This window comes from Boleophthalmus pectinirostris, unplaced genomic scaffold, assembly GCF_026225935.1.
Source record: "Boleophthalmus pectinirostris isolate CB_2022bp ecotype Guang Dong unplaced genomic scaffold, ASM2622593v1 HiC_scaffold_21, whole genome shotgun sequence".
Taxonomy (NCBI): Eukaryota; Metazoa; Chordata; class Actinopteri; order Gobiiformes; family Gobiidae; genus Boleophthalmus; species Boleophthalmus pectinirostris.
Window position 1 is genome coordinate 14,162,507 of NW_026571175.1, and position 60,948 is coordinate 14,223,454.

Sequence of the window (60,948 nt, forward strand, 5' to 3'; positions counted from 1 at the left end):
CGCCTGGCAGTTAACGATCTAATGAGATTATCTTTAATACACACCTATAATCATCACTTCACACTGCGACGCCAACCTTCATGACAACAATCATCTCCTACGCTCCGCAATGACATACCAAAGAATCTCATTTTGCAATTTGTCTTTGATTGAATGAATCTGAAAGAAATGACATAATCGCTTCATGTTGATTTACTGGGCTCATAAAATCACTGGCCCTTAGGCTTTGGTGAGGGCCGAACTGTGCACCTAAAATCTAACATCTCTCCGTGCGTGACTGCATCTCCGAGTTCACGTCCAATTATCGTAATGTCTAGTGCCCTTATTGGTTTGGTTGTAAAAGATGACTTGATGATTTTATGACTTTACGGAAAGGCACAGCTGGGTTTTTAGCAATGTAAAAGCCATGATTTATAGGCCCAGTGTAATTAAAGTGAATGATATACCAGTGGAAAAGCACTTTCAGCATATGGTCACCTCTTTTCATTTCTTTTTTTGATTGAGATGTTATAAAATTTGGTTTCAAATGACATCAAAACATTGAATAGGTCTGCAATATTTATTTATTTATTTGTTTATTTTCAGGTGGCTGTTTCTGAATAAAAATTTAAAAGCACATCGCATAGCTTTTCTGGTCATGAGCCTGCCACCTGCTTGTCTCCACGGAGATGTTATGATCTATAGAGTTATTTTTTTTGGAAAATATACCCTCTCACTCAAGTAAATGATCTCATTGAGTATTGGTGTTATTTCTTATTCAAATATTAAAGGCACATTATGCAGTTGTTTGTCTCCGTGGAGATGTTATAGCTTTGTCTGTAATGTTCCACAGTATCCCATTAATGAACATATCTATCCTGCATTTATTCAATTACAGGAAACAGGAATTACACTCAGTGGGTTGCCTCTCCACAGACCTGAACTTGACTTGGTGGTGTTATCTGCTTGTTTCCATGGAGATAGGTGATTTTAATGTTGTACTTTGGAACATTTCAGGCAAAGCAATAAGACAGGAGACAGGCAGGTGGCAGATAGCCTGATTCATCAGCCGGTTTCACTTCACGGATCTCACAGCATTAGGATTTATTAGCGCAACAGTAGGCGGGTACTTTTTTATTTAACCAATCGCTGCTGCTGGTCGTGATGTATGTAATGCACCAAATCCAGTAGGAAGAAGGGCAATAACATCTTTCCCCTTGATAAAATTCACCAAACATTCTCTTTGTTCCAGCTTTAAATCCTCAATCTCTGGAATCGTTGCCAACACAGAATGTATGGCTTCGTCTACATCCGCTTTGTTTACTGTTGTGCTCTACCACAAAAGGGGCCCAGACAGTCCCTTGAGCACGGTCTACAACTTCTTGCAAATTGTCTAGTGCAGGCATGTCTAAACTATGGTCCGTGGGCCAAATGCAGCCCCCAGACAAATTTTTCTTGGCCTTCAGGCTTCCACGTGAATTGGCCCAAATTACCTTGCATCAATTAAAAATTCACTTTTTACTGCAAGTTTTTTGAAAATCTACCTTGATAAAGCTAAATATGAAATATTTAGTGTGTACTTTTAAGGATCTTAGCATGAATAAAGTCTGATGGTTCATTCTAACGTGTTAAACATGCACATATTTCAATTATTCATTGTATTGAGCACCAGTCTACAGCCCTCGATCAGCCCTCTGCTTCATCTGTGTTTAGATATGTGGTCCTTGATGAAAAAAGTTTGGACACTCATGGTCTAGTATATTCTGATTCCAGACATAGTCACTGAAGAGAAATGAAATTGAGCGATTGCACTAGGTGGTGCCAGCCTAGATAGGAAAATATACCCTCTCACGCAAATAAATGATCTAGTATGCCATTAATAAACATATCTATCCTGCATTTATTCAATTACAGCCATTTCTACAGGCACAAAGGAAATGACTTTAATACAGTGCATTCTTACACTCAGTGGGTTGCCTCTCCACAGACCTGAACTTGACTTGGTGGTGTTATCTGCTTGGTTCCATGGAGACAGATGATTTTAATGTCATACTTTGGAACATTTCAGGCAAAGCAATAAGACAGGAGACAGGCAGGTGGCAGCCCCTCCACCAGAAAAGCTCTATAGTGCACATTTAATCGATGTCTCTTGAATTGGAAAAAAACAACAACTGGTGGAACGTGAGAAGAATACTACAGTATATGTCCCTCCAAACACCATATACTATTTCAAGAGGAAAAACTGGTTGTCCATGTCCATGTTTATAGGCTTCTTTTAGACACATCTGGCATGAAAATGAAATAAACTGCACCTACACAAGGTCATAAAAGGGTCAGAGAGAACAAGAAATCACTTTGACTCAAACAGCATGTCCCCATCTGAACACAATTACTGTATACTCTATCTGTGAACAGTGGAAGGACGGGTCAATTTAAAAACACTATAGGGGACAGTAGTCATTTGAATGGGCCATGGAGCAATATCTACACAATGTCCTAGTGATGCTTTCTAGAGCTATTGATTGCACAACTGCACCATCGACATCAAAATAATAATAAAAATGATCAAAATATACATCCAATACAAGAAGTTTATGGTTCTTTATCAGATTTGACTTGATTTGACCTGTAACATCTCCATGGAGACAGGCAGGTGGTGGAACCTCTACCAGAAAAGTTACACAGTGTTCCTTAAAGTTACAAAGCACAATGTAAACCTAGCCATTTTATTAATAGTTGCTTGGGTTTGGTTTCTACTGTTTCTATTAATCATTTCATGTTTTGTGATATATGCTATATTTTTTTCACTAATAATTCCAACCGTTTGTATTTTTTATTCAAATTACCATCTGGCACTGCTATCTGTGTGGAGCAAATGCATTTCCTCTCATTAAGAAAAGAGTATAATTTTAGTCCATCAAATATCATTATGTTCCTCCAATGAATTATTATTGTTTGAACTTCTTGAGCCTTGTTTAGATGTTTTTAGTTCATTTAAAAGTCTTATATTACGCTAAAATTGACTCTTGAGCTTCTGGCCATCTATTACCTCCTCAAAAACACCCCAAATTGGTGTTTTGTTTCAGTCACACATTGAGTAATCTTTTATTATTAGTCTGTCTACATCTCCAAAGCTCAAAATGCTCTGTTCCACCTTATGATGTCATGAAGCTGCAGTTTTCAAGGTAACACCTACATTTCACCATTAGTACAGTATATAGAAATAGGCATTTCCAGGACTGAAATCCAAATGGTTCTAGTGAAGGTTTGGAATTTAAGAACACAGTAGAGCACTTTGTTTATTACCACATGACATCACAAAGAGGAACAGATTGTTTTCTTTTTAAGTGAAATCAGCCTAAATATGCGGGGTTTTAAACGTGTGAATGAAAAACACAACTCCAGGTAAGTTTTTGAGGAGGAAACAACATTATAATTATTATACATGATCAGTCACACTAATGCATTCACACAGACAAGAGTGCAAGAGTGAAGTGTTTGGCCCAGTACTGTGCTAACTGACACATTGCAAAAGATGCTCAGTGAACCAAATACATTTTAGGAACAATATGCCTTTGTTAAACCCATAGACTGTATAAAAAATGAACAAAGCAAGTGTGACGATACCCACAGCGTTTAGCTCCCCTCAAATGAAGCTTGTGATGCTAGCGATTACAGGAGTGGAGCCGGGCTTTTTATTATGAATAGGATTTTTGTTAATGTGTAAAATAGTGAAAAAACACCAATATCATGTAGAGCGGATTAATACGAACATTTTAAGACCAAAATGACAAGGCTTACAGCAGCAGTTACAGAGACATGGTCCACAATATTCCAGCTATATGTACAGCTCTGGAAAAAAATAAGAGACCATTGCAAAATGATCAGTTTCTCTGATTTTACTACACATGGTAAGGTATGTGTTTGAGTAAAATGAACATTTTTGTTTCATTCTATATACTACTAACATTTCTCCTAAATTCCAAATAAAAATTTGTTATTTAGAGCATTTATTTGCAGAAAATGACAATTGGTCAAAAAAAAAAAAAAAAGATGCAGTGTTTTTAGACCTCAAATAATGCGAAGAAAACAAGGTCACATTCATTTTAAAACAACACAATATTAATGTTTTAACTTAGGAAGAGTTCAGAAATCAATATTTGGTGGAATAACCCTGATGACCGTCCATCTTCATCTTGATCACGTTCCAGAGGTTTTCAGTGGGAGATTGGGCTGGCCATGAGAGGGTCTTGATCTGGTGGTCCTTCATCCACACCTTGATTGACCTAGTTGTGTGGCATTGAGCATTGTCCTGCTGGAAAAAACAGTCCTCAGAGTTGGGAAACATTGTCAGAGCAGAAGGAAGCAAGGTCTCTTGTTTTTTTCCAGAGCTGTAAGTCAATGAGAGCCAGAGTCATTAGGAGCCAGAATTTACAGTCTATGGTTAAACCACTACCTATGAATATGAAATACATCTATTTTAATCATGAAAACAGTGAAAATGTCAAGTGTACTACATTAACAAGTTTCCTTCCACTAAATAAGCAACAAACTGTAATGCTGTCACACACAAAAAAATCTAAAAGGTACCAAAAAATACTGCTGGCAATATATCAATATAGCAGCCCGCGATAACAATACTGTATTGTCAAATTTAGTATCATGATATATCAATGTTTTTGCACACCCCTAGTAGAATAGTAGCCTGATTCATCAGCCGGTTTCACTTCGACTAAACCGTCTGACCTCGCAGCATTAGGATTCGTTCACTCGACAGTAGGCTGGTACTTTTAAAAAATTTAACCAATGGCTGCTATTTAGTCGTGACGTATGTAATGCGCCAAATCCCGTAGGAAGAAGGGCAATAACGTTTTTCCCTTAATAAAATTCTCCAAACATTCTCTTTGTTCCGGCTTTAAATCCTCAATCTTGGGAATTGTTGCCAACACAGAATGTATGTCTTCATCTACATCCATCTTGACCGCTTTGTTTACTGTTGTGCTGAACCACAAAAGGGACCCAGACAGGCGCTTGAGTTTGACTTCATGGCTTCACAGCTCTTCACTGATTGGCAGGTGCACGGTCTACAACTTCCGGGGTTCTTGTTCTCATCTACTGTATTCTGACTCCCGACCTAGTTGCTGGAGAGAAATGAAATTGAGCAGAGTCACCAGGTGGCGCCCACCTGGATAGTAGAATGGTAACACCAACTGTCAAACTTGCAGACCAATGTCACTGTCAATACTGCTACTCAAAACGTCTTTCTCAAACCATTTCAAACAACATAGTCTCTCCAGTGTCACTTCCTTGTCTCATTCTTCCACTGACCCGTGTAGCTGTCATGTAGTGCGCTCTCCGTCTGCAGATGGATAAGGTGGGGGTCCTGATGTTGTGTAGCCGGGCTGAGGGGTCCGAGATGGGTCTAAATGTAGCCGTAGACGTGATGGATGTGGTGATACACGCTCAGCCCACTCGTTTATGAGCTGTCTCCTGCCGCCGCCAGTGACAGGTGCGACAGGTGCGACAGATGTGCCAGGGAGATTGGTGCCATGAATCCTCACCGCAGTCTCAACATGTGGCACTGTGCCGGATCGGAGCTGAGGGGATCTAAGCATGGACGTATGATTCTCCAAAGAGCATCGCTGTTATTCTGACATAAACTGGCACTAGTACCACTACGTTGACATTTAAATAACCTGGCATGTAATAGTAAACGTGTATTTGACCACGACGGCCAAGGGGTTTGTTCGTGCTTGTATTACAGTAGGATGATGATATAAAATGTTAGTGGAAAGAAATATCACCAAAAAACATATTGTGTTAAAATAAAGCACAGAATAAAGTCTAATTTGAGTATAAAAGCTTCAGACAGAGTAAAGCCTCGACTTTACACCCTCAGGGAATGTTGACGGCATCGGCTGCAAAGTATTTTTAGTCATCTGAAGGTTCATAAGCCCCTTTTCCACTCTTTTAAATGACAACAGTAAAATTTATAATTCACATTGTCTAATAGATTCCCTTTGGTGTCTATTAGAATGACTTGAGCTTTTTTTACGTAAAGATTAACATTTTTTTACGTGACTTAAATTTTCGTCTAAAATGGTCACAAAGGATCACGATTACTAATTTACCAAATCTTGTCATTCCTATTTCAGAGTTGCGAGACTAATTACCAGCTCAGGCCATTTGCTGAACGATTCTCCTCGCTCTTCAGCCCCATCCCACGCTGCTAACGGTGCTGTCCAATAAAGCCTACCGACAGACAAATTCTACAAGTATAAATAAATAAAAAATACACGTGAAATTGTGGTAAACAGAAATAGTCACAGTTTTATAATGCTTTTATAAATCCTCAGTTGAACCCTCAAACAGCTTATCTGCGCTTCTGTTCATCTATTCATACACAGACAGATCCATGCCCCAGTAAACAGGCAAGAGAGTAGGGACATAACAGCAGTAATGAAATGACCTGACCAGCCAAAACCACACAATTTGATAAAACTTGACAAAGCCGTACTATTAATTTGAATAAGTAACTTCCATGGCTAATTATAGGTTCATTCTGCTATTTCAAGTAATTTCAATATTATTGTTTATCAGAATATTTCTCAATGATAATAATAATTAATCTTTATAAAGCACTTTTAAAAATAAGGTTTACAAAGAACAATATAGAAAGCATAAAAATACCCTGCAGAACGCATACAAAAACAGACAATGATGCAAACAATCCAGTAAATTATAATAAATCAATAAAACGAAACAGAATAAAAATAAATATTTAATAAAATCAAGCTAAAACCAGTTAAAGGAAGACCAACTGATAAAAATTAGTCTTAAGAAGTGATTCAAAAGATGATACTGATGGTGGGAGTCTTTTCTCCTCAGGCAGGTCGTTCCAAAGCCGAAGCGCCCGGACTGAAAAGGCTCGATCTCCCTTTGTCCGGAGTCTGGACTTTGGAATAGCTACAGGGACCTGCCTGAGGATCTAAGGCTGTGGGAGGGCTCCTATGGGCTTAAAAGTTCTGAAATGTAACTTGGTGCAAGACTTAAACGAGCTTTAAAAGCAATCAGTAAAATCTTTAAATTCTAATTCACCACAGGCAGCCAGTGACTGGAAGCTAAAACAGGGGTCATGTGTTAATGTCTGTTAAACCCAGTGAGGAGCCAAGCTGCTGCGTTCTGAACCAGTCGGAGGCAAGAGATGGATTTGTAGTCGAGGCCGGAGAGGAGGGAGTTGCAATAGTCTAGACAGGAGATGAGCACATGGATGACTTTTTCAAGCTCAAGACAGGAGAGGATAGTTTTGATTTTACTAATTGTGCAGAGGTGGAGAAAACAGGATTGGGTGACTTTTTTGATGTGAAGGTGGAAGTTGAGGTAAGAGTCAAAAATTACACCAAGATTTCTGGCAGCAAGGGTGATGTTGAGAGCGAGAGGGATGAGACTATTGCTGATTTCAGGTTTGGAGCTGTTGAGTTGTAGGAAGCTCTGTGCCTTCCAACTGTTCACGTCACTGAAGCAGTTTAACACAGCAGCCAGGTTCCCAGGATCGTTTGGTCTCAGCAGGAAGTAGATCTGTGTGTCATCGGCATAGCAGTGAAAGGACACATTATGGCGGGCTTTAACGTGTCCTAAGGGGAGCGTGTAAATAAAAAATTAAATGGGACCTAAAATAGAACCTTGTGGCACACCACAGGCAATGTGGCAGAGGAAAAATGTAAGAGGTAAGAGGAAAGAGGTAAAGTTTCCTATCATGACCCCAAAGGTTCTGTCTAAAAGATAGGAATAAACTAATCAAATACAGTGTCTCGGATGCCAACCAGGGTTTTGAGGTATTCATTGGTGGCTCATTAAAATCACAAAATACAGTGCTTCAAATGTTTTATCATGACAACCCTAGAGGTTGTGTGATGTTAAGAGTTTGCCAGCTGACTTTTAAAGGTTTCCAAAATCTGTCTTAGCACTATTTAAGTTAGAAGTTTAAGTAGTTAAAACACTTGCTGTTCTAAATCAGAACAACAAACACTATTTTTCAGCTTGAAAACAGCACAATAACTTTTTGTTTTGACAGTAAGAAGCTCATTTGACACATTTAGCAGCAAAGTTAGTCTTGTTTCATCATTTTTGCTACAGCAGATCTCACCTTTAATGTTTCTCTGCTAATGACTCTAAACCGTCAACTCGCAAACTTTCAGAATTCATTTGTGTCCGAATGCTTTCTTTTGATAAAACAATCATTCAAAGCCCCAAAACAATGCTTGTTACCGGATGGCTTTTGCAGGGCCTAACTCCTCTCATTAGGCGCATTGTTAACACAGGCGTATACTAGTATGTTTGTAATGTCAACTTTAGCGGTATGTCTCACAGTAAGGCGTTCATGAAGACATCAAAAGTGCCTCCGCCATTGTTCTGTGATGCTAGCTGGATTTCCCTTTATGCTCACTGTTTTGACAAGAGCCTGAATGCAGCTTCTTTCTCATCTCTGACTCGCGGTGCTGCTGTGAATCAGAGAAGCACAGACAGCTGATGTAAACTGTGAACTAACGCTTTTGTGATGAATTGTAAATGGTGCATCTCTGGGCTTTTTCAGATCTTCCAGAGTCATTGGAATAAATGATTGTTAAACAGTTACAGGTGTAAACATGGCCCTAACATGGTGTGGGACCTAGACAAAGAGCAGATCATTTGTTTTTCTTTGGAGACTCTGCAGTGAAATCCCAATTTGTTTTCCCATTTGGTATGCTCTGCTGCATTTCACAACTGATAAACTTGATGATGAGGATTGCATAATATTTTCCCCCTGCTCTCCAAAAAATATAAAATACAAACATTGAATCTGTGTCGTCGGCAAAGTTGGATTCCGGCTCAATCCAGGTCAGACTGTGCAGCAACCATATATCTGTCCCTCCCAGAGCCATAGCTGAGGTTAAAGGTCCTGTATTACACAAAATGGACTCTTGTGAGTGCTTAGCCTTGTTAGAATGTTGTTACCTCCTCAAGTAATCCTTTGTTGTTAGTCTGTCTACATCTCCAAAGCCCAAAATGCTCTGTTCCACCATGTGATGTCATGTAGTGGTAGTTTTCAAGTTAACAGCCACGTTTATTTTAGTAAAGATGAGCAATTGCAGGGTTGAAATTATCCAAATGATTCCACTGAAGGTATATGGAGTTTATAAAACACAGTGAAGCACAATCCGTGTATCATTCGTTCATTTGTTTTTCAATATAAAACCAAAAATAAGAAAATGAAAAAACAAGAGTTTTCTTCATTATTTGTTTCCAAAACCAAAATGAAAAAATGGATAACCATTCGTTTTTTCAGTTTTCAATTTTGTGTTTAAATGAAGACTAGAAAAAATGGATAAGGGCCATCCCCCATTTCCATAACTTCTTTGACTGCGAAGCCAGACTTTTGAGCTGTATACGGACTGAATCAGGACTAAAGCAGGACTAAACCAGTACTAAACTGTTTTCAGTCCTGGTCTGGTCCTGGCCTCAGTCCTGGTCTGGTCCCGGTCTCAGTCCTGTTCCTGCTCCCGGTCTCAATCCTGGTCTCAGTTGTGGTCTGATCCCGGTCTCAGTGCCGGTCTCAGTGCCGGTCCTAGTCCAAGACTCAGTCCTTGTCTGGTCCTGGTCTAAGTCCTGGTCTCAGTCCTGGTCTGGTCGCGGGCCTGGTTTAGTCCTGGTTTAGTCCTGATTCAGTCCCTATGCGGCGCAAATGTCCGGCATCGCAGTCACGGAAGTCAAGGAAGTCAAGGAAGTCACGGAAACGACCGTTATCCATTTTTTCCATTATTAATTTAAACACAAAATCAAAAACTGACAAAATTAATCATTTATCCATTTTTAAATTTTGGTTTTGGAGACAAACAATGAAGGAAACAGTTTTTTTTTTAATTTTCTTTTTTTTGGTTTTATACTGAAAAACTAATGAATGAAAGATACATGGATTGAGCACTTCCTGTATTACCACATTTCTGTTTAAGAGAACAACTAAACATGTGAATTAAACAAAACATGACTCCACGTATGTTTGTGATGAGGAAACATTATAACATAGATCAGAAAATAGTGTAATATGGGCCCTTTAAGGATTGTCCTCAGCATTTAGCCCATCCTACAAAGCTGGGGCAACCTCGCAGAAGCAATGGGCGCCACATGACCGTGACCTGGGACCCATCTCCAGATCTAGAGCTAGGCTTGGTCTGGACTACCTTAGCTGGAGGATTTGACCTACTGTGCAAATAGGTCAAATCTGCCCCCATCAATAAAAAATGTACAATAACTGAAGGGCCTGGAGGAAACCCACCCAGACACAGGGAATACATGCAAACTCTGCACAGAAAGACCTCACCCACCCTGGAGTTGAACTCGGGACTTTCTTGGTGTGAAGTGAAAGTGCTAGCTGCTCAGTTCCTTACTCTCCACACTACAAAGTCTGCTTACTACAGCAGTTTGAGAAAACTGAGTCCATTAACTCCACTATAATCTAATACATTAGATATTTGCTAGCATTAAATTCCTTTAAAATGGTTCGGTTACCTTAATTTTTGTTTTGTTGATATTGCAGTATTAACACCACACGAGATACATTTCCAGTTATTTATTGCAGTTCAAGTCACGCAAGTCCAATAAAGAGCTTGAAATGGTACAAAGGTAAGTACTGAACAGCCAGAGGTTAAAAAAATATAAAAGATAACAAAACACAAGTCCAAGCTCTGCCAAAACTACCTCAGGATAAAAGAACAAGATGGTGAGCTTGAAAACATGGAGTGTCCAGCACAGTCTCCAGACTTAAACCCCATCGAGCTGGTTTGGGATGAACTGGACAGAAGAGTGAATGTCAAGCAACAACAAGTGCCACACATTTATGGGAACTTCTGCAGAAAAACTTGAAAAGAACTTTCTGAAGAATATTTGATTTCTACTGTAAAAAGAATGAGCCACGAGTGTGTTCAGCTGTTATATCTGCCAAAGGTGGACACTTTCATGAATCAAAAGTTTCGAATATATTTTGGTCAACAGTAAAAAATAAATGGAAAAAGTGTGGTGTTCTTAAACTTTTGACCAGTAGTGTACTTTTATAGTTTTAAATCTCTTTAGTCCATGTTCTGATCAGATCTTGTGTGCATTATTCTTCAGATGTACTCAAACAATTCTTGCCTTCTCTGCAGATCAGCTCATACATGTGTTATGTATGCTAATATGCTTATAATGAATTGTTCCATACATTCCCCTTGTAGTGTCTGTGACAGCTACTACAGATGTGACTGGTCCTTAAGAGAATAAAGTGACAGTGAATGAGGACTGCATGATGAAGATGGTGAATTTCTTCCTTTTGTTCCTCTGTTCTGTCTTTAATATTGCAAACAGCTTCAAAACACTTGTCAACCCGACTGGAGACAATAAGAAGACTTATGCTCTGATGGGCTGCTAGACAACAGAGAGACCGTGTTTCATTATTTACTTTGTTCATAGCCTTTCCTGCAGCGGGTGTACAAGCTATGTCTCTATTATTGATTTCATTTCAATTATTATTTTTTTTTTTAATCATTCATTTACTAGAAGTGAAAATATAAAGAATCATTATAGGGCCAAATGGCAGGTCAGAGTACAGTTAATCTTACAGAGACTGGAGTGAAACATTCAGCAATCTATGAAAGAAAGGATTTGAACTCACAACACAGAGTTAGACAAACTCTGCACATGTACTGCAACTCTACCACTCAGAGACACTGCAGTGAACTGATAAGGCCATGTAGATCATTTCAAACCATAAGTCACAGACTTGTTTTAGATTGAACTTTTAGTGCCACCAGTGTAGTCCTTTCTATACTTGTCATGAACTGAGAAAATTCCATGTAAAATGAATAGATTGTATTTTACAGGCTCTTTTACAATACAATGCATAATGTAAAGAGCATTTATTTTAACATGACTAAATCAGGAACAGGCCCTTTAAATCTTTCTTAATTTAATGTCCTCCTGTTTCTATGGAACTGAAAAACATGATCAGGAAACACTAAATGCTCTGTTAGTATTTAACCCAATTAAGATATAGTACACGGATGTAAATAATTATAAGAAAGAACATCCTGAATACCAATGAGCTATTTTAGGATACAGGAACATCTGCTGCCTGCAAAGCAAATCAATACGCTTTCTAAACTTCATGGATGACCATTCATTAGTTAACAGCAGTGCAGTTAACAACGTAAATTTAGAAGAAATCTCTAAAATGTCCTATTTTCATTCAGAGAAAAAAACTTAGAATTTATATAAATGTTTTTGTATATTTAAGCTTTTTTCATGGTTTGAAATTTCACTGAACTGATTAGTACATATGCAAAGGAACTGATTATGCACTAAAGCAAGAGTGAAATGCACTTTTGATGCTGATAATAATGTGGTTTTTCAACAGGTCAGACTGTATTGTTGTGCCGGCCTTTTTTTTTCCAGAGTATAAAATAAACCTGATCAAATTTCCAAAATTCTGATCAGATAATAGTGGATAATACCTAACAGAAAAAATATACTTTAAATTTTTTATACCAATATTTTATTTATGTTTAGTGTGAAGTCCGCTAATGAGAGAGGATTTTGTAGTGCAATAGCCTCCTGTACCTTCTCTTTTTCTTCTTCTGCTTCTGCTCCAATGAATAACTCATGCCGCTCAGCAGGGCGCACTGTTCCTCATAGTTCTTCAACTCCTGGTCAGGTTCTGTACACGTCTCTTCTTTTTTTTATCACTTTATTTTTATTATATTTGACAGGTTTGTAAACATAACAAGAAAATAGAAAAAGAGGAGAAATAATAATGACAATGGAAGGAAATAAAACTGAAACAGAAGCCTAGGTGACATTGATTATTCTACTTTTGCATATATGATGTCCATTTTTCCCATTTCTTCTTCATTTGTGCCTCTTGCAACCTCAGTCTATAAGTTATCTTTTCCATTAGATATATGTCCTTTATTGTAGATGTCCACTGATCCTTTGAAGGCACAGAAGTTCTGCCCTAGTTCCTGGTTATTGATTTTTTGGCCGCTAATGACATGACTTTGAAAAAATATATATCGCCTTGGTGAATAATGTTTTCTGAAAAGTTGCATAGATAGACCAGTTCAGGCGACAAAGGGACAGGATATCCCAGCACCTGCCCCAGTACATCACAAACCATCTCCCAAAATACAGTAATATTTGCACAATTCCAAAATATATGAGAATGGTCTACATTAATCTCTCCACATTTCCGCCAACACATTTGATGTATCCTTAACTGCTTACTCTTTAATTTAGGTGTAATAAAGAATCGAATCAGGTTCTTCCAGGCAAACTCCCTCCATGTTTGAGAGCAGGTGGTGGTGTGGTGATGCCACCACATGTTTAACCAATCTTTATCTCCAATTTTTATGTTCAATTCTTTTTCCCAATTCCCCTTCACTATTAGAGTGTACACGTCTCTTCTTGAAGGATGCACTGGTCCTTGGACGTCTTCAGCTTCTGCTCCAGAACACTGCATGTTTCCAACAGCAGGATGAGCTCTACATCTGCTTTTGTAATTTGCCGCTCTCAATCTCCGATCTTCAGTCTTCTGCTCCACCTCCTACTCTAGTGCACATATTCTCTGGATGCTCTTGCACTACACCCTCTTGAGCACAGCTGAGAAGATCTGAGCTTCTCTTTAGTTCTACTGTTCAAAGCATCCGCCCTCTCCATCAGAAGTCTGGACTTGAGTGTTTCTTTCTGTTTTTCACTTTGTCCAGTGCATTCATTCTTGGATGGCTTTGTCCTTTATCTCTTATGTCTTTTATCTCCATTTAAGTTTTACAAGAACCAATAATCAGCATTGTTTTCTTTAGAAACACAAACTTCTCCTCCTTGTGCTTTTCCACAAGCGGGTTTGTCTCCTCTTTGGTGATAGCATCTTTAAACTGAATCTGGTGTTTCAGTTCCTCAGACGCGAACAGTTCATTCTCTTCATTCACTTTGTCCAGTGTGTATGGCAATGCCTTCTCCCTCCATTTGCTTCTTATGGACACCAATGATCAGCACTTTTCTTTAGTAACTTTAACATCTCCTCCTCGTGCTGGTCATGGACTCTTTCTCTAAGCCTTCCAGAGACCTCCAGAGCATGTTCCTCTCTGTCTCTGATCTGAGCAGCTTTAGAGGCCATTTTGAGGTGTGATATGACTATGCCATGCCCTTCTTGTCTTCCTCCTCAGACCTCTGTTGGTTTTGAGGCCCTAACTGATCCCTCTCCAACTCCAAGAGTTAGACCACCTGGCCAGATGTTCCAGAGGACTGGTCTGGAGTGGTGGATGCGATACCCTGCTCCTACATCAAGTTGAATTCCTCGCTGTAGAGGTATTTGTCCTCTTTAGGAGTAAAGTCGGACCAGTTTTGGGGCATTTTTGTTCAATACCAATCTGTTTGTGTAAACATAGAAAGTCATATTTCTAAAACTCATCAGTCAAGACACATAAACATACAACACAATACATCTTTACAATAAAGTGTGAAGACTTTTGATTCGTGTTGTGAATATTTCCCATATTTCATTTGGCTTGAACCCCAGAAGCTGGCAAAGAGCCTATTAGTATCGCAAACCAATGCTCATAGTGGCCAGGAAGTGAACTGATGCGAAGTGATGTATAGTTTATTAGCTAAAAAAAAGTGAAACATTGTTCTTGTATCAGAATTTTGCTATATTGCCTAAAACAGAAAAATGGCATTGGTAGATCATCGCTTTCAGGTTAGGTTCGAGGTTATGGGTTATGGGTTACAGCATAGGCATGGTGTAGGCACGAGAGAGGGCTGATCATTGATGCTTGTATCTTATATTTATGGATTGTCCTTACAGTTGACTTGATGTAATTATATTGTCTAATTTATTCCCAAAAGTGAGGGACAACTAGTAAAACATTTGGTCAATTCTGGCATCACTGATTGAATACAAACTACTAAAGACCTACAGCCCAAGACACAAGCTAAGTTGCTATGCAGAATATCTGTTTTTAAATCTTAATGACTCAAATAAAACCTACTCTTTACTCTCATCTTTGTGTGGTTAGTACCTGTTGAAGACGGCTGAAGTCCCAACTCTTTCTTGATCATAATTTTATTTATCAATTTCCTGAAACTTTTCTATAGTCACATAAGCTGCCATGTCTGTTTTGATTCGATGGAGATGTGTTTTTCTGATTGGTTAGTCCGCCTGTCATTTCCGACCATTGGAAATCGCGAAGTTCAGACAAGAATGTATACCTAAAAGTGTTGGGCCAGGTCATCTAAGACTCTTGACTGGCACGTCCATCTCTAGAAGTCTAGAGGACAGTTAAACGTCTTAAATTAGTCAAGTGTTAAATAACTTTCTAAAACTCTTGCAGAAAAATCATAATGTCAGAGTCTAAGTGGGACCTTTTCTGCTCTCTGACAGCTTGGCAGGCCTGACATTTCAGTGAAAACAGTCTTCATTAGTCCTGATTTGTCTGAGGAGAAGACGGCTTAAAGCGGCGCTCACCATCACTCACATTGCTTCACTGCTAAACCTCCTCTGACTCCACTGAACCCACTTCCTGCTCACCGCTCAGTGACATTTAAGACAAAGAGTAAAAGCCGAAAAAAGCGCAGAAAATGCAACACTCTCATGTCATTTATTCAACCCTAATGTAGCCTTATCCTTAACCCATTTGGTGATAATGGCGTATTATCCTTTAGCCAGAACGGATGTGCTGACTGAAAGGTGAGTGACAGTGTGTGAGAAAATGTCATTCCGGTGTGGCATTTGCCTTGGTCCACTTATGCATGTTTTAACACTTCTGAATTTTATTTGCATGGCATGAAACCGTGGTGGAAGATATTGGGTTGACTTCTCCATCAACCAACCACATGCTACATATTTTGGACTTTACGGGCTCATATTACTCTATTTTCTGATTATCTCAGTTATAAAATGCTCCACTATGTTTTTAATCTACATACACCTTCACCATAATCATTTGGATCATTTCCTTGTCAGTTTCTACTGAAAGGAAGCTGTTAACTTGAGAACTGCCACTACATGACATCACAAGGTGGAACAGAGTATTTTGATCTTTAGAGATGTTGATGGACTAATAATGCAAGAACAGGTGTGAATGAAACAAAACACAACTCCAGGTATGTTTTTGATGAGGTAGCACTCATGATTCATGTTTTGCAGTCATTGTTTTTGCTTAGTTTGGATTATTTTGACATTTGTCCTGTTTGCTTGCAGTTTTGAGTTTTACTTCCTGTCTTGATTGTTTGCTCCGCCCTGATGTGTTAGACCTGGATCTGTGTGCTTATATACGCTGTGTTCTCCTCTGCCCTTTGTTGGTCCATTTTCACTGTCAATTTCTTGTCTCGTCTTGTCTCTTGTCATAGCAGTTTAGTTTCAATTTTTGGATTTTTGGATTTTTGAACCTTGCTTTGTTTGTTATTAAAGAACTTTAAAAGCAGTCCTGCATTTTGGAACCTCCTTCTGTTTCAGTGTGACAGTAACGAGGTTCTAACGTGGCTTAAAAATCACAAGAGTCAGATTTATGTAATATGGGACCTTTAAAGGGGCACTATGTGACATTTCTGTTGGAAATGTTATAGAGTTCATCAACTGGCAGATTTTTTTTTTTATTTATTTTTTTTGCCACATTGCTGCCTGCCTTGGACCTGGAAGTGGCATTACATTTAACAGCTCTTGCTTTGCCTTGACTGTTCCACAGTTTAGAATTATAAGACATGTTTGTCTTGCATTTATTTATTACATGTATTTTGAAACCACATCTGCTCTTATCGTGAGTGGACCTGTAACTTGGCCTTGTTGTCACCTGCTTGTCTCCATGGAGATAAAAAACAAAACAAAAAACGTTTAAAACTATTTTGAGGTAATTTTAGACAAAATAATAATGTCCTTGGTAAAGCGCAAGTTGCGGACCCTGAACCAGAAAAATTACATAACCCACCATTAATTTGCAAGCAATATATAATACAACTTTATATAAATTTGGAACGTTTTCTTAGTTTTATTACTGTTTTTATTACTGTTAAAATATGGATCTTTTGGGTGTGTACGGTGGGGAATAGGTGGGTGTTCCAGTGACCCTGGACTCACTATCAAACACTTTAATAGAACTGAGAAAGTTATTTTGGTCTTAGGGTCAGAAAGCCTCCAAAAAATAAAATGTACTTGGATTTTATATTAATGGAGGTCAATATTACTTTTACTTTCTCAGCACTTTCTAGAAGGTTTTTCATGTTGTATTTATGTAACCTGCAGTTGAACTCAATATACACTACCCTGGTGTCTCTTTTACCTTCATGGCCACTTCATCACTTGAGTCTAAACACACTTTTAGCAAGTCTGTGGCCTGGCCTTCACAAACGCTAACCTGCCTGTCTACTCCTCTTGTAGCCATGAGCCTCTGCAGTCTAAAGGGAGGAAACCAACCAACAGATTGCATCATTAATATTGAGGCTCCCTCTGTAGACCTTGGCTCATGATGCGATGGTGCACAAGGTGAGCATCTCATTACAACCGCGAGTCATATCAGAGGACCTATACACTAGCATTAGCTTATTCATAATTTACACAGACCCAAATGCATGTGAGGGTGTTTCAGTTGGCTCTGTCCTTGAAAACAACCCTGCTTTGTGGGTAATCAATAGCACAGTGAGATGTCTAAGGTACAGGTTTTATATTTAATTGCAAGAGGTTTATGTAAGCGTATTATTAAAGATGATGAACTCTGGCAGAACAAACAACTTTCACACTGCGCTCACTTGATTTATTATTCTATGCTAGTCTCAACACTTTTTACTTTGGTCTGATTAAAAATTAAACCAATTATTATTTAAAAATTAGAAAAACATGTGCCAAATATCTATCTTACCTGGAACACCTAGTGCTGAAATCTTTAAAAGTCAATGGAATACATTTTTTAAAATGGGAAAAACAAACAATTTATCATGTTATTCCTCACTTTCTGGACCCGCCCCTAGCATCATAATTATTCACAGTAATGAGTTTATACTTTATATACACTTACTTACTTATACTTTTCACAGTTTTCAGAGACCACAGCGGACTTTTACAGCAAAAATAAAGCAAACAACAACTAGCATGCTAACAGTCTTCCTGTATACTGGGTGATACAGTGTTCCGTACAGGGCATCAGAGTCATCTATGTGTGGAAACATGAATCTGAGTGTTATTTCCTGTACAGGTAGACTGTCGAAGGAGAACTGTAAGGAAGCAACTGTCAGACACAGATACTTTATACATTCAGAAACATTGTTATCTGTGGAAATGCCACACTACTGCTCAGTACTTATTTGGAAAAGCTGACATCTTTAAAATCATTATAAACCAAAATTGGTTAGCATTTCATAAATGCATTGCCAAAGCTTGACTAAAATGTTGTATGGCCTAATAAGAGCAAGTGCATAGTGCAGACCTGCTGTACGACACTGATCTCTGACATTGGCACAAGGGCATCAGCGGAGGATCAGTGACCTCGTATTGTATCACGTGTGGAGCTGAAGCTTATGTTCCATCAGCTGTTTGAGATGGATCCATACCAACTGAGGAATGCTATGGCAGACTCTTTTTTAGTTAGTGCAATGTTATTATTTTAAAGACAGACTAATTAACCAATGCACGAAAAAATAATGTTATGAGATTTTGTATCATGGGCTGGTTTGGGAATGCAAAAGAGCCTCAGCAACAGGACATCACACAACTTTGGTCTGAGGATGTCCAGCAGAGGGTCTTGTGTGAGGCAGGGTCATTGTTTCAGATATAACATCCTATGTCTACAGAGTTTGCCCATCTCATTGCTTCTGCCCTCCATTGTTCAAGACAGACAAACAGGTCCAAGTTTTCCTTTGTCCCACATGGAATAACACTCCTCAATAGCTGAATTGCTGCCAGAACCAATGAAATTGACTGTTATGTCATGTCTTTCTCTGCTGTTGTACAAATCTGTAAAGTCAGGTGAAAATGCTGCAAACCAATTTCCCCGCAGGGACAAATAAAGAATATCGTATTCAAAAAGCACGGTGCATTATGCCAAAAGATGGTCAAAAATAACAAAACAAAAAAACACAAAAAAAACAAAACATAAATCAATGTTGCCCCTGTGAATGTAGCTGCTTTGCCTGGATAGTTCCACAATACGGCTTTAAACGTATCTATCTCCAGAGAGACAAGCATGGCAGACAACAAATGCAAATGAATAAATGAAAGTTAGATCAGTTCAGTTGCATACAGTGAAACATCCCACACAAGTACTTTACACTTCAAAGACCCTTTTGACCACACAACTCAAAGTGTGTCCTTCATTCTCAGTACAATGTAAGACCAATGTACCACAGGCGTCCAACATGCTCCATCTGCAAGCACAGGTTTAGAGCTTGTTACTTATGGCCACGTCCCCTCAGGTCCCAGCGGACGAGGGGACGGAGGGTGGGTTTACCAGATGAAGTCACAGTATATTATGTATTTCTCTGGCTGATGCAGCATATTTGGAGCATGGTAATTTATCAGTGTCATGGGCCGGTGCAGAGGGGCTAATGGCCATATAGTCAATGTAGTTATTGTAACTTATTTCCAATAATGTAAACACATTGCTTGCTTTTATAGTTACCAACTTCAAGTTTAAAATATTGCTTTGGAAATTCAAGTTGAGTAGAGATTTTACTGGTCTATTACACATATGTGGTCACAGAATCTGAAGTAACTACATACGACATGAACTGAAGAAATCGCACCATTACCCACTCTACATGAAGAAACAGAAATGCCACGTACTGACAGCTCATTCATCGCACACCTCAGAGAATTCATGCAGTTATCCGGATGGCAAACTAACAGGGATTTGGAACTAGGAACGCTAACTAGGCTGGATTTATTCAAAAGGTATTCACTACAAATTTCTCTGATCTGGCCAAGATTTTAAGACTTATATCAGGTTATTCATCTTGTTTTCAGATTTATTATCTACTTACTAGTTCTGAGACGGCTTAATTCTAGTCTAGAGGTAGATTATTTGTAGATAACTGGTTAAGTTAAATTATCTTGCTGCATGGACCGATAATTTTACTACTTTTAAGCCATTTTCTGATAGATTTAAATTTTAGATCTTAAATTTTGGCTAAGATTTTTCACAGTGTTACCCAATTACCAAGCAATTCTCCTCAGAGCCTGTGAGTAAAAACGACAAAATATTTTATCGGAAGTGCCTTTCATTTAGACGGTGATGGTGTTTTTGGGGGTTAAAAATGCAAAAATCTGAAACCCTCCAGAGTGGAAAAGTTGAATATGCTCTGCCGTAGCATTTCTGTCTACAATGACCAAGACGCAAAACTCAGATCTTCTCACGTCGCGTACGCGTTTGCATCACATACAAACAGAACACAGAAAAATTTCATTTCCATGCATCGGACTTTCAAGCTGCACTGGCAGCTCTAATAAACTTACAGGAGTCATCCCAACAGATGTAAACAATATTCATACATACTATTAGTGAATAGAGAAGTATCTGCAATTACCTCTGTCAAATTCTGGATGCACCAGTTTGTCACAGGCGAGACAGACAGGTATGGACAAGACCTTGTTGCTTTAAGTACAAGCGTATCCAGTCGAATTCCACACACTTTTGTGTCACTGTATGCACACAGATTTCCTCCCAAAAACGCTTGTCTCAATGTGGAATAAAAAGTGAAGACATGACGCCACTTTTGCGTCTTCTGTTCAGACCGTCATCGTATAAATGTAGCCTTAGTTGTTCATTGTTTTCTCTGGTTTTGGATTCATTTTTGTGGATGTTTACATGCTCAATAAAGATGGACATTTCCAATATCAAGATTTGAAAAGTATAGTAAAAAACAACTTTTACTAGCGAAATCCACAATGTTTGAAGCAGTAGTGCAAAATATTTATAGAGATGCATGGGCCAAAATACTGTTAAGTAAAAAAAAGAACAAAGAACAATCAGATAAGCTGCCGGGTCACTATGTCCAGTCACACACATATAAGAAATGGGGCTAATGCAAATTCAGCCTGGAAGACCTAACTTTGCTCCTGTTTACTTCACTGTTTCTCCAGAGTTTACCTGCTCCTCAGCCTTCATCACCTCACTCCAAATACTCCTCCCTGCTGCTCGCCATCACTCCTCCTTGTCCAATCAGTGTCCTGTCTGCGCAATTTAAACCCCCACTGGTACACAGCCTCTTCAGTTTGTGCCGCGCCCCACCTGCTCCCCAGCATCCTCTCACTGTCTCCTTCACTCTCCTCGGCCTCACCTCTACCTCTTGTTTGTCCAAGCCCCGGGGTAAGACTTTGCGTAAGTGCCATCTAACCAGGCACGCCTTTCATTTTCTTCATCGTCTTCTGTCGGGGTCTGAGCGGCAAAGATAACTCATTCAATAAAACTTTCTCTTATACTTTCTCTTTGTGTCTATCTGAGTCTCTCCAGGTTGAGATGAGGTTGCTCAAATGCCGTTGTTCTTGTTATAGCACTACTAGGACTTGCTTGTTGATCAAAATACCAGGCTTGCTCACGATAGCTGAATTAAATATGATTCTTCAAAAAACAAACTTCCACTCTCATCACATCAAGCAAGAATTAAGATCAGCTTGAATTACAAAGCCACATTACACTTACAAAGGCTGGCAGAGTCATAATGTCGGTCAGATTCAAAGAGCTGAGAGCATGTTTTACCTTAAGATGGGAGACAGAATAAAACTGGACACTAAAGTGGAATGGACTTGCAGAGTGTATAATTCCTGGAGTGGAGTGTCTGGAAGTTGGCCTTTTGGCTGACTTAGTAAGTTTCCCCAAGTCTATTATAAACTCCAATTAACTTGAGTTCAATTGTAGAAGTACTCTGCTATCCATTTTGTAAGTTTAAGGCTCTGGTATAAGCTGTCCTCCTCTTTAGTGCTCCTCCAGTACAAATTGGCAGACACTGTTCGATAAAACCTATTTGACCCAGGCGTGAACTTCTGAGAGCATTAAAGAAGAGATATTCTGATTTCTTGGTGTTTAGAATAAAACTATGTAGATTAGTGTTTCTCAAACTGTCCTCCCTCAATTTAACATAAGACATAGTTAATTTTATACTCTTTTTTTGTTCTTATGTGGTTTAGTTCTAGTTAAGAACTACAATGAAAATGATATAGTCCATTATGACCTGGTACTGTTCACTATATGGTCAAAACCCATCAAATTTACTTTTTATTATTTGTCCCCTTTAAGAAGAATCTAGAAACTATTCATGCGGCATTATGAGTGGAACAGTAATGACATACTCCAATCATTTAAAGTGTTCTGTCATTGCCCTGATGACCCCTGATAATGAAATGAGAAGACAAAATACTTACTGTATTTATTACATTGTCTCTGAAAGCATTCAGGCGGCACAATCAAATATTGACTTGAGTGCATCAGATTAGGGAAATTAGATTTTTCGTCTGTGTTTCTTGTGTTTTGTTTGGGGCAGCAGTAGCCCAGCCAACTGCAGAGAGCCTTCACCCACATGGCTCCAGAAGTCATCGGAGCAGTTCAATCCGGACTGAAGCACCCCGATGACTACTGGAGAACTGTCTTTGTGTCCTTGGGCAAGACTCTTAACTCAGGTGGCTCTTAACTACAACTGTATGTGCTGTGCAAATGACTGGCCAGAAGTATTTTACCACCACAGAGCTTTGAGAGTGAATGAATAATACATGAAATTATAAAATGACTATGAGAGTCTAATCAAATTATGTTTTGTTTAATTCTCAGGTGGAGTGGTTGAACGAATGCTGGCGAAAAATGTGTTGATGTAACATATAAAATAAAAGAAAATGCTTCATTTAACATTAACTGAATTTGAAGTTACATTTTACAAGCATTTTGTTGATTTTGTTTACTTCATTATGACCTTTTTTTTATTATTACTTTGTCTTTACAGTTCATTCACAGTTGTCCTTATTTGGTCCTATTCTGAACAAAGTTTACTCCTGGTCTAGTCTCGGGCTAAACCAGATTAAATTTCAAGTTTAATCCTACTTTAGTCCCAATTTTCATATACCCTCATTTGCAGTAGAGTTTATCTCACAGTGGAGAAAAACAGAAGATACATTTTGTACATTCTCAGATCAATTTTAAATACGCATTGCAAAATTGAAATGATTATGTTTAATGTAGATATTTTACAGCATTATTTAAGATTGCAGGACAGAACATGTTGTCTTAGTCTCTGTGGATGATAAATTTACTTATGTCTTGTTGAATAATGGTCCTCATAGGCTGGACACAGTCGGCTGGTCTTGCCTTTTGGAGAAAATCATGTTAGTGTCAGAACATTGTAGCTCTATCCTTGAGTTGTTAGCATGCATTTAGTGAAGCGGTTATGTTGCAAATGTGGCCATCACTGCTGTTGACTTTAGCATCACTCAGGCTGCAGTGATTATGGTGCGTGTGCCGTTTGTCATGTGGAGCTGAGCCAGTGGTGATAGCACAGGACTGTAACTGTGCCTTGTCCGCCAGCTGTCACAGTTTAAGTTCAGCAAATGAAATGGAACAACGGTGTTTTTCAACGTTTTAAGTGAATGAAATGTAAATAGTAATTACGAGATACATGAAATTCTCTTTTGTTTTGCCTTAAAATTTATGCTATTTTCTGATATGTTAGAATGTTTCTGCATACCTGGTGTTGTGTTTTTCAATTACGCATGTTTAAAACAAAATCCAGCAAGAGTTCTTCTCTCAAATGGAAAACACTCCGTATTATAAACTCATTACATCTTCACTAGAATCATTCAGATGATTTCAGATCTGGAATTGCCAATCTCTACTGAACTAAACGTAAAAAGTAGCTGTTAACTTGAAAACTATCGCTTCATGATAAAACAAGGTGGAGCAGATGTTTTTGAGCTTTGAGCATGTAGACAGACTGATAATAAGGGGTTAGCAAAATGAACGTGAATGAAACAAAACACAACTCCAGGTATGTTTTTGAGGAAAACATGGCTTAAATCTCACAAGAGTCTTTTTTTGTTTTGTTTTAAAGTAGGCCTACAGTAACTTGCACATTTAAAGTACAGTAGTTTGCCCACAAACTTTGTTTCGCTCTCCTGCTTGTGGAGAATGTCTTGGACTTTACCTTGTCTTTTTTTGTCTTGTACCATCCTCTTATTTGGAGAGAGGCTTGACTCTCCTTGACACCTTCCCCAATTTCTCAGCCTCTTCAATCACCAAATCTTGGACTGGACATCTGCATAAAAGTAGACAAAAATTAAGATTAACTACAGTGGTGGTTTTAATGGTTGCTATAGACACAATCAAAGTTATTGTGGGCATAGATGTATTTGGACAAAATCTAATCATTAGAATTGCACAGAGAGGAAGTTATTGTTGCTGTTTAACCAAATGAGCACACTATATTGTTTGTTGACTTACACTCCAGGTTTTGTGACTTGCAGACACACAGGAAAAATCCAGGTTATAAAGAACATTGTATGTGTATCTCTGTTGTTGTAAATTTATGTCAAAGTTTCTCAATGCACTTTGTTTTTGGCATCCATGCTAAAAGGTTGTTTTGTGTACAAATCGTATCTCTGGAATAAAAACTTGATTAATTTAACCAGCAGTAGGCTAAAAATTGTTTATTGTCATTTTGATATAGGTAACACTGTTCTAATCTGTCAAACCAGGGTATGACGTTATATTTCTGCACTTTTATGGGCAATATTACATTTGTCTGATAGGCCTGCATATACCTAAACTAATAAAAGCATGTTTGCATATTTCTTGCATAGTATTTTGTCTATTATAATCGAGAAAAAAAAATTATAACGCTTACTCCGACCCCATTAATCTGATCTGTACAAACCCAACCTCTTACAGTTGGAAGAAGAGAGCAGGCAGGCGCACACGCTCACCACTCCATCCACCGTAGCGCACAGAGCACAGCACAGCGCACTCCCCCTGACGCCGTGGAAGTGAACTGGAGCCTTTATCTGATCAAGCAGCGAGCGAGAGATACGCAGTTTAACCAGAGCGCAGCGCGGAACACAACAGAGCGCACCTGACCGGGCACTCAGCCGGCTGTCCAGTCCAGCACGGTCAGCAGCTATCCACTCTTCATCTCACTGGACTCACTAAAAGCAACCAGCGAAGTCTGCACTCGTGTGGGATAACACTTCAGGTGTCTATTTATGGTGCGAGCACTTTTTTTTTTTTTGCTTTTACATTCGAAGAAGCGACTTTGCAAACTCCGTGCGTCTTGCCGGTGATTGCGCACTGATGTCCCACACCATCTGCGCGGAAAACTTGGAGGGATGCTGGATACAGAGCGGCGTGAAGGCGAGAGGAAGCACAAACACATGGACAGCAGCTCTACACTCCGGGTAAGTCTGACAACTAAGATACAGTGCTGCTTTGTTACCGAGACTGTTTGATAATGGACGTTTATCTACGAGTCCTCAGACTCACGTAGTCACTTAATCGTTTCATTTATAATTTCATCAGATGAAAAGGTTTTAATTCATTAGAGTAGTGTGCATAAATAATGTGCAACACCTAATGTGAAACAACTAGTTACGCAGGCATTGCAATTTGTGAAAGTTACATTTTCTCATTGTTTTGGACTAGTCTGTTTGAGGAGCAACGTGGCGGTGTGGCTTTAAAATACTGCGGTGCTTAGATTATTTTTCTGTCACTAGAGCAGTTAAACTGGTAGAAAAAAAAAAAAAAGATTCGTTTACATGTAGTAATAGTAAAACATAGTTTATTTGTTCATTATTGCTTTTGCGTAAAGGACCATGCTTTCTCCATGGCAGTGCTAAAAATCTATATCGACAGACTACTGATAAAGACGTGGACTCAGGGCTTTTACAGGTCGTACCTTAGATTGTCCATATGTCTACTGTGTGTCTGGGACAGGGACCATTAACCTGTTGATGCACCCGGATTCGACTCCAGCCCTCCAACGCTGTCTTTTTTAGAATAGCCTCAAAAAGTGACAGAGTAGCCCATGATACATTTCATAGTCTAAATACACAATTCTGTCCGTCCACAGAGGCTAGGCATAGCCTAAACATCGGAGAGCAGTCATAATGGCCTCGTATTCTCTAAAGGTCATCATTACACATAACGGGAATGTGCGCTTTAACATGAGCCTATTAGGCTATAGACAATATTTTAACAAGCCTAAACAGCAATGATGAAGTGAGAGAAAAAGAAAAGAAGACAGAAAAAAAAGCCAAGTCTTAGGTAAATTGATTATTACCTATTAAAAGAAAGTTGGTGATAATGGTTCTAATGGTTTCCTTCCATGTCTGCTTGGTTTGAAAACGTGCACTTTCATTCCTCAGCTTCTGCAAGCATGTGAAACACAGCCTACATATTATAGGTTTCCACATGAATATAAGTCTAAACCAATTTTTCATTTTACAATTAGCCTCGGGAATCATGATTCAGCAGCCAAAGCTAAAACAGTCACCTGCAATAGAAGATGGAAGTTCTTCAAGCTCTTGGAATGTTCAGATTTTAGCTCACTAGAAAGAAATATTTTCTTTTTTTACCTCATGCCTGTGACTCATTGGTTCTTCAAAGGGTTCATTTTTTTTATTGCTGCTTTCATTGTCTAATTTCTAACAAACACATTTGAATTGCACTTGTCCTGAGTTAAGACTGTGGCAGTTTTCCCTAAACTGTTCTTTGTTCTAGTGTGCCTCAGTGATCACATTTTCAGCTCTCAGCCTCCAAAAGAGATTTTCTGGCCATTTAGTCAGCCCATTATCTTTGTCTCCACACTCTTGGTTAAAGCGACTCTTTGTACTGTCTGGTGAGGTTCATGCTTCTTTTTCAATTAGGCTGCAATTTTCACAGCACTTTTGGAAAACTAGAGACCTGTTAGTAACAGCTTACTAAGATGCAAATCTTGTGTCCACAAAACAGTTCAAATCAGAACAAGGCTTATTTCTAATAAATAATAGAGCCTATTGAAGATACAATATATATTACCCTATTTGTGCTGACAGATGTGTTGTAAAGTCCAGTGTTATAATAAGATTGTGTAAATGTGCAACAGAGGAGGAAACTAGTGTTTGTTAGCTTTACTATGATGGCAAAACTCCACTCTTACCACTGAATGTTGTGAAATGAGCTTAAAACACATGAGCTATCTGCTAGGAAAGTGTTAAGAAAGTGAGGAATACATTTGGACAATCACAAACCATTTTAAATGAACTGTTAGCTGTTAAATAAGCTGTTTTTCAAAATTTTAAGAATATAAACATCTTGTACAGCACCTTTACCTTCATGGATTTAGTGATCAATTGTGCACCTACTCAGTGAAGTGAAACTGGTTAGACAACAAAGCCTTGCTTCCTGCGCTAATACTAAGTGCTTTCCAGTGGTGTCCCTTTGGAGCTTTACTTGAGTGATTACATCGTGCCAAGTGCTCTCTGCGTGATTATTGCTTTTCAAGAGCGATCCTGCCCTCCATTATGAAATCATCCAAATTATAAAATGGTTTTCTAATGCTCCAGATAAATGCAAACATATTAGATCAGTCAGCTAATTTTAAATAAGCTAACTCATCAGTGTGACTATGTAGCATTTCTGATGGATTTGCTTGTCTCTATGGAAATGGTGTTACAAGTTACGAGTCAATTCTGTGAAGAGGCGACCATGCTCATAGTGAAAATGCATGGTTTTTATTTTAGGTATTCTTGTCGCTGTAACTGAATAAGTCCAATATAAACAAGTTTAAAAGCCATGTCGAACATTCCAGGAAAAGCAAAAAATCTCCATGGTGACGGACCCCACACCAGAAAAGTTACATAGTGCCCCTTTAAAACCAGGTCAGCCAAAAAAGGTTCCATGCTATTCTTTTGTGTAGACACCAAAGTCTGAGTGGACGTGGGAGGCAGGCATATGAGTGCAGACTGAACAGCAGAATTATGCAAACATGCTTGCAAATCATTATTCACACAATGAGACCTGTTGTAGATGAACAATGCAAAGTAAGCGTTGTGTGGAGCTCCCTGCAGAAAGGTGACAGAGAGGTAACATGGTGGGCACAAACAGCTGCTGGCACTTTCATACAATCCTCTTTGAAAGGCAACAAGAGGAAAGTTCAGAAATGTAGGCTCTATCTTTGTCTTATACAACTTCCATTTTAAAGTAAGTTAAAGTGGGACAGGTTATGCCAGGACAGAATATACGTTAATGATGAATAGCACTTACAAAGGGCAGACCTCCTCCAGACATTGACCTTTTCTTGCAATGGTAAATGAAATGGCGAAAGTATATATAGGTTAAGATGTAGACTATATCATCTCTGAAGGGGAATTTTTACATTCACGCCTTCCCCAAAGGTGCACATTATGTAACTGTTTTGGAGGAAGTTTTGCCAAGACTTTCCCAGTGTGTGAGATTAAAGGGCCCCTACTTTGCTATTTATATTTTTTTATCTAAGTTATAAGGTTTCCTCATCACAAACAGACCTGGGGTTGTGTTTTGTTTCATTCGCACAAAAACCCTGCACATTTAGGCTTAGGAGGTCCTCTCTCAAACAGAAAACTCTGTTCCACCTTGTGATGTCATACAGGAAGTGCTCCACTGTATTTCTTTTCTTTTTTTAAATTCCAAACACCTTCACTAGAATCATTTGGATAATTTCAGCCCTGGAATTGCCAATCTTTACTGAACTCAAGGTAAAAATGAGCTTGAAAATCTTGAAAATTACCGCTTCATGACATCACAAGTTGGAACAGAGCATTTAAGCAGACTAATAATAAATAGTTACTCAAATTTGTGTGATTAAATTTTTTTCAGTTAAAACTTGATTTGAAACATAATAGACTCCATTAAGACTTTATGTGCCAGCTGACCATTGGCACAGATGCAAATTTTGCCCTCCGACCATCAACAATCACTAACACACAGACACACCACTTTCAGTCTAGTGGGGTGGTGCACTAAACCACCACGTATTGCCTAAAGACACAACAACTGAACTTGGTCCAACATCCGACCTTTGGGTTAGTGGACAAGTGCTCTAACCACTGAGCCACTGCACCTTGAAAGGGCTCTTCTCTTCACAGATCTGACCAGCAGAAAATGTACATAGTGCACCTTTAAAACCACTGAACAAACTGGACCAGTGGAGCACAGTATCTGGAGTCAGAAGTTCAAGTTCAACAAAGGAGTATCTTTTATCTTAGAACTGTGAAAATGTTACTAGACAATGGCAGATCCACAACAACAGAAAAAAGATATTTACTTATAGAATTATGATGGAAAAAAGAGGTCTGAAAAATAATTCAGTTAAAGGTGCATTGTGTAACTTCTGGTGAGGATCCATTAACAGCTTTTCTCCATTGAGTTGTTATTGCTTTGTCTGGAGTCTTTCACAGTATAGAAATAGTCTAGTAATTTTTGAGCTATAAAACCCACCTGTAATGTAATATTAATTTTACTTATTTATTGATTAATTGATTTGATAGGAACAGGGCATATTAATGAACGTCTGTAATTACAGTGTAAAGATGCCAGATTATAGCAAAAAGATCATTTACACTTCAGAGTTTTATTGTCCTCATGGGGAAATTCATTTCCACACACACAGAGCTCATTTGGCACATAGAGCAAAAACACAACACAACACACACAGACACATCACATTCCATCTGTTGTCCCGGGGCAGGTGACACAGAGAACAATTTAAAATAAATGAAAGGTGTTTAATGTCATACTATGGAACATCCTAGGCAAGGAAATGACATATCCATAGAAACAAAAAGGTTACGAACCCCTAATCAAAAACATATATAGGCCCTTTTAAGGCTTAAACTTTGGTGGGTAGACAAATAACATAATGTAAGATCTGGTCTTCAGTTTGGAGAGGCTGAGGTGGCTGGAGAATCTGCTGCTACAGTAGAAAGATAGTGTATCAAATATGAATGGTTTAAGAAGTCATTGGTTTGGGGGCAAGTGTAAAATACATCTTCCCAGATTTCCTCCTGGTACAGCAATTTTTCGACTTTTTGAACATCTATTTTCAACTAATGTGACTCCTCGAATACTTTGAAATTCCATATTACGCTATTCCTGATCTGTTATAATCTTGTTTCCTCATGTAAAACATACCTGTAGTTTTGTTTTGTTTCATTCATATGTTTAACACACAAATCCTGCATGTTTAGACTGTGTTCTTCTCTCACTGTTCCACCTTGTGATGTCATGAAGTAATACAGAATGTGCTCCACTGTGTTGTTAAACTCCATACACCTTCACTAGAATCATTTGGATCATTTCAACCCTGGAATTGCCAAGCTTTACTGAAGTAAAGGTAAAAGGAGCTGTTAACTTGGAAATGTGGAACAGGGTATTTTGAGCTTTGGAGATGGAGACATAATAAATAATAAAATAAAGGGTTATTCAAACATGTGGGAATGAAACAAAATACAACTCCCGGTATGTTTTTGATGATGTAACGACTTTTCTAACATGGCTTAAAGGTCACAAGAGTCAATTTTCTGTAATATAGGACCTTTAAACCCAGCATGTACAAAGAAAGCGTCTGCTCACTTGCCATAGCTGCTCCAGTCATTACCTGTTTGCATGCATTTCTTCAAAACATTTCCTAAGCATTATAAATGACAATTACCAAAACAGATTGAGCAGACTAATGACCTGTCAATCAAACATCCATCCGCTCCCACACAACATAACCTTATGAATATGGAATTATTTAACATCACGTTGATCCAAACCCAAATGTGCCAAAATGATCAAAACAAAACTGTCAAAATAAAGTAGAAATAACGAGACACATTTCAGATTTTGCTTAGTTAGTCATCTCTTTGACAGAGAAGCTCAAGGCAACTGTGGATGCAGTCGGACTTGTATTCAGCCACTGCCACCTTTATTTAGACTCGGGGACATGTGCAAACTCAAGGTTGTATATTCAGGATTGTCTATAGGCTATAGAATAATATGTAAATATGCTTTTATGGATAACTGCGCTGGCGGTAGGGCTTTCTCTGTTGGTCTGGAATGAAGCTGCATAATCACTGCGTTATGTGAGGCATGAATACTTTGAATGGTGTGTGTTGACTTGATTGCTGGCAGGAAATGTTATGGTTATAGCTTGTTGGACCTATAATACATTGTAAAGAAGGTTTTTGCATGAAAAGTTTAACCGGTGTTGTCATCATATGTGCACATTTTTCATTCATTGCAAACCTGGAAATTGCTGTTTATACGGTTGATCCAACACAAAGGTACATTTTCAGTTTGTAAAGAAGTGTGATATCTGGAATGGCTTGTATGTGAAGATATTTGGGCTCACAGCTGAATACAGTTCCTCCCTGTATATATGCAGAATACTAATTTTAAGTAGTATTCCAGTACAGTAGAGATGTAAAAGTATTCCAGTTATTCAGAATACAGTACTGTGATTGACCTGTGCATTGTGAAGTATTAGTAAGACTTTCAACCAGAGGATTACCAGTTGAAATCTCACCTACTTCACTCCTGCGATATAAAGTACTTTACTTATATTTCCTACTCCAGTGATGATAATAATGGAGCCAGAATTGTTTTAACATTGATTCTGTCTTGCATGAGTTTGTTTTTCTGCTATCACACTTTCAATACTAGTTAAAAGTTTGATACAAAGGGTGGGAAATATGTGGAAATAAAGTTATATCAGATTGACTCTTGTGAGCTTTAAGCCATGTTAGAATGTTTTACCTCATCAAAAACATAAGCAGAGTTGTGTTTTGTTTAATTCACACATGTTCGAGTAACTCTGCATTATTACCGTATTTTCCACACTATTAGGCGCTCTGGATTATAAGGCGCACTGTCATAGGATGGTCTATTTTCGGACTTTTTTCATATATAAACTGCACCAGACTTCAAACAAACCACAACAGTTAGATGGCTCAGTTGGACTTTGTTTGGTGCGTTCACGGTGACTCTGGGCTTTGTTCAATTGTGGCGTGTAGGGAGGGTGCTGTCTGGGACCGCTGGGTTGTTGGCATGTTCACAGTGACTCAGTTGTTCAGTTGTGGCTAGAAGTGGCACATTGCACTTTTTCGGTTCGTTCCTCCCTTCCATTCCTCGTTCGCTTGGAGTAATGAGTGTGGCTGCGGGTGTTTTTCGCTGCGCGGTCGCTGTCTGCTCTGTGCGTGTGCGAGTTGCGGCTTTGTAGTTTATTGAAGTCGTGCTGGGAGACCCGAGTGGATTCGTGTATAAGGCGCTCTGGATTGCGGGGTGCGCAGTCGTTTTTTGATGGGGTTGGAGGCTTAAGAGCGCGTCTCATAACCCGGAAAATATAGTAGTCCCTTTACATCTCCAAAGAACAAAATGCGATATCATGAATAGGGGTGTGCAAAAATATCAAAATATCAATATATCGTATTGTTTAATGTGATGATACAGTATCGATATCGCCAAGAGTATTTTTTGGTTTATTTTACTAAATACATTTTTTACAGTGCTACAGTTTTGTTGCTTGTTTAGTGGAAGGAAACTTGTTTATGCAACACATTTAACATTTTCACAGTTTTGAGGATTAAAATGTTGATGTAAAATGTGTTTCATCTTCACTTTGCACAAGAAGTGGTTAATGTAAGACTTTTAGTATTACAGCAATCATTTAGCCTTAATTTTTTACTGAACCGTTCTGATTCGATTTGAAATATGTCGTATCGAATCGAAAGTGAACTGTATTGACATATGTATTGTATCGTGGCCAGTGTATCAAGGTATGTGTCATATCTGCAACTTCTTAATGATACCCAGCCCTAGTGATGAAGTGGTAGTTTTAAAGTCAGTCACCTTTTACCTTTTAGTTCAGACGGGCAATTCCAGTGTGGAAATCAACAGTGAAGGTATATCAGGTTTAAAAACACAGTAGAGCAGAGAGAACAGAGGTTTGAGAAAAGAACGCAGTCTAAATATGTGGGGTTTGTGTGTTAAACGTATATGAATGAAACAACACACTCCAGGTATGGTATGATTTAATGAGGAAACAACATTATAACATAGTTCAGAATCAAAAGTCATATATATCACTTTCACATTTTGACAAGAATCATGGCACAGTTTAACAAAATCCTATTCTGTATACCTTACCTTCTATTAGCATTAACATCCACTCTCTGACCTTGCAATTTACTGGCTCCATTATAACACATACAGTAATCACTTTCCCCCATAAACAGTAACTTCTTGTAGTGCTGCTTCCAGACTAGATTTTACAGGCGCTGCCAATGTTTGTTTACGAACAAAACCCAAATTTAATCACCTCTGCAAAACTTTCCCCAATGTTCTTTTCCTTTCTTCTAATCATCGGTTATCTGCACCCCATGCAGACCGCCGCCTTCCCACTGCAATACCACCACGCTCCTATTAGCAAACAAATTAGCTTAGGTCAACAAACTTTTTATGGAAATTATTTGGACCTCAAATTCATCTCAGATTTATTCTCCTTTGCATTTGCCGTTCTCCTTTGCAATTGCCAATGTCATGGAACTGCTTTCAAATGTCCTCACAGCGATTGGCCGTACAATAGAGCAGCAGATTCGGGGTAGCTACAGGGAACTTTATCCGTAATTTGTTTAGATGCGATGCCCAGTCCACCCCGCATAGACTGCCTAAGGTTGGGTGCAGTGTGCTAGCCTTTCTAGGTGGGCTTTTTGCTATATTAAAATCCACAGAGGAGGGAGGGTGCAATATGTGGACCCATGTGGTCGGCCATGTTAAATAAAACAGAAATGTCAGAGCTTATAAGAACTCAGGGCTTCACCGTTGTGTAATAGGATCTAAAAGGGTGGTTCCAAGGATATGAGAAAAGTCACGGCACATGGGTTAATAATGTTTGGGAAGATATTGAAAAAACAAAACAAACAACAACAACAAAATACACTTCTTTGCTCCGTGGATAAATTTAAAAAATAGCTTCTAAAATTCAGCTGAAAAGTTTCTGAAAAAAAAAAAAAGTTATGTGAAAAAACATACCTCACATTTGCACGTTTCTGGTGGAGGGTCTACCAATTGTTTTCTTTGGAATTTTCCCAAATATGGCATTAACTTTCATCATACATATTTTTCATTTCAGATATTCTAAACTCTGAGTGGGCTTGCCTCTCCACAGATTTGACCTGTAACTTGCCCTGCTTGTTTCTGCAGAGATAGTTACATGTAATGCCATTCTGTGGAACATCACCTTGGGGACAAGCAGGCACTTGGCCCCCAACCAGAAGAGTTACAGATTGCACTTTCAAAGATATGAATGTGTTTTTATACTTCACCCTGTTAAATACTGAATGTATGTATGTATAATTTTCTCATACCAAGTTCTCCAGTGTAGCCTTTATGCAAATGACATGGCAGTGATTGATACTTGTGGATGGCCTATTTGACTTGACATTATAATCTCCATGTGCCCACTGAATTGCACAAATAATAGTAGCCATATTTGTATTACTTATGTATGCATCATTAGCAGTGTGTTTATGTCTGTGTAAGTTTGAAACATTTGCATTTGAACACGCAAAACATGGTGACTGCTCTGTGCTGTGTGTATTTGCATGTGTTATTCTGCTCTGGTTCCATGTGTACTAGAGATGTTATGGGATTAATGGATTTGTCTGCCAGAAGCACTTCCTGATGCAAACATATGACATGATATCAAGAGGGACAGTTTCCACTGTACCCTCTTCATTCCTATCCGTTGTTAGGCGTGTTCTATCAAAAATCACAACTGGAATCGATCGATTAAAAGTAAAAAGAATTTATTCCCTGTCCAATGCAATTCTAATACAGAGCTCTGGGTCAGACCACTATCCCTGATGGCCTATTCTACACAGGACTTAGTTTCAGGCAGTCTGAACACCTGCATCTGTCCCTTAACCCAGTATATATACATTCACAGAAATATGCATAATGATATGTTGATCAGGTTCACGCCTTGGATCCTCCCTGAAGCCTCTCCGTTTATGGGAATGTCCGGATCTATTTAGGTTTGGTGCCAGCCAGGATGTCCCCTTGTCAGCTGCTCTGTACAGAATTTCCTTAAAAAGACACAACCTACACAGCAGTTTCTTTAAACACATATATCTGATTTCAATAGTTAAGCATTAATTGTGTGACTTCATTAACAACATTTAAACAAATATATGATTTCAGCATTTAATAATTGCATGTGGTATACTCACGACACTTTATTATTTGTTACAGCCTTCACCGTAATAATTTATATTATATATATATATATATATATATATATATATATATATATATATATATATATATATATATATATATATATATATATATATATATAAATTAAAATAAAAATTAAAAATGTGTTTCTCACCTTCCACGGTGGTAGGTCTCTCTCACCCTCATTCAGCTCGGGTCGTCTACCAGAGGCCTGGGAGTTTGAGAGTTCTGCGCAGTATCTTTGCTGTTCCCAGTACTGCAATTTTCTGGACTGAGATGTCCGTTGTTTTTCCCGGTATCTGTTGTAGCCACTCTTCCAGTTTGGGGGTTACAGCCTCGAGTGCTCCGATCACCACAGGCACCACTGATGCCTTAACTTTCCAGGCTCTCTCCAGCTCTTCCTTGAGCCCCTAGTATTTCTCTAGCTTCTCGTGTTCCTATATATATATATATATATATATATATATATATATATATATATATATATATATATATATATATATATATATATATATATATATACACACACTATACACTTCTCTGTGATTGGTTGAATCCACCTGTCAATTGCTCAGAGTAGGAAAAATTGTTGCTGTATCTCAAATTGGCAGATTGCCAGAATGTATGTAAGTGTTATTAAAATTCAATTTTGATAAAGAAAGGTCTAATTTTGTCATATATTTTGTTCTCCATGTATGATTACTATATGTACTAGTAGTTCTGATACTATAGTAGTTTTAGAAGTGTATTTTTGATAGCCCTACTGGTATTTTCGTAATTCTAACATGTAATTTGATACTATGTCATTCCTATCATAGACTTTTTTTCTTAACCAAATAACTACCTGGTAATATTTGTTCATGCTGTGGTCCCTCTCCAACCCTGAGCACTGCTCTGTGTGTTCCAGCTGAGCCTGTGAGGTGCTGTGTGTCTAATGCTGTTGTCTGCTACATCTTTCTTCTGTAATAGAATCATTCTCATTGTGGCACTTCTCTGCTCTCTCCTCCAGCTGCCTCTGTACACAAGGCACAACAACATGAGACAATGCACACTTTCGACCCAGGAAATGATCAGATGAGATACATTGTGTTTTTCAGAGACTTCAGTGAACAATGGTAAAGAACAGCTTATTCAGCCACTCTCTGATGCATCTAATCAAAGGCTGTGGACAAAGTAACTCAATTGTCAGAACAGCTTTTGTTTTGACTCCTTTTGTCTCAGAGTGCTGAGTTTGGGGTATCGCTTCATAACTTAATTTGGATTTAAATTAGAATTTTTAAGTTGAATATGTCTAACCCACTTTTGAACATTTGATTATTAATTTGTTGTGTTTTGTTGTGTTGTTCCCACAGACACCTGCAGTGCTGCTGAATGGGTGACCACATCACAGCCCTGTGTTTCCTGTGAAGCTTCTGTACAGCCCAGGACAGGCCTCATCTCCTCAGGATGTATCAGGAGGTGGCCTTTCTAGCAGGGAGCACTGAGCACCAATTCACCTCTTTTCACTTCAACCGAGTGGAGAACCCTCAAGAGGTCAGCTCCAAGAAGGGCCTGTTCTACAAGCGAGCACAGCTGCTGCTGCAGCCTCAGCCCCGGCTGGCTGTGGGAGATGAGAGGGCGGCCATCATTAACGTGGGGGGCATAAAGTACCGTATCCCCTGGACCACACTGGAGGAGTTCCCGCTGACACGCCTGGGCAAACTGCGCAGCTGCAGCAGTGAGCAGGAGATCATGGACCTGTGTGATGACTATGATGGCAGCAGACACGAGTACTTCTTTGACAGGAGCCCTTCGGCTTTCAGGACCATCGTCACCTTCCTGTCTGCGGGGAAGCTCCGCCTCCTCAGGGAGATGTGTGCTCTGTCCTTCCAGGAGGAACTGCTGTACTGGGGCGTGGAGGAGGACAACCTGGACTGGTGCTGTTTGCGCAAACTGCACCTGAGACAGGAAGAGTACAAGGAGCAGCAGAGACTGGAGGAGGAGGAGGCGGAGCTCACAGCACCCCCGTCCTGTGAGGATGCACACGTGCCTGGGACAGGCTCAGAGGACAGTAACTCTGCTACCTGCATGAGGAGGCTGAGGGACATGGTGGAGAACCCACACTCAGGAATCCCAGGGAAGATTTTTGCGTGTCTGTCTGTCATATTTGTAGCCATCACTGCAGTGACGCTGTGTGTCAGCACCATGCCCGACCTCAGAGCGGAGGAGGAGCGGGTGAGTGAACTTTCTGTCCCATAAACCAGTCAGTCTAATAGGGAGACTACCCAGTCAAACTGATCAGGGAAATTCAAAGACCAAAATGTATGAATTTTGCAAGTAAGAAAACCTTAACTATAGTTTATCATACAGATTTTTTAATAAAATCCCAAACCCCAGCACACGTGCATCTCTGCTCAACAGATTTGTGGAGCTGCAGAACAAGGCTCACACACATATGATGAAACAGTGCGACGGGGGAAGCCTGCATAAGGACTCCACTTTTAGTGCTTTAGGGAAGAGCGTGCTTTACGGCTGCCTCAGACTGAATTAAGATTATGTTGATGCTGCAGCCCACATATGCTGTGTTTTAAATCAATGTGACACACATAGAGGAATTCCACTCGAGTTCACATGCAGTAGCCTACACAAAAATATATCTTATATTTTATGCTTCTTTTACTTATATTCAACATCAACAATTTCAAAATATAAATTATTCATAAAGTATTTTGGCAGATGTGTTCCAAATCTGTATTAATATTCATTTAGCTAAAAATAATGAAAATAAATAAAAAAGATGATTGTTATGCAATGTGTTGGGTTATACAAATTGTGGCCATGAAGACAATTAGTGGGTTTACACAGCTCTTATTGAGCTGAAGAGTAAACAAAGGCCGCTTAAAAATGGAACATTCTTTGAAATGTTGTTTTTAATGGATTTAGCAGCTATAGTATCTAGGACACATGTGCGAATGGAGGTATAGCAGCACACTTACGCACAATGAGCCTTTCAAATTGAAGATAGCTTAAAGTAAATAATAATCTTAAAGTGGGCATACAATATACAATTTTGTACAATTTTAAAACTCGGATGGACACTTACAACAGATCTACTGTTTGAGTGTCATGATCTACAGGCAGAGGTGGGTAATAACATTTATTCAGTAAAGTTTAAGTCTTAAAAAAAAAGTACATTTCAGAGTACTTTTCTTGCAGCATACTTTTACTCCTACTTAAGTAGTATTTTTACTGAAGTAATAGTACTTTTACTAAGTCTAAGTGAGCATTACTATGACATTTAACATTTTAACATTTGTGTTTCTTGCACAGCTCTTTCAGATATGAATTATTTTTTCTCATTTTTGCGTCCAACCTTTGAAAATACCAGATTTAGTTTAGTTTTTTTTCCCTTCAAATTGCATGTTACACCACAGCGTTTACTCTTTAAGTTACTCTTACTTGAGTCGTACTTTTCCCAAATACTTTTTTTACTCTTAGTTTACCACTACTTTCTACTTCTACTCGAGGAAGGCAGGACTTATCTATCTCAGAGCAGTATCATTTCTAGCTTCTCATACTAGTAAAATCAGATTGACAATGACGTCTGTATTGCAGCTGAAACGTCTCAACTTCAAAAACATTGTCCAGATGATTGCATTTAAAACCTTTTCTACCTGGAACCACTCTTGGACAAATAAGAGAAGACACAAATAGCTTCATTATATCATCCTGGTATATTCTGCAAATGCATAGTAGAGACTCATCCTGCAAAAACAGTAAACAAAACCTGTGTATGTTTTCAGTGAATACAGTCCAAAACAGGCGCACCAACTTCACATGATTTCTTCAGTCTACAACATGCTTTTATATTCAGATGTTAAATAAAACCAACACAACTGTGAAAATAATAATGTACAGTATTACAGCTTTGATGTTGAGGGAGTGTAAAGATATGACCTCAGGGTTGTGTTGTAGCCCCTTACATGTTGAGTGGTGCGGAGGAACATAAGAGTCTGTTTCTTGTGTGTTTGCTCCAGGCTGAGAGGATGCCCTGCCCTGTTTGAGTGACATAAGGGTGATTAAAGCAGGAGGAGGAGGAGGAGGAGGAGGGGGAGTCTAATGTGCCATAACCAATTAGGAATACACAGTTGATCAGAGGGTTACAGCCAAGTGGAGTTGATTCTGTCTAAAACGAAAACAAAAATTACATAGCTAACCTAAAGTGGCTGTTCCCTGTTTTTTTCTATGTAATTGAGCCACATTTTTCAATTTGTCCCAGTACTGATATATATTGTTTAAGCAGCTCTTATGCAATTATGAGACTGTCTGGACTAATACAGTACTGGTATTGGATATGGGCGTCAATATTTAACACTTTTAACACAAGATATCAGTTCAGTCAATATCCCATTTTGGTCCATAAATTGGTGTAATAAGATAATTTACTGTAGCCAGGCTGGCGCCACCTAGTGCCTCCACTCAGTTTCATTTCTCTCCAGCTACTATGTCAGGAATCGGAATGTACTAGACTGTTGTAGACTGTGCACCAGCCAACTCAAGCGCCTGTCTGGGTCCCTTTTGTGGTACAGCACAACAGTAAACAAAGCGGTCGAGATGGATGTAGATGAAGCCGTACATTCTGTGTTGGCAACAATTCCTGAGATCGAGGATTTAAAGCCAGAACAAAGAGAATGTTTGGTGAATTTTATCAAGGGGAAAGACGTTATTGCCCTTCTTCCTAGGGGATTTGGCACATTACATACCTCACGACCAAATAGCAGCGATTGGTTAAATAAAAAAGTACCCACCGTTGAGCGAACGAATCCTAATGCTGAAGTGAAACCAGCTGATTAATCAGGCTAGATTTACTGGCCATGTTACCCCAAAACATCTCACAATATTAAACTTGTATTTTTACAAAGCTGTTCAGTAGTAAAACAAATCTGGATTTTTTTTTTTTTACTTGCTGCTACGCTGTGTGTGTTTAAAGAAAATTAATTATATTTTCAGTCCCTGCCCTAGTATCTGTTAGTATCGGTTATCAGCAGATACTTAAAGCCAAACTTTGGCTGCCAAAGTATCAAAATCAGTATAGAAACAAACAAACAAAAAAAAAACTGACTCGGTGCATCCCTAATGTTGTCTCCATCCAATTATAAAGCGTTTATCCTCCAAGAACCAGGATGTGTCCTGTTAGCATGCTAGTTACTGCTGGTATTACAAAGTTGAGAAAAGCACTTAATAACTTATCACAGTGAATAATTAGAATGCTGAGAATGCATTAAGTGGTTAACTTTGGACTGCTGCAAACCATTTAAAATCAAATAGTAGGGCTTTTCACATTTTAAAGACAGTAAAAATCTGATTCAGTGCCTTTAACCAGAGACAGTTAACAGTTTTTGTAGATATACTAGTCAGATGGTAATTGTAATTTTTATTTACAGAATGTACAGAATAGTAGTGCTGCTGTGTGACTAAACCAGTGTGAAAAACATCCACCCTCATCTCCAACTCAAATAGAATAATTATGGACCCAATTAACCCCCCTGAGGTGTCCGGAAAACGCAGCGCCGCTTCCTGACCAGTAGGATGGAGAAATTCATTTGGACCAGCAGTAGGAAGTCACTCCAAAAAGTCTCTTCTTTATGGCTATAATGAGGCAGGCGTTTGCACACACAGCAACAACACTGGAGGGAGTTGTTAAGCAGTCTGACACTTTTCTATATTATCCTAACGGTCGTGGCCACATGGGAGTTTGCTGACAGTTTATTTTGTATATTATGTTCTTGTACCATGAAAAACTGTAAACTGGAAAATGTCAGAAATTAGAAAAATAATTGCGTAAAGGTTTGTCTTTCTGCTTTGACCAATATTTGCTATAAAAAAAATGAAAATATGTAGTGAGGCTCACAATTTATTTTGTTCACAAATAAACTTTTCACTTATAGACCAAAAAAATGAACATAAAAATTTGAGTCTAGAGAAAATATTGGTCAGTACATATGTTCTGCACCAGCATTGCCCATCCCAAAATAAGTTGAAACATTCACATTGAACTTTTGAACTCTTGTTTGAAAAATGTATTGACCCAGAGGCCCGCCCAAGGTTCTGTCTCTAAAGAAATCCTTGGTACTGTTGCCCTGAGCACGCTTTTGGGTTTGTTTTTGATTCTTAAGGCAAGGCAAAACAAGTTTATTTGTAGACAATTTGTACACAAAATAATTGCTGTACAGGATAAAAAATATGTTAAAACATACAAACATAATGATCAGAAAATGTACTTAAGAAAAAAGTGTAGAATTAAAACAATTTTTTTTTTTTTTTTTTTTTTTTGTAAAACTCAAAATCACAGCAGTAGTTGCCTCTTAGGGCTCAACAAGATCATTTATTTAACCAAAAGAAAGTAGAAAATCCAACAATGCAACAGACATTGGACAATGACAGACAGGTAGAATAAGACACTTTCAGTCATATGTACACTTAAACAAACCTGTTTTAGCCTTATTAAACATCTTCAGGAAGACTGTTCCAGATTTTAACTGTATGAAACTGAAATGACTGTGGGCACCAGCAGGAAACAGGTCCCTGAGGTCTTCACAGTGTGAGATGGTTCATATGGCACTAACATGTCACAGATGTATTTTGGTGTTAGGCCATGGAGAGACTTTAAAAAAAGCAGTGAGAGTAGTGATACATTGGTGCAATTCGGTTGCCTGACCAGGCAGGCCTTTCTCAATTCTGTATGAATCCAGGGGCTGGAACTGGACTGGGACTAGAACCAAACCACAGAGCAGCCTTCAGTTGGTCCAACCACAGCTGTTAATTTGTAGCATGTGAAACTTCTTTTACCTGAAACAAGTAATAGTTTGGTGCATCTCAGTCCTTTGTTTAGATTTTTCTCCTATTTTATGTATAAGCAGCCTTGTTTATATTTGATGTGAATGGAGCATGTGTCTCTCTGATTGGTTAAGCCGCCTGTCAATCATTCCCTGTTGAAATCAGGGTCTGGCTCCAGATCCACTTGCCTCTGTAAAGTTTCTCAAAGCGTCTAATTCTAGCTTAGCCAGCCTGGCGCCACCTAGTGCCTCCACTCAATTTCATTTCTCTCCAGGGACTAGGTCAGGAATCGGAATACACTAGATAGTTTCCAAGAACCCCGGAAGTTGTAGGCTGCGCACCGGCCAATCAGCAAAGAGCTGTGAAGCCATGATGGGTCCCTTTTGTGGTACAGTACAACAGTAAACAAATCGGTCAAGATGAATGTTGACAAAGACATACATTCTGGCAACGATTCCTGAGATTGAGGATTTAAAGCCGAAACAAAGAGAATGTTTGGTCAATTTTAAGGGGAAAGATGTTATTGCCCTTCTTCCTACGGGATTTGGTGCATTACATACGTCAAGACCAAGTAGCAGCGATTGGTTAAATGAGAAAAGTACATTACCATTACCTATAACTCAAGTGGTTAAGTCCTCACTACTAAGATTTCCCTGTGCAAAACATTGTACTGAACAATGCCTATGTGTGTTGGGGATTATTGGAGAATGACGCAGAATGTGATTAAATAAACCATGCTTAATACATTGAGAAGCTGAGAAGCTTTTAAAGTGCACTGTGAATCCACTACTGACCCTCTTATCTACGCAAAGCTTTCCCACTTCTCATTTTTGACACTTTTGAACTTTTGCTCATGCATAATCAGAAAACAGAACAAGATCGCACTCTGGTGAAGACTTTTGCCACAATTTAAAGTTTATGTGCCAACCAGCAAAACACCCAATACAGTGGCTTAATTTGAAGTCTGCTATAAGTGTCCTGAACTCCTCACATTATGTTTGTGGCTGTGCGTAGTCGTTATGAAGCTCGCACACTAAGTGAATCTGATTTGCTAATTAGCTCATCCTTTTAGCTGCATCCTCCTACTCATCCTCTCCTATTACAGCTCAGCCCATTAACTCTGATAGGCCCCATTCACACACATACACACACACCACATATAACCCCATCTAATGAAAATGATCAAATGTGTTTTCCTCACATGAAGATAGTGCATTATGTTACTGCACAAGCTGCACTTTGAGGGAACAATGGGTGCATGGCCAAGACTTAATATTGTTTTACCAAGAACTAAGAATTACTTACAGGGTCAACTAATAATAATTCTGTCAACTGAACAGACGTTTTTAAGACCAAATACTTTTTGCTAAACATCTGAGTTGCTTTGTCAGTCCTGATAGGATTCTGCTAAATCACTGCCTTAAATATCTGTCTGAAGGAGGAGCTCACAACACTGAAACTAACACACAGTAGTTTTTTAAAGCAGACTATTATGCAAAATTTACTTTTCAGAGCTTTTAAACATGTTATAGTTGTTTCCTCTCACCATTTACTCACCCAAAGTTGTATTTGGAGTGTTTAGTGCTTGTTTGAGCAATCTTTAATTGCTTATACTCAAGACGCCATTTTTACTGTCATACACCCACGGCTCTGTATTAACTTTATTCTCCAATTTTATTTTCTTAATCTGTGATATGCGCAGGATTCTGCAGTGTAGCATAGACATTTTATTAAGTTGTTTTATATCAAAATTGCAATTTAAAATGTCCAAATTATAACATAATGAAGCGTGGATGTTGTAGATTGTAGCTATATAGCAAACACAAGCACAATATGTCTTCTTTAAGATAAGGACTGTTATTAGTCTATCTAGTTTACCTACCCAGAACTGTAAACTGTCACTGACTGTCACTGAATTTAGTTAAGTGAACTCCTCAATTCAGAGGAGTAGAGTTGCTTTTTCACTTCTAATTTGGCCGGGTGGCATCACCAGCTTTTCTCCATGATGACGTTTATTGCCATACCTTTGCCATACCTTTGCCATACAAACAGAAAGCTACATAACACAAATTTAATATATATTTAAATTTGACTCCAGCACTAGATAGAGATCATACTTTATTATCCCGAAGGAAATAGACTTGACTCCACTTGCTATGAAGCCCAGAAATGTACTGCACTTTGATCTGGTGATGAGATTTAGCAGGTGCATCTATAATGAATAAGCCTCCACAAACCATTAGCAAGTGTTTATTTTGGCAGCAGCACTAGGGGTCTGCTTAACACCACTGTAAAGAAGCGTACAAGCTAACGTGAGCCAAAAGTGTGTGCATGCCAGCGATCTGTCACATAAGCTGTGGAGCAGAGGGCCTGGCTCAAAGCTGAAGTTTCAACACAGGAGTATATACAATGGAAAGCACTCAGCCTGTCTGTCTAATCCAATGTGGCTCTTAGGGAACAAGTGAGTAGAACACTTATTTCTCCAAATAAGAAAAACACAACGTTGTATTTAATGTTTGTATGATTGCTATTTTACTCTTTTTGGATGAAAATACTTGATACCATTACGCTTTATTTATAGACACAGCTATTATATTCCTTAAGCAAAACAATAACAGTGCACAACAGCTATACAAAATGTTCTAAATTCAAAAGCTGAATAATGTTGCTTGAGATCCAGAATACACACTTTTTCAATAATTTATGAACATGTGCGTGCATGATTGACAGGTGGATTGGCCAATCAGGAACACATATTGTCTGTCTTTAGTAATACAAATGTGGCTGTGTACGAATAAATTATTGTGAGAAATTTAAAATTACAAGACCCAAACAGAAGTATGTACAGTATTTATTGTTAACCGAACCAATGACTTTGTGGAACTTGTGGCTCTTCTGTTGGTATATTAACTTAAAACTACAACTTTTTTCACAGAATAGGGACTAAAGTGGTCAAAAGTAACAATATTCAGATACCAATAAAGTACTGAAAAAAGCAAATATGCATAACATTTTAGAATATATTTTGGATGATCTTGATCAGAAACAAAAGATCACATGTTGGAAAACTACTAGTTTTTTTGTACTAAAATTCTGAGGAAATAAAATAAAATAAAAATTGATATCAAGACTTTTCTTTAGTATCAAAATCAAGTTTTAAAATTTTGCCTTGTGACAACCCTAATAGAGACTGGAAGCTTGCTTACGTTTGAACAAGCTTTATATTTAGTGACATTACATTCATACAGACTCCTCATTCCCATGTAAATCCTCACCATATCAGAGTACACTCTACCGACCATCCATCACTGAAATGTATGCAGCGAGCAGCTTCACGGTAGATCTCCACAGACAGATGAAGACAAGCTGCTCCACCACCGGCGCGGTATGAGTTAAAGCACTGTTCTCACTCATACAAGTGTTCATCCATCAAACAGGAGGCCATTTGTGATAGTCAGATATTGTTGGCTGATTTATCTGCTCTATATTTACATCTGTGGAAATACAGACTAGAATATCTCTATGGCAAAACATCAGATACACTGTAAATAAACAAAGAAGGTACTGTATATACATAATTATCTGGGTTATGGGCAGACAGTGGAAAATGGATTAAAAAGTTAGTTTAAAAAGTGCATCATAAAAGGTTTTGACTTGACAAAGCAACACATTTGACTGGTCTTATAGGCAGCTATAACTTCTAATGCACCTTTTTTATATGATATTTCTGAAGAGAGAATGAGGAAGTGCCCAGTTAGAATGCTAGTTGCTGCGAGGATTACCATGACGGCAAACTCCGTAATTTCTATTGTATTACGATTTGCTTGCAAAATTAAGAAATATATACTGTATATACATGGACATGCCAACGCGTTCCAAATAGGAAGTGAGTATGGGCACACTTCTGGCTCCATCGACTCTGGCTCCAAGTACTGAAAATTCTTTGTCCTTCTTTCCGTAACTACTGCTGTCATTTTGTCCTTAAAATTTTCACATTAACCCGCTCTACATGATCCTGGTATTTTTATTTGGTTATTTTGTTAAATTAAGATATGAACATCAATAACAGACAAATCAGCCGCCTTCTTCCCCTGAGGTCGCTCCCGTTAGTGTTAGCAAAATGTTTGATTGACAGCTTTGCCAAGTGCTTGCTCCCTGCCAAACCAGTGTGGACTTAGATCCTGATTGGCTCTTTGGTTGCTAAGATACTTGGCCCCAAATTTCCTCCCATAACTGCTAGCCTAAATGAGCTTAATTTGACTTAAGACGAACGTTATGGATGACATCTCACACTCACTTTGTCCACTTCTTTACACAGTCTAAGTATACACCTGATCCGTTATAGGCCAAAATATCAAAAATAGGTCAAAACATCACATTAAAAATGATTTGAATTGCTATTTTGTATTTATATTATTTTACATATCAAACTTGACCAACTTACAAGTAACTATTTCTGAGCCAGATAAGCACTCTACTAAAGATTTCCCTTTGCGCTATTTGCTGACATTCTTTTTTAGCTTCAGTGACAACATCAAAAAATTGACTTCACACATCTCCAAGGCTCTCCCTTCCACTGAACAAAGCAAAGGTTTTCAATGAGACTAAGATATATGACCCACGGACTGCATGCTCAGGTCTAGCAAAAGATTAAATCAGAATCCACACTTATTTGTAAGATTGCCTGCCACAAATATATAACAAATGGGTTTGCAGTTACTTCACCACACACACTACCCCCATTCAAACCACTTTCTACATATTTTCCCCTGTTTAGCAATTGGCTATTTATTCAGGTTGGTGTCACATCCACATAGGGGACTATAATGTACGCTATTATTCATGATTGCTTATATGCGTCGCTGTTGGTAATTACCTGTCTCTAGAGCCAGCCGCTCAGCACATGCATTGACAAAGCCATTGACTTCAAAGTTCTAATACTCTCATTAATAAACATTTATAAGTAGAGTCGCTCCAACATGGGAAATCCAATGTTTGAAACAATTTTAGCCTCAGATATGAAGTAGGGCTCCAAGGTTAGTTGTAATCAAATCGAAATCAAAATTTGACACAATTAGCAAATCGCTAAGCCTGCAGTTTTGAAAGTGTCATCATGTCCTCTACAGAAGAAAACAGTTAACCCTGGAATTTAGCTCAGTTCAAACATGTTGAGAAATGTGATTCTTAATTTAGTTTGTCAGTTCATGTTTCAGTCTTTTTGTCAGTTCATCTGGATGCTTTTAAAATCCTCTTTTTAATCCATGAATTGCAAATCTAATCTCAGTATTTGTCAGGGTATTTTTTCCCAAGTAGTTCAGCCCTCACATGAAGCACTCAAGATGGGCATTATTGACTGTGGAGGGCCCAGGGAGTGGAGTGTGTCAAAATGTAATCTAAACATGTAGAAGGTTAGGTCCCCAGAGAGGCCCTTTCAGTGTGGGCCCATATGTTCCCATCCATACTGAGAGGAAGCCTGCGTGTGCCTGGAGAACAGAGCTCAGAGCTGTTGGTTCTGTGATTAGCTGACTGGTGGTGGTTCAAATGACTCACATGGGGTGTTATTATGTTGTGTAAGCCCGAGGTGGGAAGAAAAGAGTGTCAGTAAATATAATATTTGATTTTCAAATTATATGAATTCATGATTGATGATCAGAATAATGCAGCATTAATATTATTTTAGCATATATTCTGAACTTTACGTTACTGCCAGGGGCACTTTGACAAAGGTGTTGCTTCCACTTCACAGCCTGGACTGCATACTTGAAATGCACAAAATATAGTTTGTGAATTGCACATAAAAGACTAAGAAACAGTGCTAAAGCAGTAAACGCTGTTAAAGGAGCTGTACCTGATTTTTACATCACCTCTTAAATGTGAAAAATGTGAAAAACATAGTTCAACAGTCAGTTGTCCAAAGTTATTCCTCACTTACTTTATGCGTCCTGAGCATCCAAATTATTCACCACTATGAGTTTTTATTTACTTAATGCTAACAACAACCAGCATGATCACACATATCTGTACTGGAGTAAGATCAATTTTGCTCAGATACATGGAAAAACAACATCAGCTACATGGCCTTTAATTTGATGTAAAAATATATATATATTCCTATCTGAATGATACAAGTATGTTAGAGAGTTACAGTCTTCCACATTTGAGTTGTGCACATACAATACCAAGATGCAAGTAGTTTACATTAAGTCTAAATTATACATTATATTACAGGCGGCATTGGCTCAGTGCTGAAAGCATTCAATTACCAACCCACAAGTTATGTTCTTGAGCAAGACATCGCAACCATCTTGCTATCTATGATGTGTAAAAGAGTGATTGTTAGTGGCTGGGCTGAAGGTGCAAATTTTCAAAATAAACAGACTAAATATTGGCATAAGAAAATTTGATTTGTTGCTCATTGTATTATCATCAACGTCTAAAAAATGACTACTTAAAAAATATATGCAGTAAGTGACATTTATACTCAAAAACAAGTTGCTTGAGATGAAATTATTAAAAAAATAATAATAAAGATTTGTGCCACAATAGTTTTAACAAAATCTATGGGAACTCTGGCCTATGGGAGATTCAAGGATTTATTGTCATTGTCACAAATAATAATGAAATTACATTTAGAGCATTAATTTTTTGCATGGTTAGTGTAAACAGTATGAGTGCAAATACTGGAATAGAAACATATCAACTACAACATGACATAGGCAGAGGTAGATATAGAAAGTACATAATGAATACAGTGTAGTGCTTTTAGATAGTACATGTTATTACTTGATATACAACTGTACTGTAAAGGTTAAAGAATTGCAAGTCACATAGTAAATAAAATGTGAATGGGACTGGTACAAGGCGTTCAGTAAAATGAGACTAGACAGCAGGATAAATCCACATCCATGGGCATTTAGCCAACTAAGCTGAACACGTTATTACCAGAGGCAGCTCTCCTCCTGACACCCAATGAGAGAGTGCAGTGGCACACATGCTCATCAATATATCTCCTACTTAAGATGGGTTTGACTAGATTAAGCTGTGATGAGTCCTCGGGGGATTTGTGGCTGTCTCAGCAGTCAAGCCTTGAACATAAATAACTCTATATGGCTACACAGAGAAGGTCTGTCCATGTTGTGCACTGAGAAACTTCAATACCAATGTACTTTGTGTAGGGAATCTGTTCCATTACTGTCTTCAGATGTTATATCTTTGTTTTATGGAGTAAAAAAAGCACAATCAGGGTAATTTGTAAAAGTGAAGAACTGTTTTTACTAATGCTAAACTGTAACGCTCCAGTACAAGGATTGTAATAGCTCTTGTGAGCTTTAAGTCATGTTAGAATGTTCCTCCACAAAAACATACCCAAAGCTGTGTTTTGTTTCCTTCTCACATGTTTGAGTAACCCTTTATTATTAGTCTGTCTACATCTCCAAAACTCATAATGCTCTGTTCCATCTTGTGATGTCACAAAGCGTTATGAAGTCAGTAGTAGTTATCAAGTGGCAAGTTACCTTTGTCATATCAAATGTGTGTGAGTGAAACAAAAATCAACTCCAGGTATGTTTTTGATGAGGAAACAACATTATAACATAGATCAGAAAATAGCGCAGCTTGCGCTCCTTCATATGCATTGTGTTTTTCATTCACCATTCATTCACACAGCACGTTCATACAAGGTGAAGTATCTTGCTTAACACAACAGTGGTATGCACAGGTCTGAGTTGGGACTGAACCATCAACCTTTGGGTTAGTGAGCGCACTTACCACTGAGCCACTGCGGACCAATAATGTTGCCAGTTATTTGAAAATGTGTCTTGCAATTTCTACCAATTTCATGGAAGATATTGCAAACTTGTGGCAAGACCCTACCTCTAAATTCACACAAAATATTTAAGTGCAACACTTTTCCTTATAACATTAACATGATTTTTTCATGTAATTAAGTAAAATTAGTTTTGCCCTAGTACAGATGTATGAATAGAACTTCTTATGATCAAAATGAGACTGCTGCGTGCTGTCTGCACAGTTACCATGCTAGTTGGTTTTAGTATTAACCATGATGGCCAAATTTCACTCTGAAAATGGTAAAAATCCATTAGAAACTTATTGGGGTCATGACAATTAGGAATGCATTAGTAAAGTGACAAATAACAGCTGCAAAAAAGTTATAAATGTGTGTTGTTGTTGTTGTTTTCACTTTCACATTTATCACCATCACAAAATCACCATCACATTTATAATATACAGGTAATATAAATTGTTGGTTAATAGATCTTATTCACCTGTCAGAATTACATAATAACCATTAGCAGGTCATTCAGCCAAAACACGGTGTCAGTGTTCGTTTTTGTCTTAATTTGTACAAAATGGATCTTATTGGAAAAACACTGTAGAATCTCTCCTTCAGCCAGTTATTGCCTATATATTTCCAGTATTACCACTTACTTGCAATAATTGTCGGCCCACTGCGTAATGAAAGGTTGAGGTTTAGCTGTTGGAGATGCACAAAATGACTGACAGCTGTTTTCTTGCATAGTCTAGACACACTCACGTGCACACACACGTGCACACACACACACACACACGCACACACACGTGCACACACACACACACACACACACACGTGCACACACACACACACACACACACACGCAAGGTTGGTGCTGAAATATTTCCGGTAAAATAAACACTAATGGTTTCTGCATGCCCAAGCCAATCCCAGCATGCATTGTGTGTGAGGAGTAGATTGACAGTTTTGAGTAGAATTTGTTTTTTTTGTTTTTTTAAATTGTGACAAGCCACATGCCCAATTAAGTTTGGAGTTTTCTTGAAAATAAAAATTCATGCATCTTTGTTTATATTTAGCACATAAATACTGAATCTAAAAAAGTAGAACAGTAGATTGCAGGGAGTTTTTTCTAGTCGCCTCTGGCTGCCAGTAAAAGTGAAAGTGGTAATATTGCATCACCTGTTCTAGAAAAAATGCAGTTTTAACTAAATATGTGTTTGTACATTAAACCCATCCTTAAATGATGATTGGTCAGGCTGTCAGAAGGAGCGTTGGTCACCAACAGTAGCTGGGAAACCTTGTCTAGATTTTGATCCAAGATCTTGGGTTAGAAATCCCCAGAGGATCTGCAAATTTTGCATAAACCATGTTTTTAATGAGGGAACAACATAAAACATACATTTTGCATGAGCCTTTAAAGGTGCACTATGTAACTTTTCCACCACCTGCCTGTTTTGGCCCAGAACAGACTTCTTTTTAAACAGCTCTTAGGTCAAAATGAGCCAGATGTGCTGTTTCCATCTAATTATGAAGCATAATGCTGATGTGCTGTTAGCATGCTAGTTGTTATTAACAATGGTGTGATGCTCAAATGCTGATGTGGTTTCTGAGTTGTGAAAAGTGCTTATAAACTGATTGTGGTGAATAATTATGATGCAAGGAATGCATTAGAATAGTTAGGAATAATTTGGCAAACTGTTGCAAACAGTTTGAATTTTTTTTTTTTTTTCACAATCAGGCACAGTGCCTCTAATGAACGCAAAACTGAAGGAAAATGTTTGTTTTTTAAATAACAGATATTCTCAATTCAAGTGTGTAAAAACTGAAATTTGGACAATTGGAAAACAAGCCCATAGTAAGCAGTAATTGTAGGGCTTGGGTTGTGCAAATGAGCGTGCTGAACAAATAAGTTTGGGAGGCACAGGGCCCAGCGGTGCTTGTGTATGCTTTACATGGTTGTCTGGCACTGTGATAGGGTCAGTGTCCTCTGATCACTCACACGGATAATTGTGTGCTTTTAATTTGATCCTCTGAGCGGGACGAGCGGGATTGGAGCACTCAAGCGGAGATGTGTAAAAGGAATAAATAAACAACTAAGATATACAGTTTTAAGACAATGTATGTATTTGAAAGCGAGAAAGAGTATAAAACACAAATATGAAATTTTATTTATAATCTTTTCTAATTAAAATTAGTTTGTGTTTCTTCAAGAAATTTGTACATGTTTTAGCGTGATCTTTGTTCTCTTATGTCCAACACGCCATATTGCAGATCAACTCCCATTTTCAACATCCCTGGTACACACCCACTTCTCTGTACTTTCTTTGTTCTCCCATTTTATTTTCTTAGTGAAATGTCGGATTCTAAATTATAACACAATGATCCACGGATGTCATCAATTACAGTAGACACCAGTAGAATATGTCTTCTTTAAATAATGAGAAATCAGTATTAATCATTGTTGGTGGTGAGGTTGCGTTGGCTGATGCTTTTACTGCTGCAGTGGAGATGGGGCAGATGAAGGTTGTAGCAGTTTGTGAAATAACAGGATAAGGGAGGGGACCGAGACTGTGTTCACATGAATGGATTGATGAGCTTGAAAGGTGACTGATTGTGAAGCTGATGTTATGACTGACTATTTGTATCATATTTCTGAAACAAAATAAAGTCCATTACTAAATGAAGATGATATTTATATACAACATCAGTGTTTCACATTTTTGTCTTTTGTCTTCTTTTGAGTCAGTTCTTAATTCTGAGAGCTACTTTAGTCATATTAAGTTCTATTTCAGATTTTAGACCTAATTTAAACCTGTTATAGTCCTGTTATAGACCTGGTTTAGATTTGGATTTCATGCAAATAGTTTGAGAATCATTGATTTAGATTAAATCACATTATCCTGCCCAGACCATTTTGCCTAAATTTTCATAACTGCATTTTGGAAATCCACACAGATATAATTTTGGAATCTTTTACTGCAATTCTTCCAAAATCACATTCGTTTTATAGAGCAGTGCACAGTATGTGACTGTCAAACATAGTGGGGTATTTGCATTTGCAGTGAGCCAGCCTGTGGGCCCCTAAACTCATGTATTTGTTTGGCTGCACTAGAACAGAATATGACCATGTGGTTAGAGGGAGGATTTAGCTCTAGTTTGAACCAAGGCTGGCTTTTCTCCACTCCATTGCTTTTTACTGGAACGCGCTAATGTCCCGGAGTGTTATGGGAGTTTGGAGACTGAAAAGCACATTTGTCAATGCTTAAAAGCCCAAAAAGCCCAATAGAGACTGAATGTTGTGTAGCTTTAGCAAGCCACAGAACTCATCTATAACTGAGCTAAAGGGAAAGATTTAAATAGTCTATGGGCTGGTTAACTTTTGGATGTCCATTTATGTGGTTGGTGTTATATGTGGAATTGTCGCTATAAAGGCTACTGAGTATGGCTATAACGAGACAATGCATTGGTTCAGTTAGATTAGTACTGTTTTAGTCAATACATACAAATACTTCTGACCTTAAAATATGTGTAGAATCCCTCAGTCGTCCAGGTAGAGTCCATGGCAAAGGAGAAATTCAATTTGTCAACTGGACAAACGTTAATTTAGGTCAAAAATGTTTCGCAGCTCATCCAAGTTGCTTCTTCAGTTCTGATCAGAATGCTGGTGGATACTGCCTTATATCTGCCTGCAGTTACCTCCTCCCTGCAGACTTTACAAAGAGAAATGGAGCCATATCCTGTTTCCCTGATTTCAGAGGGCATGATTGAGGCGGATTAACCAGAGAGATGCAGAGTCCATTTGTGTCAAAAGCAAACATGACACAGCGCAGATTTTTACAGAATTAACAATCGAAGCACCAAAATATTACTTATATCAGGTAAAAGAAGTTATATATTTTGTTCTGAATTATGTGATAATTTTGGAGAGGAGATTCTTCTTCTGCATTTGAGGGACACAAATTAGCGGCTGAGATTGGATCGTCTGAAATTTGGACAGAGGTCTTTTTTAACCCAGTCTGGTTCCAGTCCCTTCTGGATTATAACAAAATGTAGAAGGGACTGGCTGGTCAAGCAAAGAATGTACAATAGCATGTCATTTAACTTATTTCCACGTCTCTCCTTAGAGACATATTACAGGTCAGATGGGAGATCAAACTCCTGTAATTTAATAAATCTGAAAAAGATTTATTCCACGATATATTTAGGTTTAAAGTGGAACATTCCAACCACTGAAATAACATCTCCATGGAGACAAACAGTGGTGGTGCTTGGTTGGTGGTGGTCGGTCGCAGAGAGGAAAATACATCTAAATTAGTCTGTGCCGTGGCAACTGAGAATACAGAGAAAGTGAAATGCATTATTTGACACATCTCTCTCTCTGCAGTTTGGCTGTATGATCTAACTCTCTGTGACAGCAACACAGCAACAAACGATAAATAAAATCAAACATTAAAAGAATATAGATTTCATGAATAGAAAAAAGTAATTATAATCATTCAACTTGGTCCCTGGTAACCATAAACTTATTTCCTTGGGAACCAAAATGAATTAACATGAAATTCTCGATATGATGGAGTAGCCCACATCTTCCCATATGACAAAATGGATATGCCAGGAAATTATGAATACCATATTACATCTCACACATAACCGCTCGATATTGGATGTGAGACATAAATAATGAATAAAGCTTGAACACTTTGACCAACAGTCTTTTTCTAATAGTACCCCCTTGAGTTAGTTTATCCATTCATGATTTGCTTGGACTTTAATGGTTTGAGCTGGTCCAGGCCAGTATCAGTCAAATGCAGCAGTACAATAGTTTTAAAAATGCATGAGATGTTTCCAAGAGCAAGGCTTTGTTCTTTAAGTCAGTCAGTTGGAATGGAATGTCTTCTGATGACCCTCTGAGCATTTAACTAAACATTTAACCTCCATAAATATATAAGGGAAAGGAGCTCGTAAAAGTTAACATAGTTTAAAGAAGACCTGTATTAAAAGCTTCCAATTCAACTGGACAAATGCGAGTAAGTTGGACGACTTGCTACATTCATAGCTACAGAAGCACCACTTCAATTTATTATTATTTTTTTTTATATAAATAATACTTAGAATTATATATTTCTAACATAGTGATATTATACTGTTGTAAGCATTATTTGGTGGGAAGAAATCAAATACATTGTAATTTATTTTTTCTAATTACCAGTACATTTCTAATATAGTTGTGTTTATTCTTTACCACTTTCGAGTATGGAGGTTTAATGAAAGAATATAGAGTATAGGGAGTAGGTGAGCTGATTCTACTTAAAATATAAAATACATCTCTCTTATGTTCTACATAACGATTCTGCTGAGTTTAAGACTGAATCTACAACCTCTTAGCTATACAGCCCTGCTCTCTCCCCTCCCCGCATCCCAACAATAAAAATTAATAATACTTAACCAAATGCAAAATGATGAAATGCTCTTTTTTCTACTTCCCTTCAGGGGTGACTTAGGCTTAATAACCTCGTAATTTCTTATAATTGTATTTTCAAATATTTATGAGCACCATTTCAGCAGCTCAGAAAAACACATTAACCTTATAGCAGGATCTTTATACATTAGGAAACAAGAAAGATTTACTTGTGTGTGCTGTAGTTCTTTATGGTGTCTGGTTTGATTACTAGGAAACATGCATTTATACATCATTTGTGGACAAAGGCTTGTCAAAGCTTGATCCCCTCAGATCTCAGAAGCTAAGCAAGGCTGGGGCTGGTTAGTACTTGGATGGGAGACCACTGGGAAAATCAGGTTCCACAGTGGAGTGTTATTGTGTCCTTCACCCACATTCCCTAGTATGAAAGTGATGGTGGAGTGATGGTGGTTGGCTGGGTGGTGCAGATTGGCAGCCTCGCTTCCATCAGTCTGCCCCAGGGCAACTGTGGCTACAATAGTAGCTTACCACCACTGGGTATGGAGTGAATGAATAATGCTCTGTAAAAAGTGTCTTTGTGATATATGTCTGTGAAAAGCACTTTACAAATAAAAACTTACTTACTTAGTGGAACCAGCTGTTTCCAAGTATACATTATGTGATTACAATAGATTTATGGCACATGGACAAGAGAAACTGACACAATGGTTGCAATTATTTTGAATGACAGTATACACTTATGTTGGTTGATCCTCTGACCCCTGCTAATAATGCTTTGTCCAATTAGGCAACTCAAATGAGAGCTGGCAGAACTAGGGAGAAGCATCAGGTTTTCACAATCAATATATAAATATGAACACTTGTGACCTACAATAACCTGTACACAGGGACTTTCACCACAAGCTTGGAGGTTGATGGTTCAGTCTTCACTACTGACATTGCATGCTGCTGTTGGCTTTTGCAAGACACTTCAACCCTTGGTATAATATATTCAAAGAAACTGGGATTGATTGGTGTTCAGAGAATGGCAGGCACATCTGTATCAGTTTTCTCCTACTGCAGCTGAGAATAAAAAGCTGACAATGATCCCAAACATGCTCTGCTTCATGCTTCTAAACCCTTTGAAATTTCTATGATATACTAATTGAACTTTTGTATCTCAAAATCTGCATATTTTGGTGTCAATCCACCCATATGGAGTAAATGAATAACTTATATGAGTCACTTTTGTCCCAATATTACTATATACGTGATTGAAACTCTGACATTCAGATAACTGTCAGCATTTTTAGAATTCTAAAAATCTAAATGGATGTATTTTAATTATGATTTTTCTTTATCTGACTCACAAAAATGCCTTCTTTGAATGATTTCACCATGTCTAAACCAGATCCACCCTCTGTTCTTTACTTAACCCATGCCTTGATCTTCACTCAGCAGATGACACAATCAAAGCCTTGTTTTAAGCCTCACTAGTCTGCTCCTCTTTGTTCCATGGAGCATCCAAATCAGCATTTTGTTACTAGATCAAAGTCTGCAACCCACCAGTCAAGCTCGCAAACGGTTTCTTAATTACCAACTTCACAGTTCTTATCTCAACTGTAAGCTATCTTTCTCCCCGTGGCACATGTCCTTATCCTTGTGTGTTTTGTCTGTTGCAGGGTGAGTGCTCCCAGAAGTGCCATAACATCTTCGTGCTGGAAACCGTGTGCGTGGGTTGGTTCTCCTTGGAGTTCGTGCTTCGCTTCATCCAAACCCAGAGCAAATGCATGTTCCTGAGGACGCCGCTGAACGTGATCGACGTGGTAGCCATCTTACCATACTACATCACGCTAATCGTAGACACTCTTTCCGTCGGCGGGAAAAAAAGCGGATCCGGAAACAACTACTTGGAGAAAGTGGGACTGGTTCTCAGAGTTCTCCGAGCGTTGAGGATCTTCTACGTCATGAGGTTGGCGCGGCACTCCTTGGGTCTCCAGACGCTAGGTTTGACGGTCCGACGCTGTACGAGAGAATTTGGTTTGCTCCTCTTGTTTCTTTGCGTTGCTATGGCCCTGTTCGCTCCGCTGGTTTTCTTAGCCGAGAGTGAATTTGGCGCCAAGCAAGAGTTCACGAGCATCCCTGGAAGTTACTGGTGGGCTGTAATCTCCATGACAACGGTGGGATATGGAGATATGGTACCGAGGAGTATTCCAGGACAGGTGGTGGCACTTAGCAGCATTTTGAGTGGTATCCTGCTAATGGCGTTCCCAGTTACGTCCATCTTTCACACGTTTTCGAGGTCCTACGTGGAGCTGAGGGAGGAGCAGAATCGTGCGTTGAGACAAAAGCCGGACTCGCAGGATTCGACCAAGTCTCAGAACAGTGAAGACTCACAAGAGACTGACAGTTATCATGGGATCATAGAGCCCCAAGTAGTACACAGGAGGAAGTCTATGGCAGTTCAGAGGCAGCAGAACTGAAAGCTGGAACTTAGCAGAGGACTTACAACATGATGATAGCAACAGAAGTAGTACAGTTCAGTTCAGTAACACTGTTCAGTAACACACTCCTGGACAGCAACATTTCTGAGTACTCAAAGTCACCAAAAACGTGTTTGACTAACTTGTCTTGAATGAAAAATGAAAAATCTGTTTTAGGTAAACTTTGTCATACATACCAAATATATACTATTTTACTTTATAATTTTGACATGACTTTTTACAGTTATGTCCAAGGTAATTTATACATGGCTTGTTTTATCCATATTAATAATTAAAAAAAAAACAGTTGTGCTGAAAATGCAACCTCCAACTGATAGATCATGAGATAAACAGTTGACCATGAAATTACCATGCCCTGATCCCTGATCCTGAGCCAGATTCTTCTTCTTTTCTTCTGCTTCTTTTCTTCTTCATCTTTCATTATATCATTATACCTGTAGAATCTGAAAACCACCCAAATAACGTGTACAGCCCTGAACTGAACTGTGCTGCTTGGTTAACTGGAGCTTGTCTCGACTCCAGCAAAAGGACGTGAAAATGCACAACAGGATGATTCTAAAGGGAAATAATCTCTGGATCTATGCTTGGATTGTGTAAAGCACTTCAAAGTAGATCTGCTCAAAGACTTTTGTGAGATTTTTGTCGCAAAGATGACTTTAAAAGACATTACCAAACCCGCCAAGGTGACTGCTTCAGACACAAACAATAACTGTGATTCAGACTTGAGCCAGGTCAATAGAGAATGGACACTGCTAATGAGGATCCACAAAAGAAAACAAACAATATATTCAAGCCCAAATATTTGCCGACCTTTAGATGAATGGTTCATATTACCTGTATGCCAGGCTAATGACTTTGATAAAAGATTTCATATTAAGCCCTACACAAATAATGAGCTAATTTAACTAGCTCAAATGGAAAGAGTAGATTTATTGCACACCACCACAAATTGCAATATGATATTATTCAGATTACATGGAGAAAATCTAATCAAAGGGTGGCAAGTTTTGGAGATATTTGATTTCCCTACTGGGTTCCACAGTGAGAACTGTGTGCCACTAGTCCAAAAATCATCTTAAGGTGTTCAAGATCCTGTCAGACACCAATTCAATGAAGCAAGTTGTAGAACTGATTCAACTGAATACATTTACCAAGCAACCATCAGCTATAATAAATAAGATTGAAGATTGAAGTGAAGATGACATATTTTGCAAGTACAACTCTGATCCTAAATGAATCTCACATTAGACATATACAAAAAGAATTTATTAATCCTGCCTGAATACTGACAATAATACACCTTCCTAAAGCCACACTGTGTAACAATATTAGACTCCAAAAAAAAAAAAAAAAAAAAATTACAATAATAATTCCATGTTTTTATTGCATTAAAAACAAAAAAACATGCTTCCTGTGAGGGGGCTTGGGCTCCACAATCCTGGCACTTATTTGGCCTGGAGGAGGATTTTGTTCTGCTTGTCTCTATGGAAATGTTCCCTGTAACCTTCGAAGGCCAGGTCCTTCGAAGGTTACAGGGAACCCTCAAATTGGGACACGGTTAATATCTCTGTGGAGAATATTCTGAAGTGTGGTTTTAAGTTTCCATGGAATCATGCAGATGACATCTCACCTCCAGAAAGTTACAGGGTGTTGTTTTAATTCATTGCCTACTATCTAGCTTGGAAAGGGCTTAGTTTTACACATCAGAAAACAATGGGCCTACTTTTTAAAACAGTCCCAACAAGCTTAAGACAGTGGAAACTCCTAACTTGAATATGGATAAAGTTTACTGTTTGTAAATTCTGTTTTGTAAAGCAAAAACTCTCCATGTGAATCAGTGCTGAGTAACAGTCCCCATTGATGGAGGCATGCTCTTGAGGACAAGTCTGAATCACAGTGCAGAGTGAATGAGACATTTAACAGCATGAGAATAAAAATCACTATATCCACAACATGTAGTTTTTACAGAAGCTCTGTGTTACATCTATTGTTTCATGAGGAGTGAATGGAGCCATGGAGAATAGTTTGAATAAAACTCCTACTCGAAAGGATTTGTGCAGTCGGTCATGAATCTGTAGCCTGAGGAGAGGGCTCTTTTGCAAAAATAATAAAGATTCTAATGAATATAGTCCCTGTGGAGTTGCTTTGATTTCACTGTTTAATACAAACTGCTTGGGAAATTAATTTTCTTTTATGCATAATATGGATACTGCACTCTGTGGGACATTTAAATGACTGAAAAAGAAATCATTAAATCTGATTATAGTTATTGTTCAGCTATAAAACTTTTTGGATTAAAGAAAAAAGTCCTATATTGTACTCCACAGGTTTATAAATCAACACAGCTGTTGCTGTCAAATTGTTTTGGTGAATTTATGAAAATTAATTGATGCCGTCTGCAAATAGTGATGCATTTTATGCAGTTTAAAGGGCTCATATTAAGTTATTTTCTGATGTTACAAGGTTGTTTCCTCATGAAAATCATACATGTTGTGTTTTGTTTCATTCATACGTTTAACACACAAACCTTGCATATTCAGTCTGAGATCTGCTCTCAAACAAAAAATACTCTATTCTACCTTGTGATATCATGTAAGAGCCTCACTGTCTTTTTAAACTCCATACACCTTCACCACAATCATTTGGATAATGTCAGCCCTGGGTCAGCCCTGGGAAACGTGAAAACTACTGCTTCATGACATCACAAGGTGGAACAGAGCATTTTAAGCTTTAGAGATGGGTTAAGGGTTACTCAAACGTGTGAATGAAGCAATGAAGCAAACACAACTCCATGTTTTTGATTAGGTAACATTATAACATATCTTAAAACTAACTTTTTGAGTAATATAGGACCTTTGAGCAGAATTTAAAGATGCAAAATGTAACTTCTCCAGTGGGGGGAGGGGATGGGGCAATCAAAACGGAGATGTTGTTAATTATTTGTCTTGCATTTATCCTACTGTTGTTTTTATGGTCTGAAAATATACAGAAAAACAAGCACTCCTACTATGAGTGGGCATTATCTCCACTGAGTGAAGCATGCTGTAGACCCCTCACCAGAAAAGTTACTCTGTGCACCTTTAATATTTGTGCTCTTTATGTGGGAGCATGGTTTTAAGTTTCAAAGTCCTTTTTCATCCTGCTTGAACTAAACTAAATGAAATAGGAACGCCACTCATAACATTTGATCCAAAGGAAAGCTCC

The 60,948-nt window shown here is 38.3% G+C and overlaps 1 protein-coding gene across 2 annotated transcripts; it reads left to right on the forward strand.

Moving 5' to 3' along the window:
• Nucleotides 1-25,284: 25,284 nt before the first annotated feature.
• On the forward strand, nucleotides 25,285-59,795 carry kcng2 (potassium voltage-gated channel, subfamily G, member 2). Of its 2 annotated transcripts, none has more exons than XM_055157399.1 (3): nucleotides 25,285-25,396; nucleotides 36,587-37,448; nucleotides 56,923-59,795. In XM_055157399.1, exons 2-3 carry the CDS (start codon nucleotides 36,681-36,683, stop codon nucleotides 57,721-57,723), a joined length of 1,569 nt encoding a protein of 522 aa, XP_055013374.1. In that variant the 5' UTR covers nucleotides 25,285-25,396; nucleotides 36,587-36,680; the 3' UTR covers nucleotides 57,724-59,795. The 2 variants fall into 2 exon arrangements, with proteins under 2 accessions (XP_055013374.1, XP_055013373.1); XM_055157398.1 differs by lacking the exon at nucleotides 25,285-25,396 and adding an exon at nucleotides 36,270-36,349.
• Nucleotides 59,796-60,948: the final 1,153 nt, after the last annotated feature.

What these genes read in the sequence shown, in the direction of transcription:
- kcng2 (XM_055157399.1), top strand. Translation starts at nt 36,681, where the DNA reads ATGTATCAGGAGGTGGCCTTTCTAGCAGGGAGCACTGAGCACCAATTC. An exon ending in TCAGAGCGGAGGAGGAGCGG is followed by an intron (nt 37,449 to 56,922) that starts GTGAGTGAACTT and finishes TGTCTGTTGCAG; the next exon opens with GGTGAGTGCTCCCAGAAGTG.